Source organism: Taudactylus pleione, unplaced genomic scaffold (genome assembly GCF_031769625.1).
Source record: "Taudactylus pleione unplaced genomic scaffold, aTauple2 ptg000043l, whole genome shotgun sequence".
NCBI lineage: Eukaryota > Metazoa > Chordata > Amphibia > Anura > Myobatrachidae > Taudactylus > Taudactylus pleione.
The window spans coordinates 16,693,171-16,764,868 of NW_028284445.1; the positions used below are offsets into that span (position 1 = coordinate 16,693,171).

The 71,698-nt window shown below is 46.3% G+C and overlaps 3 protein-coding genes and 1 non-coding gene across 7 annotated transcripts; 1 reads left to right on the forward strand and 3 right to left on the reverse strand.

Moving 5' to 3' along the window:
- Nucleotides 1-10,713: 10,713 nt before the first annotated feature.
- Nucleotides 10,714-15,470, reverse strand: RASL11A (RAS like family 11 member A). The gene is made up of 4 exons (XM_088460164.1): nucleotides 15,055-15,470; nucleotides 13,556-13,612; nucleotides 13,384-13,463; nucleotides 10,714-11,314 (listed from the first exon to the last, which is right to left on the reverse strand). Exons 1-4 carry the CDS (start codon nucleotides 15,173-15,175, stop codon nucleotides 10,847-10,849), a joined length of 726 nt encoding a protein of 241 aa, XP_088316290.1. The 5' UTR covers nucleotides 15,176-15,470; the 3' UTR covers nucleotides 10,714-10,846.
- A 12,745-nt stretch (nucleotides 15,471-28,215) lies between these two features.
- Nucleotides 28,216-35,753, reverse strand: RPL21 (ribosomal protein L21). Of its 3 annotated transcripts, none has more exons than XM_088460277.1 (6): nucleotides 35,719-35,753; nucleotides 34,033-34,111; nucleotides 30,307-30,368; nucleotides 29,642-29,754; nucleotides 28,528-28,678; nucleotides 28,216-28,338 (listed from the first exon to the last, which is right to left on the reverse strand). In XM_088460277.1, the coding sequence occupies exons 2-6, from the start codon at nucleotides 34,097-34,099 to the stop codon at nucleotides 28,249-28,251; spliced, it is 483 nt and encodes a 160-aa protein (XP_088316403.1). In that variant the 5' UTR covers nucleotides 34,100-34,111; nucleotides 35,719-35,753; the 3' UTR covers nucleotides 28,216-28,248. The 3 variants fall into 3 exon arrangements, with proteins under 3 accessions (XP_088316403.1, XP_088316402.1, XP_088316401.1); XM_088460276.1 differs by having other exon boundaries at nucleotides 35,637-35,725; XM_088460275.1 differs by lacking the exon at nucleotides 35,719-35,753 and having other exon boundaries at nucleotides 34,033-34,138.
- On the reverse strand, nucleotides 29,476-29,607 carry LOC148537885 (small nucleolar RNA SNORA27). Its single transcript, XR_015873265.1, has one exon. It is a non-coding gene; the product is annotated as a small nucleolar RNA SNORA27 (small nucleolar RNA).
- A 13,325-nt stretch (nucleotides 35,754-49,078) lies between the features above and the next one.
- Nucleotides 49,079-64,323, forward strand: MTIF3 (mitochondrial translational initiation factor 3). 2 transcript variants are annotated; one of them, XM_088460278.1, is made up of 5 exons: nucleotides 49,079-49,162; nucleotides 55,182-55,230; nucleotides 58,079-58,563; nucleotides 60,896-61,050; nucleotides 63,966-64,323. In XM_088460278.1, exons 3-5 carry the CDS (start codon nucleotides 58,080-58,082, stop codon nucleotides 64,182-64,184), a joined length of 858 nt encoding a protein of 285 aa, XP_088316404.1. In that variant the 5' UTR covers nucleotides 49,079-49,162; nucleotides 55,182-55,230; nucleotide 58,079; the 3' UTR covers nucleotides 64,185-64,323. The 2 variants fall into 2 exon arrangements, with proteins under 2 accessions (XP_088316404.1, XP_088316405.1); XM_088460279.1 differs by having other exon boundaries at nucleotides 49,126-49,200.
- Nucleotides 64,324-71,698: the final 7,375 nt, after the last annotated feature.

Consider the following 71,698-nt stretch of genomic DNA (forward strand, 5'->3'; position numbering starts at 1 on the left):
ACAGGGGCAGTCCAGTAAAAACGGGGGGGGGTTGGAGATGCGAACGCAGGCGTGCCTGAGTGTTTCAACGCCGTTTCAGAGGCGTGCATAATTAACAGCGTCATAGTACTTGGCTTTTTTTTGGCTTTTTCACTTGGCTTTTTTTACACTGAAATGCTCGCAGAGCTGCGGTAGGGTAAGGCTACCACAAGCACTGCGTTCGCATCCGATGGTCCTCGATGTACCAATGTTTTCAAACACTTCCTGAAGATGACGTGTGCCAGTGGGCGTCTCTACATTCGCTAAGGGGTGTCTGCATACGCAGAGCGATCGCTCGCACAGCCGAAGTGGGTGAGCTTATGCCTTGGCGAGCAATCGCCCATGACGTCAATTTGGAAAATTTGCATACGCTCAGTGCGAGCATACGCATCTAGCGACCGGGTCTGAATCAGGCCCTTAATCCACAAGTGAGGACGAGTGTTAAGATCACTAAACGCAGCTACTGTACTGTATACTGTCCTGGAGCCGGGTGCTGTTTATTTGTTTACACTGGAACCTACCTAAGAGGGAGCGGCTGGTCCAAGAAATTAATGGAGAGACTGCTCCTCATATAAACGGGTCATTTTCATCCGTAGTGGAGCTGCTATACCTGGGGGCTAAGTGGCTGATACATTATTTAAATTGAAAGACTGCCTGTATCTTTTTGCCACAAGTGTGTCAAGTTATACTGTGGAATAAGCTATCTGATAGCATTTACTGATAAACTACTGACAATCTTGTGAGCATCAGGTGGAGCAAACCAATAATCAATTATTATAGATCTGTGGCAGTATCCGTCATATATATTGATCCTTGTGTCTTCATACCGAAATTTAGGAGGAGGATTATAAATTATGTTTTTTATACTATATGTATTTATGTGCACACAGTTTTAATGAAGGTTTATGTATCCTTAATTTTTAGTGAGAATAAAATAATTATTTGGTTTATATCTGTGTCCTGTAATAAAGCGCACTATAGAGTGGCGTGATTAATCATTCCCTTTTATCTGTTTACTTTATCTGTTTACTTTACATTTTGGTTACTACAGAAGTATCCATTGGTGTGCATTGTTTTCATAATCATTTTCTATATAAATGAATATGTATTACGGTTGCACTTGGTTTAATTAGGAGAGCGCCTGGTGTTTGAGTTATTAAATGAACTTAAAATTAAATTTCCTTAACCACTTAACAGAGGCTTCGCAATTGGTCACTATAGGATTATACATTAGAGACACATTTACAGGCACTCAGAGAATGGAGGAAAAATCTAAAAGGGGAGATGGAAAATTGTGGAGCAGCACCTGCAAACTGCTTACCCAATGCATGCCGCAAGATCGCGGTAAAACAATTTTTGGTAGTCCATAAGTCGATTGAAGGGTTTCAAAACTGGCAAAAACATCTGCTTCATACAGGGTCAAAATGTCCCACAGGTGAACAGGAGAAATCCCTGGTGAGCACCACTGCCTGAGAGTTCCACCCCCTCCACAAGGGGTCTGTAACTAGGTGGAACAGGCAGGGCCACCAAGAGCCGCAGTGGGCCCGGGTAACGGGGCGTGGCCTAATCGCTGGAAGCATGGTCACGCCCCCTTCCCGGAAAAATATATTTTTGCTGCGCCACGAAGTGGCGCTGCGTGCTGGGGAGGGGGCGCTATGAGCCCCCTCAGCCCGGCTCAAAGCCAGGGGGGCGCGATCAGTGTGATCGCCCCCCACAGGCATAGGAGACTGCTGTCTCTGCTGCTCGGCAGCCACAAGCAGTCTCCCACGCTGTGTGCTGGGCTGCTGTGAGGGAGGGAGGGAGGGGCGGCGCCGGACCGGAGCCCCCGCCGGGTCCCTCAGGAAGCCCGAGCCCAGGTAATCTGTACCCGCTCCACCCCCTCTAGGCACCCCTGGGAACAGGATCATCAATGATCTTGGGTGCTTGTTTTGTTTCAATGGAAACTATCCCAAGTTTAGACATCATGCTAATCAAAGTGGGTGGTCCTGACACATACTTGTCCTTTCCTTTATAAAGAGAGCCACACTCCTTAGCCTTGGGCCCCTAACACTGCATTCCCTGGTGGGTCCTTAATGCCCCAGTCTAACACTGACTTCTTACATCTGGCCCTCTACCCTATATTGTCTCCATAGGCTCTCCCCCTCTAACAACAATAGTCAGGGAAAACTAAAATTGTCCCAGAGAGGGGAGCCAGGGTCAAATCCTAACTCAACAGAGAGAGATTGTGTGGCAAGCAACACCTTCCTAGCCTTAATCAGTAATGGAGGATATCCAAAAACTGAGACAGCGCAAGCAAAAATTGTTGAGGGTATAATGGAGCCCTTCTTGTCCGATCAGAGCCTCTGGTAATTTGCCATCATCTCTAGGCAACAGCCACTCTCTCAGATGTGGGGGGCAGGACTGGCGGTCTGGCACTTCTGGCAAACGCCAGAAGGATCGATGGCCTAATGGGTTGGTCTGGATTGAAACTCTGGCAGAGCAGCTCCGCCTCCTGGTGCACTGCTCGGCCGGGACACTGAGAGACAGGGCAAGCAATGAGGCCACACCCCCATTCGGCCAAACCACACACCCCCGCCGAGACCACGCCGATCCACTGAGGCCTTGCCCCTTTTTCACGATCGCACGCGCCTCCGCCACATGCAACAGGGACTTATCCCAGGGCTGTTTTGCATCCCCTGTCCATCCCTGGAGGGGACGCAGTCAATAAGCCGGCGGTCGGCATTTCGACAGCCGGCTTCCCAACTTTAAAATCCCGGCAGGGGACTAATGACAGGCATCATTATACCTATGCCGGGAGCCCGACGCCCGGCATACCGAACAAAGGTAAGCCGGGCACCAGGTGTGGACAGCCGTGGGGGGGGTTAGGTTAGGGGCTCCTTGGGGGGACTTAGGGTTAGGCACCCCCCAAGAGGGTTAGGGTTAGGCTAGGGAAAGGGGGGGTTAGGGATAGGCATCCCCGGGATAGGATAGGGTTAGGCACCCCCTTGGGTTAGGCACTAGGGGGGAGGTTAGGGTTAGGCACCCCAAAGGAAGGGTTAGGGTTAGGGGGGGGAAGGGTTAGCGATAGCAAGAAACTTACCTTGTCAGGATATTCATCTTCTAACTTCCGGCGTCGGTATTAGGTCCGCCGGGCTCACGTCCGGCGGTATTTAATACCGATTCGACTTGGAGCTGTGCCAGCTGAGCATCTAGGTAATGAAAATGTAAATTGGGAAGTGTCAAACCACCGTCATTTCTGGTCCTGCACATCGTATTACAACTTATATGGGCCCTTTTATCACCCTGCAACAAGGAAATAATATATCTATTATTTGATTAAAGATACGGGTGTGTAAAAAAAATATCAGAGACTGTTGAAGCAGGTATAAGAACTTCGGCTCGATGACTGTTTTTACAAGGTTCACTCTACGAAATGGGTATGTTTGACCGCCGGACGTCAGCCCGGTGGTTCAAATCCCGACGCAGGCAGCCCGATGCACAAGATCCCAACAGCGGAGGTAAGGGGTGCCTAACCCAAACCTCCCCCCCTAGTGCCTAAACCTAACCCCCCCTTCCCCTAGCCTAACCCTAAGCCTTCCCGGGGGTGTACCTAACCCTAAGTCCTTCTGGGGTGCCCTAAACCTATCCCCCGCCTCCCCAGCTACATACATACTTACCCCCGGCATTGGATGATCGGTCCAGTGTCTTGTCGGGGTCCCGGCGTCGGGGTTAACATAGGCATGGGCAGAGAAGGGCTGGCAGATGGGGGGTATAAGCAGGGTAGAGGATAGTGGAGGTGACAGGGCATAGAAAGAGGTTGGCAGATAATGGGAGCTGGCTGGGGGTGGCAGAGGAGGGTTGAAAATTATATTGGTGACTGGTAAGGGGTAGTAGAAAGTGGTGTAACTGGTAGGGGCTGGCAGATAATGGGGTGAAAAGACAGAAGGAGTGTGGCAGATAATGGTGGCTGGCTGAGGGTGGAAGAGGGATGATGGCAGATCATAGTGGTATCTGGCAAGGGGTGGCAGATAGTGGGGTGAGTGGCAGGGGGTGGCAGATAGTGAGGGTGGCAGCAAATAGAAGGAGGGTGGCAGTTAATGGTGGCTGGCTGGAGGTGGCAGATAGTGGGAGTAGCAGCCCCTGGCCCTTAGTACCTGGCACAGGGGGGCAGCACTTATTGCTAGATCGCAATTAAGGACAGTCAAGGCATGAAACAACACATACATCTCTGATAATCACAGCACTCACCAGACCCGGATGTCAATTGTATTAGTGACCAGATAGCCTCACTGACAGAGTGAATCACACTAACTGCAGAATCACAAAGCCACACTGCTGCACCCAGTAACGGCTCCTCGCTGCCCAGAGTCGGAACTTTTTCTGGCGAGGGGAGGAGTCTCCGGAATGCCAACCTCTCTCCTCACCTTCCGCTCATTACAGAGTGGATCCCCCAAGACGCGCCGTGTCTGGGGTCTGTCTATGAAGGATCTGTCAGGGCTGTTGCTGAGCTGCACGCATGCCCTGGTGATGCCCCTGTAAGAGGGGGGGTATTGATGCGCTGCGCGCCTGCTGCCGTTCAGGTGTGATGTGACACTTGCGTCCGAACTCCCAGCCTCTCACCTTCAGGCCACTGAGGATGCTCCCGTCGATAGTCCTGGAACACAGGTCGGATGCGGACACTCCTGTCCCTGGAAGAGAGCAACGTGCTGGATTGGGGTGACCTCCACTGGGATCAGTGTATGGTCATCATTGGTATTTTAGGCCTCAGACTGGTTACACCTACGTGCCAAGCACAAGGGTGTACCCCGAACGAAAACGTCCGAAAGGGTAAAGAAATGTATGACACACGACACAAACAGCATACAAAACACAGTTTACGCTCACCGAATATACTCCTGTCCCCTTGCTGGACGAGTGGTCCTGTTCTCAGCATCTGCAAATGAACACAACAGCAAGAGCCCAACCCAGAATCCAATGCAATAACAGATGCCTTACCACAGCCTACCTTTGCTGGGAGCCTGGCTGTGGGAGATACAGCGACTTACTGACAGCCTACCTTTAATGGAGGCCTGACTGTGGGAGATACAGTGACTTCCCAACAGCCTACCTTTAATGGGGGCCTGACTGCGGGAGATACAGCGACTTCCCAACAGCCTACCTTTAATGGGGGCCTGACTGCGAGGGAGAACGTCACGGTCCCAGGACAGTCTACCTTTAATGGGGGGCCTTTTGCCCTCAGTACCTGCGGACTAGCACCTACAATAACAATCCCTGCGGCCTAACGCTAACAATACCAGTACCTGCGGCCTAGCCTGACTTACCAATGTCCAAAGCCTAGCGCCGTACTTACCATGCTCGTGGACTAGCGCCGGCCTATCTTTGTCTATATTGCCTAGCGCCAACAATAACAATCCCTGTGACCTAGCGCCAACAATACTTGAACTTGCGGCCTAGCCTGACTTACCATTGTCCAAGGCCTATCGCCAAGTTACAATGCCGACGGCCTAGCACCGAATTTACTTACCATGCCCGTGGCCTGGCGCCGGATTACCTTTGTCCACGGCCTAGCACCAACAATAGCAATCCCTGCGCCCTAACGCCAACGATACCTGTAATGGGGGGCCTAGTGCCGGCCTTAGCATGCCCATGGCTTAGCACCGAGTTTACAATGCCCACGGCCTAGTGCCGAATTTACCATGCCCCCGGCCTAGCGCTGAATTTACCATGCTAACGGCCTAGCGCCGTAACCTGAATGGAGGTGTGCAGGGCTTCCCAACCCTGGGATCTTCGGCTGAGCCGGGCCCAGCCACAGCCTCCGCATGGTCTTCACCGGAGGTGGAGCACCTTGAAAACACCTCCGGACTTCCTGGAGTCTTCACCTGTGCAGTAGTGGCCGAAGCTAGCTCTTTTATGTGGCCCACTGCTGTCCCAGGGTTTCCGGTGCTTTCTCCGACCCCACTCCTGGTGGGCATCGGTCCGCAGCTCTTCACCCGGCGGACGGCTCTTTTGTAATGTCCGCCGTCCTCCGGAACTTCTGACAGCGTCTTCTCGCTTCCATCTTCTGGTGCTCTTCACTGCTCCTTCCCGGCCGCCGGACTGACTTCTGCCCCCTCGCACCAACTAATTCAAGCCGGCGCCAGGGAGTGGGGCGTTGACGCAGGGAGCTGTGATTTGCTCGCCGCAGCCATCCTCTGCTGGCTGGCGGTCTGTTAGCCCTGATTGGCTCACAGTCGGCGCCAAATTCAAATGGCTGCGTGCTGATTCCCAGAGTCTGAATCCTGGTAGATTCAGACCTGCCACCATCACGCACATGGAGCAGCGGTGGTAGTCCACCTCCACGCCCGCAGCACCGGGCTGGGTGCAGGATCGCGAATGATCCCGCCACACCCTCGGACGGGCTGGGATCCCTCCGGATCTCAGACCACCCTGATGTCCGGGGCTCCCTCCAACCTGAGGCACCCCCACCCTCCAGGCGTGTAAGGTGAGGATGCCTAGTAGCAGGGCTAGTGACCGCACAGGGAGGCAGAGTTCTGGACTGAATAGAAGAAGCCGTGCGCACCGCTAGTGAGTGACATACATCGCAGCCGGCGCCTGGCATATAGAGATGGCATACAGCACTCTTTCCAGTGGCACCGGCCGCACCGCCCTAATTATGGACCTAGATGGATATTGCTGATTTTCCACAATGAAACTTAACCTAGAGATTTGTGTTAAGGAAAAGTTACAGACAAGTGGAGACCTTCACTCTAGATCAGCTTTAAGCACCCTACGGTTCCCCTGTTGTTACGTTAAGTCTGTCTCAGACGCTCCTTATGAAAACAAATGTGGATTTTTAAACTTTGCACAATGTCTAACGTATGGTTCTTGTCAAGCTCAATGCCACAAGACAGAATCAGTGTTCCATTGAGAAAGACTGAATTGTGACCTTTATCAAAACCCTGCAACTGCCAAATCAGATTAAAATATAGCACAGACAACTGCAGATGTGTCTAGAAGCAACAGGGAAGGAAAAGATCAGGGAGTTTGTGTGTCTGCCTTTTGTCTGGCGGCAGAAAATTGTGCTACTACAGCGTTGGATCTGCGCCATTTCTGGCATCTGGATTAGGTTGATGCGTGAAAACAAATTCCAGGAATAATTGACACACAATTCTTGGAATGTTCAATAAAAAGAGTAGGTAGGAAAGCGAATCTCCAAATTAACATTCCACCAGATGTGTGCCAGCCAGACCCTGGGTAAAGGTAACTGCTCTTGTTGTTTACATGTTACAAAGACAGTTTATTTTAACTGGCGCTAGATAGAGATGTTTTCTAGGGGAAGATGATAGTTCTTAATCATGTGTACAGGGACTTATTTATTATGGGTGCAGGGTGTGCGGTGCACATGGGCCCCTGGGTCGAGGGACCTTGCACCCATATTATACTTACCGCTCCGGAGTGCCACGTCGGCGCCGGTGTCAGCGCTGTAAAGCCGCCTGGAAAATGGCTGCCGTGGCCATTTTCCATCATTTTGCGCATGCGCACAGTACGCGGCCATTTTCACGGTAACCTGCGCATGTGCTATAGACTCTGGGAACACTCTAGTGCCCAGAGTCTATCAGTGTGCTGCCGGCCACAGGACTGAGAGGAGGGGTTTCATGACGGAGACTGCCCACGGGCCCCCTGCTCTCTTGAGGGCCGGCTCCAGGGGTCGGAGCACCCTGTGGCGGCTATTAACAGGATGCCCTTACATCGCCACCAAAAATGGTGTTGTGGCCATGATGTTATTTGTAGGCGTGCCCGCATGGCACTAGCTGGGCTTCCCCCAGCACTCTCCCGTCACTGAATGGATGCCGCGCGCATGCGCGCAGCATCCATTCAGACTCCGTGGTCCGGCACCGCAGCGGCGGTTGGGGTCCCCAACTTCCTGATTTGACCACCTGCGGGCCACGGGTGGAACAGCGGGACAGTACTGTCTCGCTGAAATCGGGAAGTTGGAGAGGGGTGTGCCCTCTATGGGTGGCCCCCTTGTGGGAACACCCCTAGAGCCGGCCCTGTGTGTACATTTACTGACAGTTGAGCATGCATGTCACTTGATGAAGACAAAACTGAAGGGAAAATGCCCCAAGAACAAGCAGGAACTGAAGACATTTGCAGTAGAGGCCTGGTAGAGCATCACCAGGGATGAAACCCAGCGTCTGGTGATGTCTATGCGTTCCAGACTTCAGGCTGTAATTGCCTGCAAAGGATTTGCAACAAAGTATTAAAAAGTGAAAGTTAGATTTAGGATTGTTTAGTTTGTCCCATTACTTTTGGCCCCTTAAAAAGTGGAAGGCACATATAGAAACTTGCTTCACTGATAGTGACAGCTCTTTGGATCTCATATTGAGAGTCAACAGCAACTGATTCCAAATGCAAATGTCCCACCTAGAATCAACTCCAGACCTTTTACCTGCTTAATTGATAATGAAATAACGAGGAAATAGCCCACACCTGTCCATGAAATAGCTTTTGAGTTGATAGTCCCATTACTTTTGGCACATATAGAAACCGTTGTAATTCCTACACCGTTCACCTGATTTGGATGTAATTACCCTCAAATTAAATCTGAAACTCTGCATTTAAAGCAGGACACTCCATATTAATGGAGGTGGGCCCTGATTCAGAGCGAGCGCTCTGGTCAGAGCGTCCGGCTCTGAATCAGGGCCAGAGTTTTAAATGTCATATTCATTCTTTGCATGCTGAAATCAATTACAAATAACTATTTTCACATCGGAAACATTTTCATTGTTGTGCAGTGTTATCGCTGCCCAAAAGAATTCCCCCCTTTGATGCATGTATAGTTGACAAACATTGATCATTTGCATGAATATCGGTATTGTGGCTGACTTGGAATCAGACCCTATGTATGCTGCAGCCAACTTATACCCCTTTTACACCGGAGCTAAAACCCGGTTTTTGAAGGGTTAACCCGGGCAGCTCCCTGGTGTTAAAGGGGAGAGAGTTGGATCGCCGGGTCGAGTGACCCGGCAATCCAACCCAGGTAAGTAGCAGGGTTTAACACGGATGCAACTCATGAAACCCTGCTGTGAGAACAGCGCACTCCGGGTCACAATGACCTGGAGTGCGCTGCTAGCCGGCCGATTGGTCCGGCTTCAGTGGCGCTTGGAGATAACGTCATCTCCAACTGACCACTTTCACTCCGCAAAAGCCGGGTCTATGCAGACCCGACTGCAGTGTGAGCGGCGCTGACTCGGGAATATCCCAAGTCGGCGCCGGCAAAATTCCGGGTCTGATCCGGTTAGGAACTTTGTTCCAACTCTGGGTCAGACCCGGAATTTAGGTGGAAAAGGGGTATTAGTTTGACTACTTTTACTTGTATAGATATAACACATAGATAATAAGGGCAGAGAATATGTATTATTATATAATGATATTTGTTCTCATTACCCAAGGAACAGTACTTTGAGAGGGCTCATTATTATAGCTGCCTGTCAGGTGAGGCTGAGATTGCAAAACTGATTTAATTCAGTACAAGAAGAATCAGTTCGTCACATTCTATCTGGAGTTCTATATTATATATATATATATATATTTATATATTTTATTTTTTTCATTTTCTTTTTACCAGTTGCCTGGAACCCCCCCTTCCCCACATCTGCCTGGTCAGCGGTTCAAATCATGACCACAATAGCAGTAGTAGATAATACAATTTTACTGCGGCCACAACATGCAGTGTAAAGGACAGAGGCCCCGATTCAGAGCGCTCGCTCTGAATCAGGGCCATCCCTGCTCCTTTTTGGAGCGGCCTCCTGGCCGCTCGCATAGCTGTGGGTGACCACCCACAGCTATAGCAAGTGGCCAAAATGATTGTCATGATGGTCAAGACCATCGCAACCATGAGGCTTGCAACGAGACCCTGCGGTAGGGTCTCGCTGCCGCAAGCCCTGGAGTGCTTTTGGCTCTATCAGAGCCAAAAGCACTCCCACTGACATCACTAGTGTCAGTGGGGCCAGCTCCAGACGGTAGGCGTTCCCATGGGAACGCCTCGGTCTGGGCAGCCACGTCCCCGACACGTCCACCAAAGGGGGCGTGCTGTCAATCACTATCAACAGAACGCCCCCTTTGGTGCTAGACCCATAGTGACAGCTTGGCCGTCGTTATTCGGGTCTCGCGTATGCGCACAACAGACCCGGGTCCGTCGTGCACATGCGCACTTGGGCAACATCGACCCGCTTGCGAGCGCTCAGCGCTCGCGAGCGGATCTGAATCAGGCCCAGAATGTTATGCATGCCCAACTCAGGACGGCTGGCCATACTGCTGCATCCAACGCCTCGTCTTGTAGTTGTCAGGAAGTGCATGGCATGTAATCCTTCAATGAGGCAGCCTGTAGTGCCAATAATGTCCTCTTCAAGACAGGGCGACGGAACAATTCAATTGTTGCTCCGTTCAGGCACAAGATTCGTTGGCTAGCAGCCTCCTGATGTAGGTGTACAGAAATGTGCGAAAACTGTTTGGGTGCCCTAACCACAGACTTTAGATGGGTATAGCTGTTTTACGAGGCTAAACCCAGACTTTTGAGTGCGACAAGCGCAATAATTAATGGGCGTCCAAAAACAATTCAATTACTCCATCAGATGTCCATTAATTATCACCGCCCAAAAAAAAAAAAAAACCAATTAAAATTCCCCCCAGGCAATTAAATTCAATCAATTGGAAATTTTACACACAGAAGTAAAATCATGATTAAATAAATATATAATTATTTATGAAGTATGCCAACATACACATTAAAATGTCCATACAAAAATAAATTATTCTCCAATAAGTATTAAAAATAAAAATTAAAATATCTTTTTTCCCACAGTTCTCATTATGCCACGGCAGAAGATGCTTTTACTTTTGGCGATAACACCTGTTTGAAACGTCTCTTTAGGTCCTGCATGTTGGGCGACTTGGGTCGGGGAATGACAGATCCTCTCCTCTTTTCTCCTCCGCTGATGGACTGGTGCTTGCTGATCTCCTTGCAGAGGTGCTGGAACACCTGACAAACGTCCTGACAGTTTTCACTAGTGGAGATTTCCACAAAGGAGCAGCCCAGGTCATTAGCGAGCTGGACCCCGGCTTCGGAAGAGACTTGTCTCATATGGAGAAGGTCCCCTTTATTAGCCACGATGACGATGGGAATCTTAGAGTCTGAGTGTACTTTCCGGATGTGTTGATGGAGGTGACGGATGTACTCGAAGCTCCTATAGTCTGTGATGGAGTAGACCAGGAGGAAGCCTTCTGCTGACTGCACACAACGCAACATGTCTGTAACCTGGGACACGTCATCTCCCATCTGCATACAAACCACAATACAGCTGGTTAGCACTTTTATTCACAGTTTACCCATACACTATACAAGGACATAAGATACATCCAAGAAGATTTTTGAACAATACTACAGACAAAAAGTTGCATGTATTCAAATTTCAGTAAGAGATCAACCTCACGAAAATAAAATAATAATAATGTTTAACCCATTTAAAAAGGAACTGTATGTGGAGATGAAGACTGTTACTGTCATTTATTTACAGAGAAGGGGTCTCAGTTCCCGGTAGCCCACTACACCCGACCCTTAGTCTTAATTCTATTTACTTTCAAATGAGAAACCTAGAATCTGAAGACTGAAAAAAAAATATATAGTCTGACCCTGTGTGGTCTGCCCATCACACTACTAATGTTTCATGACAGCTTCCAGCTAAAGTTACTTATTACTATGTAACCAGTCATTTTCACTGTTCAGAAATATGTTCCCTAGATGTAACAGGACATGGAATACTGGTGGATACACGGAATATGATCTCTATTCCTGATCTGGAAATGGTGTTTAGAATGAAACTTGCTTGGGAAACATCCAGCAGATTGTGAATGCAGCCCTTCAGGGAGGAGTCCCTGTTAGATTGGGAGCATTTAACTCTGTCCTTAAAGTGCCCCATCCACTAGCAGACATGAAAAAGACTGCACGATTACGACATTGTAATTGTGCAATCATTTGTCAGTCTGATGAGCCTGCACTGAACGTGCAGTCGTTCAGTGCAGGCTCATCAATCATCTGCAAACATGCTCAACCTGACGTTATAGTCAGGTTGTCCAGCATGTTTGCCAGATGACAGAGGTCCAAAGACCAGCGGGCACGCGCATTGCTGGTCGTTTTAAACATTTTTGCAAATGATTTATGAACGATTGTTATCGTTCAACTTAATAGTCTTATGGACGGGCACCTTTACAGTGCTAGAAGGAACATTGATAATGATCTATATGTCCCCAATAAATAGTGCATAATGGGAAGACACAACTTGGGGTTGTCTCTGATTCAGATGACAGTCTACATGCTAGCTTATGTTAATGAGAGGATCCGCCTGTGTATGTTGAACATCAATGTGTGTGCATATGGAAGCCCAACTCGCCCACTGTTTCCTGTCGGCAGCAGCAACAGTCATCATTAATACTGTATCTGGACATGCACAAGAGCCATCTGTAACAGGCGGCCCATCTCCAGCTGTACGCTACTGAAGTTGACTAACACACCCCCTACACGGAACGCTTCAGTGAGTCAGATTTGTCGTCTCCTCCTTTTAACGCCCAGAAATGCTCCTGTCAGAAAGAATGGTCCGATCAATCCAGCCTCACTTGCAATCTGCATCAGTGTGCATATGCCTGATGTATTGCATGACGTCACCAATTTCTTTCTACGGTTGCATACGCAAACCACTGGCGCCAGACTCAGATTGATGCCCCTTATGTGTATAAAAGTATTATTTCCCTTTCTTGCTATTTGTTCGAGTCACAGCTATTACAGCGCTAGCCGGCCTTAGGCAGAGTTGGCCATAGGCCGTGATGATGCCAGATTTTTAAGAAGCACAAGGGATTTCATAGGCGAGTTCTCGATGCTTACTGACAGTCAATTATGTAATATTTAATGGCCTATTAGTGTGGGAGAGAGCATGAAGGCACTTTACTTGTTGCATGAAATATTTTGTGCATCTCTAAAAATGACCCCTGGATGGAACATCAGAACTGGCTTCCTGTGACCTGGAACTGGTTAAGTGAACAAGCAGGCCAGATTATCCCCGGGACCTTATAAGCTACATAAATTGTTATGCCTTATGTATATTTTTTACATGCGCCTACCACAACCAATTTAAGAACTGTCTGAGTCAGGAGGACTTGTGACTCATTCGTGGGCTACCTCTGTAATTCTCTGCACAAAGCAGACTTTAGGGGGGCTGGAGACCTACGAATTGCACATTTGTGAAAGTGATTTAACATTAAATAAAAACAAGTTGTGGGATGGATGTATCTTACCCAACAGATTGCTGACAAACAAATAAACTATGTAGTGCGTATGGCAAATGGAATCCTTACCTTAACATAGCCTGGCGTGTCTTGGATCTGCAAAGCCATATGCTCTCCCTCTATGACCACAAGCCTGGAGTACAGATTTCCTGTTTAATCAAATACACATATGTATTAACTAAAATGTCAACACTGACTGGATGGCATGTTAATAGTGTAACCAGGCAGTCAGCAAGCTTACCAGTATTGGTTTCATAGTCTCCAATAAATCTTTTTGTGAGGAATCGGACAATCATTGCTGGAAAAGGAGAAAAACATTTTCTTTTAGTTTTAAATATATGTAAAAAAAAAAAAAAACCATCATAAAAATTGTAATTTCTCAAATAAACAAGAGAGTTTGAGGCTATAAGTTAGAGGGTTACAAATCTATTTTGGAACTAAATAAACTACTGCATTTCTGGCAAACATTCAGTATTCAATTCTGACACATGCATTATCATCAGATTATTTTTATCTACTTTGAGAAATCGAAAACAAAAAGGAATGCTTTACATATATTAGGATTTTCAGCCCGCAGAGCGCATCATCACTGCACGTGCAATTGAAAAATGTAGTGAGACCATTAGACTTTAATCGTATATTTAAAAGAAAATAACTTAACATGCTTCAATAAAATCTTTTTGGATTAAAATGTTGCACCTAAACCGATCGGTATAACGATCAATTTGTTCATCTACATACAATTCATATGTACAGTATTAATAGTCACACACATTTGTCAATTTGATTAAAAAAATAAAATAATAATCTGATTGAATCATATGATCTGTGGGCAAATTTACTGCATCATATACAACAATTACCCGACCAAAATCAGTGTCCCAGTCTCTGCAGTTCATGCACTGTAATACATTATACAGAAGTTGCTTTCTGCCAAGCTAAAAGCATTCTACTTTACAGCAGTGATGCCCAACCTCAGTCCTCAAGGCACACTAAGGTGCATATGTATCAAAGCTTGATGCAAGATAAAATTGTAAAATATATAATCACCAACCAATCAGCTCCCTCCAAACTATCATTTCTTAAACACAGCATGCAAAATGCAAGTTAGAAGCTGATTGGTTGGTGATGTATATCTCACATCAAGCTTTGATGCATATGCCCCTAAAGCTGGGTACACACTAAATGATTGTGTACCCAGTGATGTTGCCCACGATTCTAGCACCGATAAATTATATGTAGTAATTTGTTATATTTTTTCTGAGAATAATAAATGGAACATGAAGAGAAAGAGAAAGAAGTAAAATTTTCACATAGCTCAGCTGGCAGCTCTTATTGGCCTCTGCCAGTAAATAGTCTTAAATGTGTAGCAGTTACCATTCATTCAGGATCCGATATTGATGTACAGCATTCCACACAGTCATTCTGGCAAGGATATAGGAATGGGCCAATAAACTACAATACTTCGAGAACTTGAGAATAAAAAAAAAAAAGCTACAGCAAAATAACTGTAATAGACCCAAAGCAGCAGCTGTAGCCCTGGTTGGCAGAGGACAGAGCAATGCATTTATTGCCATGGGGTGATGGTAAGACTTTTGGGAGAATGCAACTTCCCAAAACAAAACTGGTAAAAACAACATCAATGTCCACTGTAACTTACTCTAATATTTTATGTGTTCCAAATATGGAGATTACAATGATCTAACAGCATGAAAACTATATTATTTATAGGACACTTACCAGTTTTCCCAACGCTGCTTGTCCCCATTACAGCCATTCTTATATCCCGTACAGTGTAATAGTCCGCAGACTCCGGAATGGGTGCCAGGAGAAAGTTACTGGACATGGCTGGTAGACGCATGGGAGAATAAGGGTGATAAATCCGAGGCTACACAGCGCAATTCATCCAAGGCGCAGTATAAAAGCGCAATGTACGGGTGCAGAACTGCTGAGGGTGGGACTTGTCACTGTAGTACTAGGAGACTCTGGGTGCAGCAGCTATGCAATGCAGCCAGCTCTGTGCAGAGCCGTATAACTGTGTGATGAGCCTCCTGTGCTCTGCTGCTCCTTATAAGCGCTGCACAGCCAGGAGAGGGCGGCCCGGGCGGGGGACAGGCTCCGGTTACGCAGAGTGACGCGCCTCCCGCTGCTCGTCATCATCAAGATCATATGGGGATGCACAAAGCACCACAGCCGGGGGATCCGGTGATGGACAATTGGGCTTCCTGGTGATCCCTGTGAGATGAGTGGGGCACACATACAAAGCCATCAGTAGTGGGAGTGTGGGCATGTGTGGTACATTGTCTGCATTCCTCTATATGGTTATATACTAAGCTGTGCGTTCTCTTACTGCCATATGTGTATAATCTATACATTAATGCTTAGCTCAGACTTTCATTATACGAGCAAGGGGAACTGTTGGCAACTGTCAGTAACAAGTATCACTGGGACCTAGACCTGGCAGTAATATACACATTGCATAGTTACTGCAACACACATGAATGCAGTAATGGCACTTCTATACTCTTTAATGTTCAAAGATTATTAATGTCTTCCCAGTGCATACTTTCATACTGTCCTGGAATGTCCGGCTGACTCCCAAATTATGGGGGGCTCTTCCCATCTACAGGAAAGAAGTGCAGTGAAGCAACTGTGAATTGCTTCTTCGTGACCCACCTCCCGGTATTCAATGGAAAAAGTACTTCCATCGAATCGGAGACATCGATGGTTGCTAACCATCAGTTTCCAATGTCCATCCCTATGTCATACCCAGGACTCAAACCCATCATCTCTCACATGGCAGTTAGACACCTTACACATGGCGCTGTCTGCTCCTGCAGTTTCTAACTATGAAACACAATATTCTTTTGTAAAAAATATGTGGCTGCACACTACAGCCGTGGCCAAAAGGTTTGAGAATGACAAGTATTGGTTTTCACAAAGTTTGCTGCTTCAGTGTTTTTAGACTTTTTTGTCAGATGTTACTATGGTATACTGAAGTATAATTACAAGCATTTCATAAGTGGCAAATGTAATGTAATTGGTCAATAAAAGCCTTTATGCAAAAGACCCTTCTTTCTCAAGACCTCTGCAATACACCTTGGCATGCTTTCAATCAACTTCTGACTGATGGCCGCCTATTCTTGCCTAATCAGTGCTTGGTGTTTGGCAGAATTCTGGGGTTTTTGTTTGTCCACCCACTTCTTGAGGATTGACCACAAGTTCTCATTGCATAAATATAATGTAATGTAATTGACACTTATGAAATGCTTGTAATTTTACTTCAGTATACCATTGTAACCACTGAAGCAGCAAACTTCATGAAAACCTTGGCTTTTGGCCATGGCTGTACATCAGCCTAGTTGTAATGGCTTTAACTGATAATTACAGTAGCTTGTATGCTTCCATTACAGGAGCAAATAACTCCATGTTGAAAGTATCTGACTGCAAAATGAGAGGTGATGGGTTCACGTCCCAGGTATGAAAGTATTGAGAAAAGTGTTTTATAAAGGAGTTTGTAACTGAAGGTGCACATACACTTGTAGAAGCCTTCCAGTTCCTGCCTGTCAGTGTGAGAGGTGCTAAGTTCAAGTCCTGGTTATGACCACTAAGAAATGTGTGAAGGGATAATGTAACTGAATGAGAAAGAGCTCTTAAGTTAAGTGCATGAATGTTGTATAAGAGGATTGGTGTCCAAATCAATTTTCTTGGAGGATTCCAAAAATTAGTATAGATGTTCTATAAATGTTACACATATGTATATATGTGTAGCATGTGGCATCATAGCATGTGCTTTCTCTGGGCACAAGGGCTCATTGGAACCTTGGATGCAACAGGTGGAGGATAAGGGGGGCCCTGTCTGTTACATGTATAGTGGGCCCTACAATTTCTGATGACAGCCCTGAACACAGCCACCGATTCCCAAACCAGGTGTTACTAGCACATATCGAATACCTCGAGCCAGTGAGTTCAGGGTACATAGACGGACCTTTCTGCAACTGATATGTGCTGCATGTACACTATGGGATGTAGTCAGCATCTTGGCATGCAGGATACCGCCGGTCTAAATACCAGAGTAGGTATCCCGGCACCAAAATCCTGAAGGTATCGGCAGTTAGGAGATTAGGGTGTAGGGTTAGGCACCAGTGGGAGGATTAGGTGCAGTGTAAGTTTTGGCACTAAGGGGGGAGGGTTAGGTTTAGGCACAACAGGGGGGGAAGGGTTAGGATAGGGGTTAGAGCTAGCATACATACCTATGGGTGTTGGAATGCTGCTGTCTGTATTCTGACCAGCAGCATCCCAACCGCCGGCAATCCATACCCAACTCTACAGTACAAGTAGCACTCTTTCTATACCTTCAGTGATCTACACTGCTGGCACCAGGCTTGTGCACGGCTGTTCTGACAGAAAATCCTGCTGCAGATGCAGCTTCACCATCACTCTCCTACATGTAGAGCTGGTGAGTTATACTGCATTATTATTGTGTATCATCACTGCAACCATTGGATTCACATTGTATTTGGCAGTGACGCCTGGATAACAGTGGTACAAAGGGATCAGTACCCTTTCATTATCGTACAGGACAATGAAGATTTGCTCCGCCCTTCCCCATAAGCCATGCCCCTTTTTCAGGCACCATATGTCCCTATTTGAAAAATGGGGGTGGGGGGGAGGGGGCAGCAATATTCTTTTTGGCACAGGGCACCAAAATGTCTAGTTACAGTATGTGACGGAACCCTTGTAGCACCTTATAAAAGATAATAATAATGGTCACTATTACGTTAGAACGTTTACCTACGTATGCTGAGAAACACGTGGCCAGCTCTGACATCGTAGCTGCACTGTGGGACTGGGTGCAACCAGTTAAACATCTGGCCTTGCTGCTTTTTTTTCTTTTTTCTTTTAATGCAGCTAATAGGATGAACCACAACAATAAAGTATATTCTTTAGGAACCAGTCACTGGCTTTTAATTAATCAATCAACAGCTGAACCTTAAACACAAATACCATGGGTAAAAAGCTGCCTTGTCTCAAAAAAAAAAAAAAGTTATACAGCCGTGGGTGTTCTGACCATAACATCTGCACACAGCAAGAATGGCCACCAGCTGGCCTAGCAAGCTTTCACCAGCAGCCCTGTGCTGCCTCCAGGTTTACAGCCCTGCGCGTGAAGCTTGTCATGTCAAAGCCAAGCATAATAGTGAACATGATCAGTGCAGTCAAGGTCATTGTTACATGGCCACAATACATTTATATCAAGTCAGAGTAGGTAGTGCAGAGCAGTCATCACCACATGATCTCCCTTCTTACTAAGGGGCCTATGCATTAATCTTCGCAAATTAGTCCCGATAACAAGAGTTATGGTAAGAACTTACCTTTGTTATCTCTGTTTCTACGAAGTCCATAGGGTCCACAGGGTTGACCTTGGGGTATAGCTGGATCTGGATCCATGGGCAACACGTAGTTAAAGCTTTGATGCTCCCAGGAAGCACTTGGGTCCGTCCTCCTCTATACCCCGCCCGCGAGCCACAGCACATCAGTTAGTAAGCAGCCAAGGCCGGAGGAGGAGACTAAACAGAGAGAAGGAAGACTGGAACACACAAGAAACCATACTTACAGAAATGGGAGACGGAAAACCGGGGACCAGCCACACAGCCCATATGAAGCCAGGTGCGTCAGGGCGGGTGCCCTGTGGACCCTATGACTTCGTAAAAACAGAGATAACAAAAAGGTAAGTTCTTACCATATCTCTTGTTTTCTACTTCAGGGTCCATAGGGGGTCCACAGGGTTGACCTTGGGGATGTCCCAAAGCAGTTCAACTAAGGGCGGGGACGCTCCTGTGCTGAAAGGAGAACCCGGCGCCCAACGGAAGCATCCTGAGAGGCGAAGGTGTCAAACGCATAAAACCTCAAAAACGTCTGAATTGAAGACCAAGTGGCCGCCTTACACAGCTGAACAGCAGAGGCGCCACGTCTAGCAGCCCAAGAGGGACCCACAGAACGAGTGGAATGAGCCTTAACAGAGACCAGCACAGGTAAACCCTCCTGTGCATAACCCTCACAAATAACGGAACAAAGCCAACGGGCTAACGTTTGTTTGTTTGTTGGCAGGCCAACCCCTCTTGTGAAAACCAAAGAGGACAAACAATGAATCAGACTTCCTAACCGAAGCAGTCCGGTCCACATAGATTCTAAGCACCAGGACTACATCTAAGGAAGCCTCATCAGGTGACTGAAAAGCTGGCACAACAAGTTCCTGATTGATGTGGAATTTTGAGACCACTTTAGGCAAAAAATCAGGACGAGTGCGGAGCACCGCTCTGTCCTGGTGAAAAAGCAGAAAAGGAGGGCGACAGGAAAGCGCCCCCAACTCTGACACCCTCCTGGCAGAAGCAATTGACGTTTAAGACCGTTTTTCTCCTGGCAACCACTTGAGTTCCACCGACTCAAGAGGCTCAACAGGAGGACCCTGCAGGACCCGTAGCACCACCGCCAAGTCCCAAGGAGGCACGAAGGGAGGCTGGATCCTGAGAACACCTTGGAAAAAGGTGTGGACATCTGGCAGTGTAGCAATCCGTCGTTGGAACCACACGGACAAATGAACCTTCAGAGAGACAAGGCGTAAGCCGAGGTTTAAACCTGATTGAAGAAATTCCAAGATTCTAGAAACTCGGAACAGCTGAGGATCATATCTTCTGGACTCACACCACTGAAAGTAAGTGCGCCACACCCTGTGGTAAATCCGTGCGGAAGCAGGCTTGCGTACCCTGAGCATGGTACCAATAACCGAACTGGAGAAGCCCCGAGACATCAAGACGGCTGTCTCAAGAGCCACGTCGTCAAAGACAGCCGACCCAGATCCGGGTAAAGGCAGGGCCCTTGAGACAACAGGTCCCGACGCTGAGGAAGAAGGTACGGAGCGTCGATGGAGAGGCTCCTCAGATCGGAGTACCAAGGACGTCTGGGCAACGCCGGAGCCTCCAGCACGAGCGTGCCGCCGTCCTGCTTGAATTGCCGCAGGACCCGAGGAAGCAGGGATATCGGAGGAAACAGATATGCCAGGTGAAACGTCCATTTCACCGACAGCACGTCCACCCAACATGCGCCTGCGTCTCTTGTCCTTGACCCGTAAACGGGCAACTTGTGATTGTGACGGGAGGCCATCAAGTCCAGCTACGGCAGCCCCCATCTGTCCACGAGGAGCTGAAACACCTCTGGGTGAAGCGACCATTCCCCGGGATACACGTGACGGCTGAGGAAGTCCGCCTCCCAATTGAGGACTCCGGGGATGAAGACCGCCGAGATCGCTGGAATGTGGCACTCCGCCCAAGCAAGGATGTGAGACACCTCCGACATCGCTGCCCGACTGCGAGTTCCTCCTTGGTGGTCGATATATGCCACCGTGGTGGCGTTGTCGGACTGCACCTGAACCGCCCTTCCATGAAGAACGGGGCCGGATGACTGCAGGGCCCTGTATACTGCCCGCAGTTCCAGGATGTTGATGGTGGAGAAGTGCTTCTTCCGCCGACCAACGACCCTGAAATGACAATGAGCCGGTCACTGCCCCCCAACCCCGGAGACTAGCATCCATCGTGAGCAGGACCCAGTCCGGAATCCAAAAGGGGCGCCCCTCGACCAGTTGAGCTGTCTGAAGCCACCAAGCCAAAGACTGCCGAACCTCCGGGGACAACACCAGCATCTGAGAGCGGATCCGGTGAGGTAACCCGTTCCATTCCGATAGAATCAGACCCTGCAGGGGCCAGGAATGGAACTGGGCAAATTCCACCATGTCGAATGTCGACACCACGGACCCCAGAACTCTCATAGCCGAACGGACCGACAGGCGGCAACTGCTCAGGCACCTGTGTATCCGCAGCTGTAGGGAGACCTTCTCTGGAGTCAGGAAGATCCTTTGCTGACGAGAATCCAGCAGGGCTCCCAAATGAACCATCCACTGTGATTGAATCAAGGAGGACTTACTCCAATTTATCAACCAGGCAAGCGATTGTCAGGTGGAGTTGTTGAAGCAGTACCTCCGGGGAGCTCGCCAGTAACAGGAGGTCGTCCAGATACGGCAGCAGCCGTACATTCTGCTTCCGAAGATGTGCGGCCATGACTGCCATAACCTTTGTGAATACCCTCGGTGCCGTGGAGAGGCCAAAGGGTAGCGCCCGGAACTGATGATGCTGAAGGATAGCGAACCTCAGATACCGCTGATGCGAAGGTGCTATCGGAACATGGAGGTAGGCGTCCTGGATATCCAGGGACACCATGTAATCCCCAGGTTGCATCGCCAGAATGATGGAACATAACGTTTCCATCCTGAACTTGGGAACTCTGAGGAATGTGTTCAGAGACTTCAAATTGAGGATAGGGATATGAGAACCTTTAGGTTTCTGCACCAGAAAGAGTAGAATAGTACCCCGTCCCTCGTTGTGATTGAGGAATGGGAGCAATGACCCCTGCTTTCAGCAAGGACTCTAGAGCCTCCTGAATCTGTAAAGCCTTTGTTTTGTCCTGAGAACTCGTGCAGAAAAACTGGTGGGGCTGTCTGCACCGAAAAAACAGGGCGTACCCCTGGGAGACCACTTCTCGAACCCAGGCATCCGTGGTGGTATTATGCCAGCACTGGGCAAATTGAAGAAGAGGGAGGCCCGTCCCATCAGGCAGAAGGTATATCTTCCTGCTTGGAAGAAGGGTGCCTGGCACTCCAGGCCTGCTTCTTGGGCTTAGAAGTGGTCTTGGTCGCCGACTGCCTCGGGAAGGACTGACCTTTGGCCTTGCCCTGAACTCGAAAGGACTGAAAGGCAGAGCTTCGTACTTTGGTAGGTGCAGAAGCCGAAGGGAAGGCTGATTTAGACTTAGCCAGAGTATCCACTATTTTGTCCAAGTCTGGACCAAAAAGCAACTCTCCATTAAAAGGTAAGGCCTCCAGGCCCTTTTTGGAGTCTGCGTCAGCTCTCCAAGATCGCAGCCACAAGGACCGACATGCCGACACAGCTGCAGCCGACACCCTAGAGGTCAGCAGACTTGCATCCAACAATGCTTCCCCAATGTAGGAAGCCGCATCCCTCATTTGTCCTATCAACGCTCTCTGGATATCCGGAGCATCATCCGGAAAGGTATCCTCCAAAGCGTTGGCCCAGCTCTCGATGGCCTTAGCCACCCAAGAGATGGCCATGGATGGACGGGCCACAGCCCCAGAGAGTAGATAGACTTTAAACAAGTCTCCACTTTCCTGTCCGTGGGATCCTTCAGGGAGGAGATAAACGGTAAGGGCAACGTAGCGCTTTTAATTAAGCGGGTGACATGGGAATCCAGCGCAGGCGGAGTTTCCCATTTCCTGCAATGAGCCTCAGGAAAAGGATAGTTGGAAGCCAACCATTTCTGCGGTTGGAATCTCTTGCTGTGCAACTGCCAGGCACCTGCCATATGATCCGTCAACTGGTCGGACAGGGGAAAAACAGTCGAAGCTACTTTGGCCTTTTTAAAATTAGGGTACTTCGACCTGGGAGCCGATGCATCCTCCTCTATATGAAGGATGGCCCGCTCCGCCCTAACCAATGCTGGCACATTAATGGAGGACTTAGCCTCCACCTCCTGGGCCCCGGCATCCGAGTCAGAGTCCTCATGGATCTTTCCGTCATCCGAAGACGTGTCCGTGAACTGCGCCGCCAGTGAAGCCGCAACGGGTTGCTTGGACGCCTTTGGGGGCAAATCACTGTGCAACATTGACTGAAAAGCCGATGACGAGGCCGACAGGCTCTGAACAGAGCTGGAGAGGACATCCAACCAGGGAGTGGGTACCGTCTGGGGATACCCCTGAAAAGGTACCATTGACTGCTGCGTCACCGTGGGAGACTGCATGTATACAGGCAATCCCGCATAAGGACCCACAGTCTGAGACCCGGGAGGAGACTGCACCAGATGCCTAACACCCGGGGAACGGGGGATGGTAGGCTGGGTCAACGCCCTAGAAGGGACCGCAGTCGGGACCGCAAGCCGGTCCGCGATCGACGGCAGCACTTGTGTAAACATCGCCCAAGGAGAATCCTGCGCCACCGGGGGTTTAGAGGGACCAGGTACAAGCTGGCACCGCCCGCACAGACCGTCCTGAGACAAATCCACCCCATCAACCCCTGCCGAACAGTGCCGGCAGGAAAACAACACAGGAGCCACGGAGCGCTCATTCTCATCAGACATGACACAATAACTTTTGCAATAAAAGTATCACCAAAAAGAGGTGAGGCGTATAGCACCCACGCACTCCCACGTATGAAACACAAACAGCCCACAACATGGTACTGTGTAGCACACCACTGTATGTGACAGACCCCACAAATACGTAGATCTATATAAGTGAGGTACACAGAAAGAACACCCCTCCCCCACACACCTGCAGGCCGTAGGAGGAAAGGGATAGGTATAAGCTGACAGTAAGTAGAAATAAGCACAGACAGCAGCACTAGCAGAAGTCACATACCATGCAGAGAAGTTATACTCACTGCACCTTTCGCTACAATCAACCTCCCAGATTCAGTGTCTGGGAGGGCTATAGCGCTGCGAACACTGTCCTTTGCAGGGGAGAGGTACGCAGGGGGACCGGTCCACTTGATACCGCCTGGGAGTTCTGCGTTGCTGCCACTGAGAAGATGGCCGCCGGAGAGCTCAGGAGTGGCCGCAAGAGGAACAGCCCAGCGACGCCAGCACGCATGAGAGGTGCGCTGGGCTGAGGGGAGGAGCCGCTAAACCAGGGAAGGCTGCCTCCCCATGCTAGTGATTAACCCCGAGGGATGCCGGTTCCCTTCCAGTCCTTACACCCTGGTGGTCCAGCGGTCACGCGGGGTATTCCTTTGCAGGGGTAGCCCCAGAGACCGGCGGCTGAAGACTGCATTTGTTTCCCCCGCGCGCAGCCGTGCACCAACTAAAACTGAGGTGCTGTGGCTCGGGGTATAGAGGACGGACCCAAGTGCATCCTGGGAGCAGCAAAGCTAACTGCATGGTGCCCATGGATCCAGATCCAGCTATACCCCAAGGTCAACCCTGTGGACCACCTATGGACACTGAAGTAGAAAATTATAATTTCTTATCGCGACAAGAAATTAAGGTTTGCCAAATGTGTTAAAAAAAAAAAAACACAATCTAGGCATCGGAGCCAATACCTACAATGTGTAAACGTGAAGTGATCACTAATGCAATCGCTATTTGCTGATGTAGGGGAAGGCCGCACTACTGTTAAAGTACAAGCAGCAATTGCCAGGGAGGAATCCTACATATCCCTGTAAATTTTGTGGGGTGGAGCCAGTGGGCTACAATGTCTTAACACCATCTAAAGACTTTGATAAATCACACAATATAGCACATAGCAGTGAAACCAGTGAAGATGCCCATAGCAACCAATCAGTTTTGAAGTAACATTTATAAAGTACAGTATATAAAATGATACGTAGAAGCTGGTTGCTATGGGTAACTTCTCTACTGGGGAATGTTCTGTCAAATCTCTGTACATCAGTAGGGACAGACCCACTACCAAGAACTTCATCCCTGACCATGCACAATCTGTCGTAATCAGCAGATTGACCAGTATATGTTCAGGCGATGATTGATGTCGAACACAACCAGCGGGAGCGCGCATCGCTGGTAGTTTGAAATTTTTATGCCCGATTTGTGAACGATTAATGAGCGATTGAACAACATTATCATGCAATTGCTCATTTTAATCACCTAGTGGATACACGGCATTAACATGTAGTATACTGTGCTAAATCACAGTATTAATCATACTAACCTCACTTTTGCTGCATTCACATAACCCCAACACTGCTTATGCTATACGTATTGTTTTCTAATACACATACATGAATGAATTGCATAATTAGTTATTTTTTTTAGTTTGGATAATCATTGGTCAAGTTTTTTTTTTTTTTTTTTAAATACTAATCCTAGAAAGTAGATTGTGTAAAAAAAAAAAAAAAATATCTATATAGAAGTTAAACATTAACAACAGAGTGACTGACATTTAACAAATTGAAAGGTCTGCCTTTTGGGTCATATCAGATGCTGGTAGAAGATCCCCTAACTATGTGGTGCAGAGAGAGAGGAGAGGACAGCTGTGGTGGAATGTCAGGGTAATCATCAACTATGTATTTAACCTTCTTTTCTAACACAATATATAAATTAGGTACTGTATCCAGCCTTTACTTGTGCAATAATCAACTCTTGAAGACCCTCAGTTTCCCCCTCCAATAAAGGAATCCACTGCTTTTGCCTTAAAGGGCTGACCACACTTCGTTAATGGCCAGTGTCTGAAAACACCCCTCTCTAATAGCCATAAGGTTAAGTTGCTTTTTTTTTTCCCCATTACTTCCAACATCTCCTATGAAGAAATTTCTTTGAGATTCTTCCCAAACATAGCTCCATACACAAGCAACCAGTGATCTTCGCACTGGCTGTACATGCGATTACTTCAAGACTATATGGAGGCCAGTCAGTTTGGTGAGAAGATACCAAACACAGATCAATGACCATCCTCTACCAACTGCACTGGGGGCAGTACTGATAATTCAAATGTTACAGATTGCATTATACACCAGAAATTTTGGGATAGGTCAGAAGATCACACAAAGGCCAATAGCAGTCCCATCCTAAATCATACAGAGGCCATCATATTTGTGAGTGATCCACCTGTTCAGTCCAAACAATGGTATTTCATAGCATAGCACAATGGTTCAAAGGTTAGCTTTGCAACATCACCATGTTCCATTCCAGCCAAGGCCCTATCCTTATGTTTCAGCATGTATGAGTCAATGTGATTATAGGGCATGATTCAGAGACCGATGGTAATACAAACAACTGCATACTCTCACGGATTGCAGTAGCTAAAATATGCCAATGCCTTCAAAAGCACAACAGAGCACAGGGACGCCCACTGCTGCCTTGCAAGTAGGTTCTCTGTGTTCACAGATGCTGCGCAGTGCAGCATTCGCACATGGGCAAACAATGGCTCGATCTGCATAAAAATCAATGTTGCAACCAGCTCTGAATCAGGCCCATAGATTGTAAGACCCAGTTGGGCAGGGACAAATGTGAATGGTAAATAGTTTCTGTAAAGCGCTGTCCCATGTGTGCTCTGTGTTATTCATTTAATTTAGCACAGCACCTGGATTTCTTTCAAAGTGTGAAAGTACCAGTCATAAAAGGTGATCTTCTCTAGTGCAGCAGTTTTCAACTTAGGATAAGCCAAAATGTTCTGGAATGGCAGAGCGGTGGGACCTCCAAGTGCTAGGAACATAGTGGAAGCAGAGTCCTAGGGAGCTCTACCCAGCATGTAACAAAGTACAACCAAGGAATCAGTGACAGGATTGGTTAACCACACACACACACACATATATATATATATATATATAAAAAAAAAAACACTAGATAATCTTTTAAACACAGCTCTCCTAATATATAAACGACCAGTTTTAGACTACCATTTTTCCAGGTTTTGATTGTTATTTAAGCAATCCAAGTCCAATGAATAACCTGAAGTGGTACAAACCGCAAGGGGTTTATAATAAAAAAAAATTTAGGGAACAACTTAAGAATTTACAGCTGTCCTGCAGCAACAGAAGAGGCTTGCCTGGGCCACAAAGCACAACTAGAGGTTGGAAGAGGGTCCTATGACCTTTAAATCTTAATCAGGAAGGGTTTTTGTACACTCGTGTAGGTAAAATTCACTCTTTCCTGGTGTGATAGGTCAAAAATGTAAAAGGGCAATGCTTTTAATAGCAAAACAACCCCATGTAGATGAAACAGCAACACTGTCAAACATTGAGGAACCATGTCATGACTGGAAGTGTGACTGGCCCCCTTAACCAAAAGGGCTACCATTTTTCAAGGCCATGCAATACCCTCTTGGTCTACACAGGATTACCCTGCAGGTATGTGTGGCAACCTGCGGCAGCATCCCCAGGGTTCTGGCTGTGTGTGAAATCTCATGCATGCAAAGTGGGGTCAGGAAGAAAAACTGGGGGTCTTCCACAGATCACTGGAGTGGGGGTTATTCTCTCCCCCACTCCGAACGCCAAGATGTTAAAACCCGATATTATTGCTTCCAGCTTCGTCTCAATAAGAGGCAAAGCAGGAAGAGCTACAGTAAGTGCCACTATAGTACACCCAACCAGTATCAAATTAGAATTAGCTCCACCTGTGGATTCTTTTAAAATGTGTATGCCTTTAGTGACTACACCTGTGTGCCACAAATAGATCTGTAAAGCATGCACTGATACGGGATCCCTGAGGGACTGGAGTTGGTAAACACTAAAGTTGAGAAAATAAAGTCATTATTTGAAATTAGTGTACATCAAAGGCATATTTATAGAACCAACTAAACATAAGTTAGCTGGAGTGTTTACCGTGTAGATTCATACTCAATAGCAGGTCAGTGATGTAAACTCAAGTATCCAAAGTGTTCTGCCACTCAATCAGGGCAAATCAAGACAATGTCCAAAAGATGGAAGAGACAACTGGTTCCCAAACTCGCCATTTCCAGTTTAAGTCCAGATGGTTAAGTCAAATTGACTGAGGTATAATTAAGTTACCTGTGTTCAAGCATGGTTAGCCTTAAAATGTGGACAGTAATGGCGGAGTTTGGGAATCTCTGGTCTAATGTAAAAAATTCAAAATACGTCCCCACCCATCTGCAATATGTAAAAAGGCACAATGTTCTTAAACAACATATGCAATGTTACTCCATGCTATTAGTAGCCTGTGTGCATATAATTTGTGCTTTGACCACTGAGAATAATCAACTGATTTTTTTATAGTTATATAGTCCAAACTATTTGTGCACACAACATGACTGGGAGTGTGCCAAGTCTCCATTTTACGTATAGACATAGCAAAACAGCAGACAAGCACTGGCTTCCAAAAAGAAGGTTTAATTGTATCATATTATGCCATGAACTCATAAGGAATAGGTTCAAGGAGCTCTGGTTCCTTCCCAAATGTTCGGACAAAATGGGCCTCTCTTGGTTGGGCTGGCTGTGAAGAAAACAAAAACAAAATCATACAGTTACATATCATAATGCAGTAACTGGATATAGTCTAACAGATTTATGCTCTCAGAACCGGTGAAATGATTTTACTCATTTACTATTAAAGTAAAATAGTTAGAAGTATCATCACTGAGCAGACACAGGGCACAGCAAGATGCACAGGACAGTACCATACCTGACGTTTCAGCTCCACCCAGACGCCCTTCTCCTTGGCTTCCTTTTTCTTCTTTTCATTCTCCTTGACCCGCTGCAGGAAGCTGTCCCTGCTCTTGGAGTGGCGAATATGCTCCACACGGACATTAATTCTCTTGGCAAGAATCTTGCCTCTGAATAAAAAAAATTATGTTAATGTTCACTCAGACAGAAACCGTAACATTAAGACCTTCAATATAGACCAATATTTTGGCAAGAGCATCTTGAACATCACTCAAATATGAGATGTAAGGAGACCAAGATAAATACGGTTACTTCCCTGGGGGAACCATTATCACGTGTCCCAGACACAATCACTGGTCTAGCAGCAGTCCTCTATAGTTACTACACGGCTGTGATTTAATCAAATCGGTCTTAAAGTCCCCTGATCACATTCACAGACTATGTGCACCCCCTACTGGTTAAGTCTATCAGGAGTCCACAGGAAAATAAATAGCCCAGAATACAGAGGTTCAGAGTAACAGCACACCCCTGGTCAGATCCTCTAATTTAAGTTTCTGAGCTCCACATTGTAAACTATCAAGCTAACAATTTCACACAATGTCAGGAAACGGTTACATTAATAGTTTAATCAGTTACGAACTACTATAGATTTACAGCAGGTCACAGAGGACAGTTTAAAGTCACTTCTCAATGGCAACCATGGGCTTCAATAAATATGGTCATTGTTGCACCAAGGCTGCTGCCGACCGTTAGGTTCATGCACCTCCAGTCATCTAACCAGGAATACCCCATGTAGGGGTCCAATTCAGATTTTCCTTCCAGCAGAATAAGCAACGTAAGACTGTATGGGGATAGACCCAAGTAACACCATGCATTTGGTGTAAATACATTGATTACTTTAAGGGTTCATTTGTCTAGACTGTTTCCCCAAGTGAAATTTTTTTGCAAGAAAAACAAAACAAAAATTGTATATCTCCCCTGACAGGATACAAGCCAATTATGTAATCTGGCTTGGGTTTTAAGAGGATGTTTAATATGGCCCTCTTGAATGACCAATATAGATACCTGCATATCTACATGGTAAAGTGAAAAGGGCTCAAAGACGCAAAGTTACCAAAAATTTAGTCACTTACTTGATCTGCTTATTCACAATGATACCAACAGCGTGCTGTGTGACGTTGTAGATCCGGCCAGTCTTGCCGTGGTAACATTTGTGTGGCATGCCTTTTTGGATTGTGCCCATACCCTGGAAAGATTGCATTGTGTTAAAAACTTGTTATAACTCTAATTTTTACAATTCATCAAAGTCCTCATTTATAAATCAATCATAGTATTAGCAAAAGCTGTTCTATCTTCAGGAAACTAGTTTTTGATGAGAACATACTAGTAAACTACTGTAATTCCAGACCACTGAGGTGGCAGTCACAATAGGGACAATGACTAGATACACTACAAAGTTTTTGGTGTAGCCTGAAATCCTTAACAGGATTGCCGTTTCATTAGCAAATGGTTTTAGTATAAAAAAAGTAGTAAATGCTCTCAGAACCGGTGAAATGAATGAATCATATTTACTTACAAAGTAAATATTAAGGAGATGGATCATCATAGAGCAGCAAAATGCACTGTACTCTCAATTAGCATACAATTAGGTCTATTCTCCCACTGATACTGGCAAGAGAAGTTATACTCTCAGCCCTGCTAGATAACAGGTAACTGTTACTGACAAGTGTGCAAGCACCCATCAAGTAAAGCAATTTCAATTAGGTTAAATGCAGATTTATTAACTTGTGAGACTTACCTTGATGTCCACGATATCACCCTTCTTGTAGATGCGCATGTATGTTGACAAGGGAACCACTCCTGGAAACAGGAAATAAAACATGGAACGCAAAAAGTGTATTCAAATTATCTAATTAACATGCAAAATCTACTAACTTTAAATTCACAGAAAAATATACTCTAAAGCTGCATACACACACGATTACCAACGATTTTCTGTCAGTGTAATGAACGATTTTTTTGAACTCCAAACGATTTTTGCATATTCCCTTAATGAAAATCATTGTGTTTGCCAGTCTGACTGAACTGTGAACACGCATGAACGATAATCGTTCATCGTTTTCACTCAGAAAGTGAACGATTTTTACGATTGAATGATAAACAATATCGTTAACTATAATGTGTGTATGCACCTTTAGACCTCAAGTAAAAGGATACAAAAAGTATAAATCAGACACCGTTACACACAGCTAAGGACCAGTGAATGGATTGGTTTATAGAGAACCTAAAGATGGCAAGAAGCCATTCGATCCTCACTCATAGCTCCAGTGCCAGGATCATTGTCAATCTTGTCCCCAACCACTGGTGGCCAAAGAGGGCAGGGCCAAACAGAACTACAATTACATAGGGGGAGATTCAATTCAATGAGATGTTGAATAGCCCCGGGAAGGAGCTCCCGAAGCTATTCTATTCAACACGATGTTTGGGCGGGGTAAAAGATTTATTCTTAAACTATCCTGGGTTGCGAGGATAAATCTGACAAAAGTGCCGGCCACGCAGTCGTTTTCCAGCTTAGCGCAGCGCCAACAGCCACGCGGCCGACACTTTAGCCGGAGAAAGCCGGTTCTCGCGACTAAACACCCAGGTTAAGTCTCGAGAATCAGCATTCTACAACTTAACAGCACGCTGAATTGAATAGCTCCGGAAGCTCCCTCCAGGGGATACTCAACATCGCATTGAATCACACTCATAGAAGTCAGAAATTCTCTCCTAAGTCACCTATCATCTAAAAGAACCCCTGCTGCTGACAATTCCTGAGCAGAAGGGAACGTGTTACCCTAACCTACGAGCAATATTAAATTGTGGTGTTAGCGGTCACCTTGTAGAACTCCCTGCTCAAGAAGGACACTGCATAATGGAGTAGGACCCAGAGTACCACACGTGTCAGCAACCCAGTACCTCAGCCAAGATCACCACATCCAGATTACACCAGGCCTTATTAGCCAATTCCCTGTATTCCCTCAAATTAAACGTGCTGCAACAAGTGTGGCAGACTGAAGTTTCTACTCTAGATCACCTGGCTGTTATTGGAAGACACAGGAACATTATTGCAGGATAAGCTTTCCATCTAGGTCAGAGGTTCCCAAACAGTCCTAATGCTCCCCAAAAGTTCAAGTTTTATCCATGGTCGAGTACAGGTGACTTAAAAAGTACTTCACAATTTAAAATATAGATAGTGTTTTTAGAGCGCTTTAAACAAATGGTGTTTATACTCATAAGTATCCTTTTTGACGTGTCACTTTAAGATGTTTTCCTCAAACCATTCATATATGTAAAACAGAAGCGACAAAGACATCTGTGTAGAATGGTTTCAAAAGTTCATATATATTTCATGCACACAAAATATTGTAGGGGATGAATCTTGCTTATTACACTTTTCTAAAGTATAGCGACGTACTACACTCACATATAGTCAGTATGGTAGAAACCTTATAATGGTATCTTTTAGGTCCTATCAGACACAATGTAGACTTTCAACATATGGCAAAGAAGGGGTCAAACGTACCCTACTCACTTCAAATAGAGTGGGGTAAAATATATAAAGGTATCTTTTCCAATAGGTAGAACACGCACCCAACTCACATAATTGGTACAAACAAAGCACATCAAGGTTTCTTCCATCCAAAGGTCCTCAATATCCAATATCAGTCAGCAAGTGATTTTCGACATACAGGATCAAAATATCAATAAAAACATAGTATGTATGCACAGTCCAAAGTGGGGAGAAAAATAAAAGTTGGAACAAAGTTCCTATCCGGATCAGACCAGGAATTTTGCCTGCACCGACTCGGGATATTCCTGAGTCAGCGCCGCTCACACCGCAGTCGGGTCTGCATAGACCCAGCTTTTGCGGAGTGAAAGTGGTCGCTTGGAGATGACGTCATCTCCAAGCGCCACTGAAGCCGGACCAATCGGCCGGCTAGCAGCGCACTCCAGGTTATCGTGACCCGGAGTGCGCTGTTCTCAAAGCAGGGTTTCACGGGCTACGCCCGTGTTAAACCCTGCTAGTTACCTGGGTTGGATTGCCGGGTCACTCGACCCGGCGATCCAACCCTCTGCCCTTTTACACCAGGGAGCTGCCCGGGTTAACCCTTCAAAAACCCGGGTTTTAGCTCCGGAGTAAAAGGGGTATATGTGAGTGTGGTACGTCACTATACCTTAGAAAAGTGTAAGCAAGATTCATCCCCTACACCTACAAGATTTTCTGTGCATGAAATATATATGAACTTTTGAAACAATGCTACACAGATGTGTCTTTGTTCCTTCTTCTGTTTTACATATACAAATGGTTTGAGGAGGAAAACATCCTAAGTGACAAGTCAAAAAGGATACTTATGAGTATAAACACCATTTATGTTTAAAGCGCTCTAGAAACACTATCTATATTTTAAATTGTATATGTGTCTAATTTTCCTGTATTTGAGCAAGATGAGGTAGAGTTTAGGAGCTGCCATCATTAGATTTTGCGCCTTAAGGCCCCCATACATCAGCAATTGATTGAGGCAATCACCTGTTGATGTATGGGTGCCTTTAGTTGTTCCAATAAACCTTTTTCTATCATTGGGCACGATTCTATTCTATGCGATGTCAATAGCGTCGGGAGTGAGCTCCTGGAGCTATTCAATACACCGCGCTGCCAAGCACGACTAGGATTTATGCTCGCATCCCCCCAGGGAAGAGAGCAGAAATCCGACAAAAGTCCCGGCGTGAGCCTGTTTTCTGCCCTTAGCACCGGGAAAACAGCATCGCGCTGGGAAGTTAGGTCGGGGAATGCCTGTTATCGCGCCTTAAACAGGGTGTTTAGTCGTGACAACGGGCATTCTCCGACTAAACACCGCGCACAATTGAATAGCTCCGGGAGCTATCTCCCGGCGCTATTCACATCGCATAGAATAGAATCGTGCCCTTTTAGTACTTCAGTCAGTCAATTTGATTAAACCATCTGTGCTCAACAATGATTCTCAAGGTTCAGCAAGTCCACTGACCTGTACGAGTGAGAAAAGGGGTGCACATGAGGTTTAGGGACCTACTAAGACCTTGTGTACACTAGACACCCGATAAGTAAAACTGTTTCTACAATAGACTATAGCAGTGGTTCTCAAACTCGGCCCTCCGGACCCCACACAGTTCATGTTTTCCAGGTCACCCAGCAGGTGCACAGGTGTATTCATTACACACTGACATTTTAAAACATCCACAGATTGATCTAATCATTTTGCTTGTGATTCTGTGAGGAGACCTGGAAAACATGCACTGTTTGGGGTCCTGAGGAGAGAGTTTGAGAACCTGTGGACTATAGCATCCTGCAAAGGGAATGTTGACTCCTGGATGGAAGTATCCTTCCACAACATTCATCCATCACTGCTTGCAGTTTAGAGCTACAGTTTGAAACTAAAACAATGCACACCAAGCAGCATGGCACTCTTAGAAAACAGATATTTTAAATCAAGTCTACAATACTTACCATGTTTGCGGAAGGGTCTGGAGAACATGTACCGGGTCCCACGCCTTTTACCCCTTGTGTTCGTCATGTTTGCACCTTACTGCAAAATAAAGAGACGTGTCATTGCTGCCAATGTATAAAGGAAATAAAACAAAATCTTTTCAAAGATTGATCTTAGATGTGGCTTCAATTTTTAAACAGAACGGCATAAAAATCTCATGTAAATAGGTGCTGACAACCCAAACATTTTAGCACACCCGCAAGTTGTTCTGGGACTTGATAAGAGTGTTTATACTGCAAAGTCCGACACATGAGAAACCCAACTGGCACTTTAACTGCATAATGGTAACAATACAGGAGGCCCAGTGTTGACAGCACACATTAGGACAACGGATTGGCAAGTGTGTATGCATTTACCTGTCGGCCCGAAAAGTTGCGCCCGACGTAAATGCTTGCGCAGTTGTGACATGTGCACGCCCAGTTATGTCAGTCACCGATGGACTCTACAGAAAATGTATGGGGGAGTCGGCTAACCGCCCATACACACAGAATGATGTGCAGAGATATTGGCTCTACCGCACAGCTGACGTGATATGTCTGAATTACGTCCACAGACTTGTCTGTACACACTTGTCGACACATACGAATATATATGACGTTCAATAGAATGGCCGATGGGTACACGCTGGCTGACCTTTCATTAGGCATTGGTAATCAATGTGTGGCAGTCCAGCTGCTGTGGAACTACAGATCACAGCATGCCCTCCCCAGTTTCAGCATACCCCAACAGTAAAGGCCCCCATACATCAGAGATTGATTGCAGCAATCGTGCAATTTGCAATCGATTGTGTATAAAAATCTTTCCCTTTCAATCGATTGTGGCAAGTCTGCAATCGATTGAAAAGGGAAAGATTTTTATACACAATCGATTGCAAATTGCACGATTGCTGCAATCAATCTCTGATGTATGGGGGCCTTAAGACTGGAAGGGCATGCTTCGATGTGTAGTTCCACACAATAGTATTGGACCACCCTCTAGTTTATCCCCTACCTAGCCAAACTTCACCTGGTAAAACGCAATATATTTTAAAGATAGGAGAGAGCCCACGCTCTTATAAATTAAAAGCAGAATGTGTCCTATCATCATGTATGTAATAGCTGTATGTCATAGCATACGAGGACGCATCCTGCCTAAAGGTACAGGTACGCAGCAAGGGACCATTGTGGTTAATGTAGAATCTAGATAATTGCCTATACAGCTACCTGGCTACAATGACCCAGGGTGACTGAGCAGAATACTGGGCGACCAGGCAGCATCTGGGATCTCCCATACAGGACACCCAGGAGAGGAGCTGTGATGGCACATAGGGCAGACATCACCCACATGGGAGCGGGCACCCTGCTCAGGGCGGGCGGTGGGTGACCCGCACGGTGACAGGGAGGCACAGCACACAGGACGCGGCGGGCTGGGTAGTTGGGGGGAGCCCAGGCTGAGAGTCTCCGCTCACACATTGCCGGGCCTCAGCCAGGCTCACACACCACAGCTTGGGCCACACCGGCCCAACGCCCGCCTTCCCGAACCACAGACACCCGCGGCCAACTACCCAGCCTCTCTCCCCAATCACCTCGGCCACCGGTACAACGAGCACGACGGGCAATGAGGCGAATGTGACCAACTCCCCGGGAGCCGGGCTCTCATGCGGCTACCTGCAAGATGGCGGGTCCAGCGGAAAGAGAGCGCTGAAGCCCCGCCTCTCCGTACATCATCCCTCCGGGGCTGTTCGCCACACTGCCCGCCGGGCCTGGTTCGCCCGATCGTTGACTAGCTGGTAGAACCAGCAGCACGGGATACATCAGGGTAGAATGAGGCGACAGAACCAAACGCGAGTCAATAATAGATAGAGCACGGGCCATGGCAGGCAATACTGAGGGCAGCTAATTGAGGGCTTGCCCATAGATGGCGTCATGGCGATGGCGGCGCTGTAGGTAATGTGAGTCCCGCCCCCTAATTAGGTGACAGACACGTGATGCCAGAGGGTCTGTCTCTCATCCGTCCGGTTGATTCCGTACCTATACACATGGGGCCTGATTCAGAGCCGGACGCTATTTGAGGACGCTCGTTCAGAAAAAGGGGCTGGCTATTTAAATTAAGCGCTCGCTCTTTGCGGTCTGTTGATGCCTCTATGTCTGAAAGAGCGAACGAAACATGCGCTCACTATTTTGGAAAAAAACCCCTTGGCCGCTCGCATCATACGTCATCTCCGCTATTTATTTGATTAATCGAGTACATCGAAAGGCTTATGAACTGCTCGCAGTGCTTGTGGTAGCATTTTCCTACCGCAATCATGCGAGCAGTTCAGGCTAAAAGACAACCAAGTGACATGGTCAATGACGCTGCTTTGTTAATTATGCACACCCTTAAAACGCCCGTTTTGACCATTCGGCACGCCTGCGTTCGGATCTCCACTCCCCGTTTTCAAGCACCTTCCCCTGTTACCACCAACAAACGCCTCATCCTGTCACTCAAATTAGCAGGCATTCACTATTTTGCGAGCACACGCTTTTCGACCGCACTGACTGGTTTGCGCATGCGTATAACGATCCGTACGCATGCGCAGTTGGGCAAACATCGCTCGGAACGAACGAGCGGCCGCTTAAGAGCGGCTCTGAATCAGGCCCTTAATCACTTACAGCTGCAATCACCAGTGAGCGTGTGTAAGCTCACAACAACTTCAAACAGCCACAATATAAGCAGGGGCATATCTACCCATTGGCCAGGATGGCACTCGCCAGGGGCGCCGGCTGAGGGGAGGTGCCATCCACAGACGGTAGAATCTGTACAGGACTGGAATCCCGGGTACACCCCTGCCTCCTACCCGGGGCAGACGTCCAGGGCCAGGTAGCGGCTGCCTGGTAGACACAATCAATGAATAAAGTTTGTTTTTTGGCACAAGGCGCACGTGATGTCACTGAGGAGGAGCCAGCATCAGCCAGAAGATATGGTAAGTATGTTTGACCTGCGGATGCTGGACGCAGGTGGCCAGGGGCTGGGGAGACAAGGGGGGCTGGCTCGGGATTGAGAAGGGGGATGGCTGGGGGACAGAAGGAGGGCTGGCTGGGCATACAGAAGGAGGATGGCTGGGCATACAGAAGGTGGGCTGGATGGGCATACAGAAGGTGGGCTGGATGGGCATACAGAAGGTGGGCTGGCTGGGCATACAGAAGGAGGATGGCTGGGGAGACAGAAGGTGGGCTGGCTGGGCATACAGAAGGAGGATGGCTGGGCATACAGTAGGAGGATGGCTGGGCATACAGAATTTGGGCTGGCTGGGCATACAGAAGGAGGATGGCTGGGCATACAGAAGGTGGGCTGGCTGGGCATACAGAAGGAGGATGGCTGGGGAGACAGAAGGTGGGCTGGCTGGGCATACAGAAGGAGGATGGCTGGGCATACAGAAGGAGGATGGCTGGGGAGACAGAAGGAGGGCTGGCTGGAGAGACAGAAGGAGGGTGGCTGGGCATACTGAAGGAGGATGGATGGGGAGACAGAAGGTGGGCTGCCTTATGAAACAGAAAGGTGCTGGCTGATGAAACAGACAGAAGGGGTAGCTGGGGAGACAGAAGGGGTAGCTGGGGAGACAGAAGGGGGCTGCTGGGGAGACATTATAAGTCCAGAATGTAATAATTCAGAAATTATGGGGGGCGCCAGTCCATTACTTTACCTGGGGCGCTCGGACCCCTAGATATACCCCTGAATATAAGTACACAAAGGTGGGGTTGCGCTAATTGTACCCATACATGGAAAACACATAAAATCTTGGCATGACAGAAATAACGATCAGGACGCCACTCTTACTATATATTTTTTTATATAATAAGATAATATATTACAACAAATACACATGTATTACATAATCATCTCAATTTCCCCTCAATCACACAGAGGGCCTGATTCAGAGCCGGACGCTCTGAACGAGCACCCGCTCTGAATCAGGGCGTTTTTTTTTTTTTTAATAGTGCGGCCTCTTGGACGCTCGCATAGCTGTGTGTTACCACCCACAGCTTATGCGAGCGTCCATGATGATGGTCGCGATGGTCAAGACCATCGCGACCATCGGACTTGCGACGAGACCCTTGTGGTAGAGTCTCGCTGCCGCAAGCCCAGGAGTGCTTTTGGCTCTATCAGAGCCAAAAGCACTCCCACTGACATCACTAGTGATGTCAGTGGGCCGGACCCAGACGGTAGGCGTTCCATGGGAACGCCTCCGTCTGGGCAGCCACGCCCACCAAAGGGGGCGTGCTGTCACTCACCATCGACAGCACGCCCCCTTTGGTGCGAGACCCCGCGCGACGGCTACCCCGTCGCTCACTGGGTCTCGCGCATGGGCACGACGGAGCTCCCTCTGTCGTGCGCATGCGCATTTGGGTACCATCGACCCGCTTGCGAGCGTCCTGCGCTCGCGAGCGGGTCTGAATGAGACCCCATGTGTATAGATCAGGTACGGAAGCAATAGGACAGATGAGAGACAGACCCTCTGGCATCACGTGTCTCACATTACCAACAGCGCCGCCATCGCCATGACGCCATATATGGGCAAGCCCTCAATTGGCATCGACAGCACGCCCCCTTTGGTGCGAGACCCATAACGACGGCTTGGCCGTCGCTATGCGGGTCTCGCGCATGCGCATTACAGAGCTCCCTCCGTCGTGCGCATGTGCACTAGGGCACCATCGACCCGCTTGCGAGCGCTCAGCACTTGCGAGCGGGTCTGAATCAGGCCCAGAGACTATAGGTGCATACACACGTAACGATTCTGTAACCAACGATTTTCTGTCAGATTTTCCCTTGAAAAGTGAACGATTTTTGAAGTGTAATGAACGATTTTTACAACGATGAACAAAAAATTTGCCTTCCCTTAATGAAAATCGTTATGTTGGACAGTCTGAAATGAACTACAAACTACAAACGGGAGCGCGCTTGAACGATTTTCATTCATTGTTATAACTCAAAATCTGAACGATTTTTTTGAACGATTACGACGTCGTTATAGTTAAATCGTTCAAAAAATCGTTACGTGTGTACGCACCTTATGTCGAAGCACAGTGAAATTACGTTATTGCCTTTATATATCGGCAAAGTGTCTTTATGTATTACTATACAGTTATAATTTAAGAAGGAATATTTATGGAGTATTTTTATATATGTAATATATGTGTATTTGTTTTGATACTTATTATACAAAAAAAATTACCATAAGAGTGGCACCCTGATCGTTATTTCTGCCATGCCAAGATTGTATACGTTTTTTATATATGGGTACAATTACAACTTTTGTGTACAATATATATCTCAGGACATACTAACTTTTAGTTGCTCCTCTCTGGAAAAAGCACAGAGAAGACTTATTTATTTATTACCAGTTATATATATAGTGCACACATATTCCGCAGTGCTGTACAGAGAATAGTTGGCCAGTCACATCAATCCCTGCCCCAGTGGAGCTTACACTCTATGGGGTCTATGTACTAAGCAGTGTTAGGAGACAGAGTGAAAAGTGATAAGTGATAAGGTGCCAGCCAATCAGCTCCCAACTGTCATTTCACAGGCTGTGTTTGAAAAATGACAGTTGGGAGCTGACAGGCACCTTATCACTTTTCACTCTGTGAGGGGTATTCAATATGAAACGTTAACTTCACTGTCGAAGTTAACGTTTCATATCAGAGTTTTTACCTGTGTTAAAGTATGGTGCGCGCTACCGCTTATCCCCGTATTCAATATAAAATTAACGAAAATGGGAAACTCCGAAGTTGGATTTGCGTAAAGTTACGAATTTTTCCTTAAAATAATTGTAAGACCCCCCTAAAGTTGTAAAAACATGGGGGAACACCATGGGTACCCCCGTTTTAGCCTTTAATTGAAAGTCGGTGATTTAAATAGCCGCAGCAGGTGTTTTTTTCCCGATATTGAAGAAGTGTTGCAGAAGAGCACTTAGGTTATTTTTTTCGTTTTTTTAAGTGGTCCCATCAAATTTGGGGTACATGAAAATGGGTACTAGCATATTTTGATGTCCCTAAAGTAAGTTTTTTAAAATTCTGCATTTGTGCACCTGCCGCTATAAATCTATTCTAGAAAACAACTGCCGCATACATGCAGAATAGCCCTGAACCTATTTCCCTATTGTTAAACAATTTTTTCCCATTTTTTTTTTTCACCCCAATTTTTAAATTCATTTTTTGGAGTGTCCCTATTTTATTTTTCTACTTTTTTTGACACAGTTCTTTTTTAAATGTCATTCCCAGGGGTGCAGGCTATTGTTTTTAAGCCTGCACCCCTAAACCCCAATTCTGCACTTTTTTTCGACACCTATTCAATGGTGAAAAGTTAGACTTTTCAAAACTGCGATAAGTCTTTGATATTGAATACAGTGTAAAACTAAAACCTGCGATAATGACGTCATAGCTCCGATATTAACGCAAAAATGATGTTATCGCACCCATATTGAATACCCCTGTGTCTCTTATCACTGCTTAGTACATAGGGCCTGATTCAGAGCCGGACGCTCTGACCAGAGCGCTCGCTCTGAATCAGGGCCCTCCTACCTAATATTGGAGCGGCCTCATGGACGCTCGCATAGCTGTGGGTTACCACCCACAGCTATAGCGAGCGTCCATGATGATGGTCAAGACCATCGCGACCATCGGGCTTGCGACGAGACCCTGCGGTAGGGTCTCGCTGCCGCAAGCCCTGGAGTGATTTTGGCTCTATCAAAGCCAAAATCACTCCCACTGACATCACTACTGATGTCAGTGGGGCCGGACTCAGACGGTAGGCGTTCCCATGGGAACGCCTCCGTCTGGCAGCCACGCCCCTGGCATGCCCACCAAAGGGTCACTCACCATCGACAGCACGCCCCCTTTGGTGCGAGACCCATAAAGACAGCTTGGCTGTCGCTATGCGGGTCTCGCGCATGTGCACGACGGAGCTCCCTCAGTCGTGCGCATGCGCATTAGAGCACCATCGACCCGCTTGCGAGCGGGTCTGAATTAGGCCCATAGACCCCTATATTCCCAATCACATGCTCACACACTAGGTTTCATTTTGTTGTTAGCCAATTAACCTACCAGTATATTTTTGGAGTGTGGGAGGAAACCGGAGCACCCGGAGGAAACCCACACAAGCACAGGGTCATGGTGGGAAAAGAACCCACAACCTCAGTGCTATGAGGCAGTAATGGTAACCATTACACCGTCTGTGCTAATAACTTCGGGGTCTGGCTTTTCGAGTAATTAGGCCCTGCTCCCATTCTGACAAAATGCCATAAATTGCAAGTCCATGTGAAGTGCAGGGGCTAAAATTATGCAAATTGCATCATGCTAGGCCCGCCCACTCCATACAGACCCGCAATTCCAGGCATTATCTCCCCAGCCTGCTGGCTTCACTTGAAAGTGGGTGGGATGCACAAGATTCACCCACTCTTACAGGGGACTAAATGAAAATTTTAGAAGAGTAGGCAATTATGTCTCAGGACCCCTAACAATTTACAGACCACCTAGCAGATGTACAGGTGTATTATTCTGACTGTTACATTTTAAAATTAACAGGTGACCTGGAAACTATGAACAGTTTGGGATCCTGAGAATTGGGTTGAAAAAAACTGCTATATAGCAGAGTTTCCAAAACTCCGCTATTACCGTCCTGGTTTTAAGGCTATCCATACTTGAGCACAGATGACTTAATTCCTCAGCCAATTTGATTTAACCATCTGTACTCAAGCATGGATATCCTTAAAATCTGGACTGTAATGGTGCAGTTTAGGAAGATCTGCCTTAGAGCATCCAGTTTGGAAAAATAGACTTTACATTGATATTTTGACAAAAATCAAATTGACCGAGGTACTAATAATTAAGTCACCTGTGCAAAAGCATGTATAGTCTTAAAATCTGGACTGTAATGGTTTAGTTTGGGAACCTCTACTATATTTAGGCTTACCATACTGTTCCTTTAAACCGTGACAGTCATGGATTACACAGAAGCTGGTTAAAACCAGGTGAAATGCAGGCTTGAAATCAGACAGCCACAGAACCTGAGTAATTCATGAGTGTAGCAGTTTAAAGAGATCGTATGGTAAGTCTGACTATATTGGCAGCACGGATGGTGTAATGGTTAGCATTAGTATCTCACAACCAGAGGAATAGCGAGGGTGTTTCAGTGGAGCATGAGCTCTGGGCACCAAAATGGACAGAGGGCACCATTCAGATTTCCGGAATTCATGGGGCGCTGCACAGTATGACGGCCGCCTGTTAGTTTGTTTCTCAGTTTGTTTGCTCTATATCCTAAATAAGTTACGGATCCGAGATCCGTTTCTACATTTCATGCTCCCTCAAACTGCTCAGATTGCCTCCCCTCCGGCCCTCCTCCTCTGTGATCATCTGTCACCTCCCCTTTCCTGTCACACTGATTACATTCACTTCTCACCTCTTTAATTCCCTCCCCTCTACCCTGTAGTCGGCTATTTGCCCCTGTCCTCTCCTTTCTTATTGGCTTCTGTCACCGGCCCTCTCTGATCAACTCTTTGTCCCACCCCTCTCCTTTCTTATTGGCTTCTGTCACCGGCCCTCTCTGATCAACTCTGTGTCCCACCCCTCTCCTTTCTTATTGGCTTGTGTCACCACCCCTCTCCTCTCATTTTCTTATTGGCAGTTTAAAATAAAGTCACTGCTTTGCTATTTAAAGTAATGAGGTGTCCCCAGGCAGGACCACAAAGTGTTATTTGAAAGGTCTTTTAAAAAATACTATATTAGGACACCTGAAATAATGGTGGCAGACAGAGCATGGTTAGTAGTACTCACATTAATATAGGTGCAATGTATATTTGCAAAGTAGGAGCATAGCTAAGAAGGGAGGTTCTCATAGGTGTTCCCACTCCAGTGAAAACTGCTTGCGGCAGTAATTGCAGTAATAAGCTGTGCACCCTGTGGAATCTCACTCTAGCACATGTATTCTGTCATTTTAAGTTAAATCATCAGTATATATAATACAATCTCCTCTATTGACTAATAACTAATGCCAAAGGAGCTACCGCTTAATGTCAGACAATGCGTCACCGAAGCATTCTATTCCCCCAATGGGACCTCAATGCCCAGCTTGATACCGCCACTGTTTGCTGTTTTACTCTTCATTACTCATTACTCTTCGCCATGGTTCCTCGCTACTCCTCTGCTCACAGCACTCAGGGCCTGATTCAGAGACGGATGCTCTGAAAGAGCGCCCGCTCTGAATTAGGGCTTTTTTTTTTTTTTTTTAGAGCGGTTGCCTGGCCGCTCGCATAGCTGTGGGTGACCACCCACAGCTATAGCGAGCGGCCAGGTTGATGGTCGCGATGGTCAAGACCATCGCGACCATCGGGCTTGTGACGAGACCCTCGTGGTAGGGTCTCGTGGCCGCAAGCCCCAGAGAGCTTCTCGCTCTATTAGAGCCAGAAGCTCTCCCACTGACATCACTGGTGATGTCAGTGGGGCCGCCCACAAACAGCAGGCGTTCGCTTGGGAACGCCTCAGTTTGTGAAGCCACCCCCCGGCCACGCCTACCAAACGGGGCGAGCTGTCAATCACCATTGACAGCTCGCCCACTTTGGTGCGAGACCCGGAGCGACGGAACACCCGTCGCTAGCTGGGTCTCGCGCATGCGCACGATGGAGCCGGCTCCGTCATGCGCATGCCCAGTGGGAAAGCATCGACCCGGTTGCGAGCGCTCAGCGCTTGCGACCGGGTTTGAATCAGGCCCTCAATTCCTACCACAGTCCTGTGCTAATAATAATAATGCATATACATCAGTGGTTCTCGTCTCCATTCCTCAATTACCCACCCACAGCATGTCATGTTTTGAGGATTTCTTTATTCATTCACAGGTAAGGTAATCCATATTGTTGGGTCAGTAATTATCCCAACACTGATATACATAATTCCCAACTATCCTGATTAATACACCCAAAAAGGGTACACTAATTGGTACAGATTGAAATGATGATATTAATGTACCCAAAAAGAACGAGGCCTGTACAAAGCAGGCATTTCTTGTTGGATCAGGGTGGTGTTTGGGTGGATGTGGTTTAACATGTAAATATTGGGAGTGAGCAATAACCAGTGTAATACTAAAGGTGCATACAAACACACAACGTTTTTTTGAACGATTATCGATATCGTTTATCGTTCAATCGTTGAAAAAATCGTTCACTTTCTGAGTTAAAACGAACGATTATCGTTCATGCGCGTTCTCGTTTGAGCATTATACCAGCAGAGCTCCATCCTCCCACACGCATTATTCCAGCAGAGCTCCATCCTCCCACACACATTATTCCAGCAGAGCTCCATCCCCCACACGCATCCTCCCTCCTCCCACACGCATTATACCAGCAGAGCTCCCTCCTCCCACATGCATTATACCAGCAGAGCTTTCTTCTCCCACACGAATTATACCAGCAGAGCTCCCTCCTCCCACACGCATTATACCAGCAGAGCTCCCTCCTCCCACACGCATTATACCAGCAGAGCTCCCTCCTCCCACACGCATTATACCAGCAGAGCTTCCTCCTCCCACACGCATTATACCAGCAGAGCTTCCTCCTCCCACACGCATTATACCAGCAGAGCTCCCTCCTCCCACACGCATTATACCAGCAGAGCCATCCTCCCACACGCATTATACCAGCAGAGCTTCCTCCTCCCACACGCATTATACCAGCAGAGCTTCCTCCTCCCACACGCATTATACCAGCAGAGCTCATCCTCCCACACGCATTATACCAGCAGAGCTTCCTCCTCCCACACGCATTATACCAGCAGAGCTCCCTCCTCCCACACGCATTATACCAGCAGAGCTTACTTTTCCAACACACATTACACCAGCAGAGTCAGCACTCCCACACTGGTCAGAATACCGACAGCGGCATCCCGACAGCCAGAATCCCGACACCCATAGGAAGTAACGGTGAGTATTTTTCTAACCCCTACCCTAACCTCCTCCCCAGTGCCTAAACCTAACCTCCCCGTCCCTGCACCCTAATCCTAACACTCCCTACCCGGTGCCTATCCCTAACCCCCCCTAATGCCTAAACCTAACTCCGCTACCCAACTCTAACCTCCCCTTAACACCCTGATACTTACCTTCGGGATGCCGGCGGTCGGGATACTGGTGCTGGGATCCCGACCTGTCGGAATTTCAGTGCCAGTATTCAGACCGTCGGCATCCCGCACGCCGGGATGCTGACCACATCCCCCAGCAGAGCTCCCTCCTCCCACACGCATTATACCAGCAGAGCCATCCTCCTACACACATTGTACCAGCAGATCTCCCTCATCCCACACGCATTATACCAGCAGAGCTTCCACCTCCCACACGCATTATACCAGCAGAGCCATCCTCCTACACACATTATACCAGCAGATCTCCCTCATCCCACACGAATTATACCAGCAGAGCTTACTTCTCCAACACACATTATACCAGTAGAGTAGGTTCTTTTTGCTGTTTACTATGTGTATTTGCAGGGTGTGACTACCCCTTACCAGCTGCTTTCTTGTGTCAGCGCATCCCTATCCAACCATTTCTTTTATTATACCAGTAGAGCGCCATCCTCCCACACGCATCCTCCCCTTTTCTCATGGCCACGTCTTTTCGGCCATGCGCTGCAGCGTTTGCGAGAGTGCCCTTTCTACGGTCTGGCGCCCTACCCCGCGCTGGGCCTAGAATGAACACTAAATATGCATCTAAATTGTGTTTTTATGCTAAATGTATTTTTTTATGACCCCAGCAGTGCTCTTTTCAACTCTTAGGGGTTTATTCTTCAAGATAAAAATATCCCCTGTGATGAGTACAATCCAGGTATTGGATCCATATATCATGCCTCGTATACTTAATTATCACTTCCAAAAAGCTCCTCTTTTGGGGAGACAGCTTTTCAGAAAAAGGCACACATGGCTGGAGAGGAAAAATGTGCCTTAATACGCTGGTTTCCAAACTTTCTCAAATAATGGCAATCTAGAGCTTCAGGTTTTCTTTTACGCCATCCCAATGCCAAAAGTTTCTTGTTGAGATAATCAGTAAAAATTATTAAATTAAGTAAATTGGGCTTACCTGTCATCTGTAAATTCAGTTTTGCAGTTGCACTCCTTTTTGGGATGTAGTGTTGCGGCCGCCGGTCACAATGACGACAGCAGAATGCCGGCTAGGGATGTATGATAGGCGTCGATATACCGACACCTATCCCGATGCCAGAATCCAGAACGACGCGGGCCCGAAGGAGGTAAGTCCGGGGCGCGCTGTTCACGACCAGGGTTTCCCGGCATAGGGGACGATGGGTATTACCTGCGAGGGCGCTGTGGCGTGGTCCTTCCAGCGGAGGGGCTGGTGTCTGGCGGCGGGCATTGGCTGTGTGAACTGTTCCGCGGGCACTGTGTCATTCTGGCCGGGGCAGGCCTGGTGGTGTTTCGATTCCACTCTGGTATGGGCGCCGCCATCTTGCCTCTGGTCATGTGACTTAGCTGCTCCAGTCCTGGCGTGTTACATGCTCTCTCTGACCTATCACGATTCTGCACTGGGTACTTAAGGGAGTTCAGAGCTTCCCATAGTTGCCAGTGCAATTTGTTTCACAGCGTAGCTGTGAGAGAGTCTGTGTGCCTTGTATTATCTGTCTGTTTGAGCGCTTCCTGTGCGCCTGCTGGATTCCCGCTTCCAAGTAGCCTGCACCACTCTGCCTGCTTCCAGTCTCCTGCCAGAACCATCCTGCATCTGCTATTTACCCTTTCCCTGCCAGAGGACCTGTGTCTACAGTTAACCCTGAACCTGCCCTGTCTCCATTTATCTAGCTCTCTGATTCCACTCTGAGCCATCACAGTTCTACTCTCCACTTAATTCCATCAGCTGTTACCATTCTAATTACTCCATAGCCCCTCTGGATTTTACCTCACCAGTATCAATCAGTGGGGTAGATGTACGAAGCCCAGAAGCGATATCAGCGCACTTTATGTGCGCTGATACCGCTTCTCCCCGGTGTATGATCGGGGGCCTGGGCGGTAAATGACAGGGGCACTATGCGCCTCTGTTATCAACGGCGCTGCTATCTACAAGATAGCAGCGCCGAGTGGCAGGGCCATGTACGATCGGTCATACCGCATGACTGTTCGGCCGGCTGTAGCTGTCGTTATCGACAGCTACAGCCTGGCGCTAGCCTATCCCCACAGCAGGGACAGCGCTGTCCCTGCTGGGGCTGCTGTCGGCTCCAGGGCTGCACACGGGGATCTCGCGATACTTGCGAGATCCCGCGCATGCTCGGTGGAGCCGGCCGGGACAGAGCCACAGCGCATCAGCACTAGGCTGATGCGCTGCTGTCTCTAGCGGGTAGCACCGGAGGAGGGAGTTAACGCTCCCCTTCTCCGGCCGATGAGATATTCTTACATCTCATCAATAGTGCTTCCTGCTTCATCTCGGTAAAGAGGCGAAGCAGGAAGCAGCATAGCGGCACGTTAAGTGCCGCTATCATACATCTTCCCCAGTGACTGTTATCCTGTCTGCAGCCCTGCAGTTATCATTTGGGTTACAAAGACTTTTATTATTTCTGCCACTACCTGGACATTACCTATACATATTACAATACAGCCTCTAGTCATCACCTTCCTCGTTATACTCTGGACTTTATTTTATCTGTATACATGTCTGCAACTTCACCTATTAAAAAACCCACTTTCCAATTTAAATCCGTTCAGGTATCTGCTCCTATTTCCACCCCGGGTCCACAACAAACTCAGGTCCTAACAGTGCGTCTTCTTAGCTGAGGGGGGGGGGGGGGGTTAGGTTATGGGGCTCCCGGGGGGACATGGTTAGGCACCCACCCGGGAGGGTTAGGACTAGGCTTGGGGGAGGGGGATTAGGGCTAGACACCCCCTGGGGGGAGGTTAGGTACCCCCCTGGGAGTGTTAGGTTTAGGTAGTGGGGTGGGGGGGTTAGACACTAGGGGGGTAGGTTAGGGTTAGGCACCCCTAAGGGAGGGTTAGGGGGGGAGAGGGGAGGGTTAGCTTTACTGTCGGCATTTCATCCTTTCCGGCTCACGTTGTTGGGATTTGAACCAGCGGCTAAACAGCCGCCAGCATTACAATCCCATTCCCCTTTTTGGGATGTTTTTTGGCCACATATTTCATCATTGGCAGCCCTAGCACTAGCTTTGCCTATCATATTGGTCATAAAACATTTAATTTGGATTTGGACCACAATCCTGTGGCACCCGTTTTGGAAACCATTGCCTTAACAAATTAAACAGTATGTAGCATATTTTTAACACCCAGCAGGGCTTTGGTACTCATAGGTGTAATCATAGGAGCAGAGTTTTTAAATTGATTGGGGTGCTAAAATACTTGGGTACATATGTAACAGTCCGCGATTTGTGTGGTCCGTCGCAATAGTCACTAGATTTAAAGTGCCCATTAGTTTAAACCACCTGGTTTTGCCTTTAAACAAGTTGCTGCTTTTCAATCTAACGATTATCTTCCTGGAATGATTCGCGCTATCTTCCAAAAATCACGGGCTATTATATTTGGCCCTAGGAGTACAGAAGCATCCACAAGGCTGAGCTCCTATGGGTGTAATCATCTAACTCCTTTAAGAATTAATTTTAAATGTATTGCAATTTACAAGCATTATCTAGTGCATGCAAACCGCATTACCAACGCATTTGTATGAAACGACGAATCTATAGTATAAACAAGGAATGGGTCTGGCAAAATAATTAGCAAGTATGAATTTTGAAATCCTTACCAAACTAGTGAATTTGAACAGTATGGTAATAGTTTAATGAGTGAATCACTGACATAGCCTATGTTTAAGGTGCCTCAGTGAGGTTACCTTATGTGGAATAATAGGATGATGTATATATGGCAAAACGTATATAGAAGTAGACATCCGATTACTGAAGCCTGTTTGTAGAGAAGCCGCCTCTGCTGCTCTCAGACAATGCTCAGTCTCTCTGCACACAGAGGGCGGTATATATAGGGTTACTGCACCCTCATGTAAACTGCACTATGTAGAGTAGGCGTCACGTGACCGGTCGGGCCGAGTCCACCGCCCGCCTGCAGCAGCGCCCGGCACTGACTGATGATCCCGGTAGGTCACCTTGCTGGGGGAGACACCGGTTGCGGGCGGTGAGTGGTTAGAGCCGTAGGTGGCTTCATCGCTGCAGCCTTACCCAGCAGGAGAGGCCGGGGATGACTGAGGCCTATTGAACACTCCCTTTATTGGCCGAGCTGACAGCATAGTCCGCTTGTATCACCGTGTGCAATGTGCATGGACCTGTATTAGAGGCTGGGAAGTATATCCGAGCTTAATCATAGCATGCACCAGAATGTATTGGCGCCATAGGCAGTAGTGTTGTGGCCTCACCTGGGGATATTGCATTATTATACAATTTATCTTTGGACGGAAATCAATTCTACATGATGGATGACAGGTGCTGTTCCAGAAAACTCTTATGGGCCCTTATACCATTAAATATTTGTGGCTTATTCCCTAAAAACACCCGTTTTTTTGAGGGGGGAGGGGGGTGTAACTGCAAATATAATACTTAGTATCATCCCCCAGTATGTAGTCGGGAAGCCGGCGGACCTAATCCTGACAGCCGGCTTTCCGGCTGCTTAATTACGGCGAGGGTTAAATGACAGGCGTCTAAATCTAGACGCCTGGCATCCCGATGGAAGTGATGCTGAGCATGGACAGCCGCCGGGGGGGGGGGAGGGTTAGGTTTAGGGCTCCCGGGGTACTTTGGGTTAGGCACCCCACCCGGGAGGTTAGGCTAGGGGGAGGGGTAGGGGTAGGCACCCCTGGGCGGACTTGGGTTTAGGTGGCGGGGAAGGGGGGATTAGGGTTAGGCACGGGGGGGAGGTTAGGGTTAGGCACCCTTAAGGGAGGGTTAGGGGGTAGAATTAGGTTTGTGAATACTTACCTGGGGATAATCGGGATTTTCATCCTTGTTGGGCTGCCGCTGTCGGGATTTGAACTGCCGGCCAGGGGTCCGGCGTTAAATCATATCGATTCCCATCCCCCATGTATGATGAAGGGACCGCAGCAGATGTCTGATACCTGCTGCCATCACTCCATTCACGCCGACAGCTGCAGCCCCCATAGGTTTCTATGGGGGATGCAATGCTGCCAGATTTACCAACTTCCAGAATGCAAGTAAGATGGCATTGGCCTGTTGTAACCTATGGGCTACACTTTGCATAATTAGCTGGCAGAGGGTTCCTCCAGAACCCTCCCTGCCAATGTTGGCTGCTTATGTGCAGTCAGCGGCACTGTGCATGCCCAGCACCCCGGGCACATTGCGGGGACGGGCTCCATTCAGAGCCCTTTTCCATGCGGGTGCTGGATAATATATTCCCTCACTATGACCGCATCTTGCAATTAGATCATGGGCGGTAATATCATGCCACATCATGACTCTTCCAAATGTATAGTATTTCATGAAGTACTGGAATCTGCTTCCAAACAGACTGTGTGTCATTAATTGCACGTTTGCTGCCCATAGGCACTCTAGTAGAATGCATGGCACAGCGTTTCCCACGACATAGCGATTCAGAGATATTTTGTTCCCATCCCCTTCAGGGTGCATTTTATGGGCATGGTATATAAGGACGACATTCAGAAGGCTGACACTGAAGGCTCAACTTATTCAGAATGTTGACAGGAAAAAGGTTGACATGGTCGTTATGTCGACCATCATTCTGTAGACATGTATTTAAGTTGAAAGGGTTAAATAGTCAACAATCAATAGGTTGACATTTAACACGGCAACACTAAAATGTCAATACTTTAGTTATTTTTATTTTTTAGTGATTTTAGCCTAACAGTCATGTAAAAATACCATGTGTCGACAAGTTAAATGTTGACCTTTTGACTGTCAACCATTTAACACTGTCGAGCTAAAAACATGTCTACAGAATAATGGCCATGTTGACATTTTTACTGTGGACATTCAGTATGTGCAGATATTCTGGATGTTGACCAATCCATCAGTATCCCATTTGATCAGTCATTTAAGGTGCATACACACGGTCAGATGAACGATTTGAACTACGAATGATTTTTGACTGCATTAAAGTGAGTGGAATCGTCCAAATCTGACTGCAAACAAATCAGTTGTCAGATATCGTTACCGGACAAGCGGGAACGCGCATCGTTCATCTGACAAACGTCAGATTTTCCTTCAGATATGAACGATTGAACGACATTTAAAATCGTTATTGTTCAGATATGAAGAAAAATCTGACACTGTATGCACCATTACTTGTCACATAGTTTTTGGTATACAGCGCCAGTAATTCCTGAAAAGTCATTGTCTAAATTAGCACTTCAAATGGTGGGCACGAGAGGGCATAAAGGGCAGACAGAGGGTTAGTTATTACCCATAACTCCTTACTATGGACTCTGGACCTGATTAAGACCCGGTGAGCGCTCGCAACCGGGTCGATGGTGGCCCAGAGCGCATGCGCACGACGAAGCCAGCTCCGTCATGCGCGAGACCCGGATAGCGACGGGCAATCCGTCGTTCCGGGTCTCACACCAAAGGGGGCATGCTGTCGATGTTGAATGACAGCACGCCCCCTTTGGCGGGCGGGCCGGGGTGTGGCAGCCCAGATGGAGGGGTTCCCATGACAACGCCTACCGTCTGGGGGCCGCCCCACTGACATCACAAGTGATGTCAGTGGGAGAGCTTTCGGCTCTGTTTGAGCCGAAAGCTCTCGGGGGCTTGCGGCCACGAGATCCCCACCAAAGTGTTGGCTAACCTAGATAATCCAGCTGTTGTGGAACTATATATCCCAGCATGCCCTGCCACAGTTTTAGCATGCCCTAATAGCAAAACTGTAGCAGTGCATGCTGGGTTATGTAGTTCCATAACAGCTGGAGTGTCAAGGTTAGCCAACACTGCCCTACCAGAAGGGTCTCGTCGCAAGCCCGATGGTCGCGACCATCATCATGGCCGCTCGCGTTAGCTGTGGGTGGCAACCCACAGCAATGCGAGCGGCCAGGAGGCCGCTCCATCAAAAAAAAAAAAGACGCCCTGATTCAGAGCGAGCGCTCTGTCAGAGCGTCCGGCTCTGAATCAGGGCCTCTGTAGATTTTCACAATTGTTCCTTTACAAGTCTGCTCATTTATAAGTTCCTTTTTATTTATTTATTTTTTTACATTTTAATTCATCTACCATTTTTTTATAGAAATAGCGCATGTCTATTTATCTGGGATAATAGAAATGGTGATCACGAAGTGTGGCCCTCGCCCTACAACCTTTTAAGGTTTCTATCTTCCTATAATTTATTTTCTATATTTTGCCCTATTTTTTTCTCCTAACTTTATGTAGTACAGCCTGAGTAAAAACATTGTTGCTATATAAATGTTATTTATTAACATTTATTTTTATTGCGCCAGCCTAATCAGTTGCTCTTTATAATTGGGAACACTGTAATAAAACAAGACTCATTATTAACAGACAGACAGAGAGGTAAGTGGGCCCTTCTTACAATCTATAAGAAAAGAGCAGTTTGATATATGAGGATAAGTGCTACACATTTCATATTGGTCCTGCTAGATTGCAAGGGTAACCGTTATGGCGGGCTCTGTGATCGAGTCAGACCGCATTGTTGGTCTGGGATCCAGAGGGATGGTTGAGTATATAGAGCAGTGTTGGCTAACCTTGACACTTCAGCTGTTGTGGAACTAAATATCCCAGCATGCCCTGCCACAGTTTTAGCATGCCCTAATAGCAAAACTGTAGCAGTGCATGCTGGGTTATGTTATCCATAACAGCTGGAGTGTCAAGGTTAGCCAACACTGATATAGAGAGTTCTTGTGTACAATTTGGGAATCGGTATGACCTGACCATTACGTTTGCAGTGTAATTTCAAGCACAGCATGCCGACACTGTACTAATGCTAGTTAAAGCATTCTATAACATTAAACATGACGGTAAAGCACGTTGAAAATTATAATGCTGACGCGGTTACAATGCTTTAACATTAGTATTGTGTCAGCATACTGTGCTTGATATTACACTGCTGACAATGTGATTGTCGCATAATTCTGTGTAGAGGGTGATCGGGTAGATTTGGCTTATGGGGAGGGTACATGGGTGATTCAGGATTTTGAGATTTTTAGAGTGTAAGTTCAATTCACTGCTGTAGGGACTCTGATGAATGACTACAAAAATCCTCTGTAAATTGGTACATAATGTTTATATAAATGATACTAGCTGTAATTGAAGCAACTTGCTACACATCTTAATAATTGTCATTCGTTCTCAGTGAATTGATGGGATGTATATGGTCTCATTCTTTTAGATGGTTCTACAACTCTGCTGTGTTCATCTCCATTTAATCTACGGTAGAAGGGACATTATCCAATATACATAGCAGTTCACTGACCATGTTATTTAAAAATTGGCATGGTCTTTTCTAGATGTGGAAACTTACATGCCTGAATTTCAAGCCTACTTTATACTGTTGTAAAACGGTGTCCGGTATACCTTCACAGCTTTATCTAGAGCTGCCTTGCCATTGGCCTATGCTACATGGCGTTTATTTGTGGCCTTTCACCATACAAATAACTTCTGCAGACCGTCACCCTCTTTGATTCTTCAATGTTCCATGGCAGCCCTTACAATGTGTGCAAGTCCAATGTACATTGGTAGAGACAGTTTAATATACACCCCCATGGTTGGTATATTATGGACCATCCTTCTCTTACCCAGGGGTGTGGACAGTAAAGAACTGATGGGGGTTAGTGAGTTTTTAGAAGTGAGTTTTTGAAGAGATTTTGCCTATAGCAACCAATCAGATTCTAGCTATTATCTTCTAGAAGGTGATAGAATCTGATTGGTTGCTATAAGCAACATCTCTTCTAAAACTCAATCCTAAAAACTCTCCACCTTAGTAAATTTACCCCTTGGGCTCAATTTTCTATTGATAAATTGTCCGTACCTTTATAGTCTTGCCCAAAAGGCTATGTTCTGTTTAATTTCAAGAAAACTGTTTTGCATTTAGTTTCTTTTGTGTTAAGTCTTCATCACCATTTATGTACCATGAATGTTGAGTTTCTGTCATATGATTTCATTACTCATGCAATAATCTGGCTTTGTGTTCTTATTTCTTAAACCTATATCTGGCTTTGTTTTTATAATACTACATCTATGAAAGGATTTGATTAGTTTACAGAACTGGTATTTAACAAGCGGCCCTCCAACTGCTGTGGAACTACACATACCAACATGCCCTTCCACAATTTTGCTATTAGGGCATGCTGGTACAGCAGGTGGAGGGCCGCATGTTAAATACCCCTAGCTTACAGGATCTCAAATTAGGTTTAACTAATGGTGCGTACACACTACACGATATACTCCCTGAGCGATATCGTGTAGTGTGTCCCCGGCAGGCTGTGCTCAATGTCGTTCATGACATTGAGCACACCCGCTGAACGATATCATTAACGATATCGTTCAGCGCCGGGCTCTCTCCCCCATTCCCAACATGCAGCAACCTGACGAGGTCGTCAGATTGTGCTGCATGTTCAGGCGATGGACAATGTCGGAAACGACCAGCGGGAGTGCACATCGCTGGTCGTTTCCGACATAGAAGTGCACGATTTGTGCACGATTACTGAGCGATTGCACGATTACGATGTCGTTCAGCGCCGGGCTCTCTCCCCCATTCCCAACATGCAGCAACCTGACGAGATCGTCAGATTGTGCTGCATGTTCAGGCGATGGACAATGTCGGAAACGACCAGCGGGAGTGCGCATCGCTGGTCGTTTCCGACATAAAAGTGCACGATTTGTGCACGATTACTGAGCGATTGCATGATTACGATGTCGTAATCCTGCAGTCGCTCAGTAATATCGCCCAGTGTGTACCCGCCATATATGTTGGTGGTGGCATGAATGTTTTTATTTAAGAGGGAGTGAAAGTTACATTTGTTTGGAGGATATTTTTAGACAGAGCAGGTGGTTTATTTGGCTAACACTTTCACATCCGTATTATGCATGCCAACATGTGGCTTGTCCTTAGCAAGTGGCTTTACTCTTCAAACTTCATTGATATTAAAGTTATTAACTATTGTTCTTTATATGTATCCGCAACAGCTCTTGTGAAACATGACCAACTGATTGTATACAGAAAGCCAAGAGAAGGGTAAGTAATTTTCCATTCCATGTGTTCTATGTATACTGATTTAATGTAGTTGACAAATAATACTTTCTGCTGATAGAATTGCATCTCCATTAAGTTTTTATTTTATTTTATTTTAATTGGTTGCTGATGGAAAATGATGGCACAGCTCCATTGCTGTTGTTACTGCACACATAAAGGGGCAATGAATGATTGTGTCGTGCGGCTGTTCCTATGGCACATCATGAGCTTCGCATTTCATTGAATAGACCCCTCAGTCTTTTGACACTTGCATTCTCTGCAGCATGTTCAGCAGGCTGGGGAATAACTTCTGATATACCACTCAAAAGTGACTTTTTCTGTTTTATTTTCAGTTATCCTTTCAGTAAAGACTGGATCTGATCTTCCCTGTGTTCTTTAAAAGCGCATTTATATTTATACTGGATTTTGGCTCGGTAATCATGCGGAACCAGCAGTTTCCGCATGATTATAACTAAATTAATTTAAATGTTGTAGTTAGCACGTCTATAACTCATGAGATTCTCCTGCTTTAATGGAATTGGATATCTATTGGGAGAGGGTCTGGAGTGTGAAAGTGCATTTAGATCCCTCTACCTCTCAGAGTGCACATGTGTTACCTAAGGTCGCACATAAGCAGTAACATAGCCAGTAGTGCAGTGGTTCCCAAACTTTTTAGAACCATGGCACCCTAGAGTATCAGCATTGTTTTCACGGCACCCCTAAGCCAAAAAGTTTGTTATTGAGAAATTCAGAAAAAAATGTAGTGAAGTAAATTGTGCTCACCTGTCATCCTTCGGTCCAGTTATGTGGTGGTGGACAGGTGTGTACCTTTGTCCACATAATTACATTACATTGACCATATATAATTTGTTTTGGCGCTGGACCACCAACCTGAGGCACCCCAGGGTGCCGAGGCGCACAGTTTGGGAACCACCGCAGTAGTGTAATCTTTAACTGTTCCTGTTCGCGGCAAAAGTAAAGGTTATACGGGTCCTTAATATTCCCTGTGACCGCAGCTTTTCACAAGCACCGACATTGGAGCAGTGAAGAGAAGTAAGTTTTTCTCATTGTAAGATGGATTGAAAATTAATGCATGGTTTTGGAAAATATTGATAAATAAGCCTGTAGGTGCCATAAATATGTGAAACTTCCAAAAGGCTTTTTGTCAGTAAAGTAGTAAGACTGTGATGAACATCGGGAAAATGTGTACAAAACTGTGCTTTTCATATGCAGAGTAATGCTAGGTACCAAACCGATGTGGTGAGTATGCAGGTGTGCATATACACTTACCAACAACCGATATGTCTGGCCACCGGAACCGTAATTGCGTAATTGTGGGCGGTTCCTGCGGCCGGCATACTGATCGGTTGTCGTGCACATAGGCAAATGTGCACGATATAATGTAAGATATATCGGGTCTGCTGTGCTGCATGGCTGACACAATGTCGTTCACAGATATATCTGGTGTAGACACTGGTCTATGGTTGGGGCGATGTATTGTTTGTCGGCTGCATGAACGATATATTGACTAGTGTGTACCCAGCATTAGACAACGTTTTAGGATTTATTACCTCTAAATTGTTAGAGTATGTAGAAACAAAGATCGTTACTTGTAGCAAACTATTTTGGGGTGTTTTGCAGGTGCTAATGTTTACTTGTGCAGTTAAAAAACCACTAAGAACCATGCCATGTACACAAGTTTGCCAACACAAAAATGTACGATCAGGATTTTTACTTCAGAAACATTATTTATGCCATTGTAAAATGTATATGCCAGTTAAATACAATGGAGAGCAGTGGTTCTCAAACTGCCCTCAGGACCCCACACAGGTCAAGTTTTGCAGGTGCACAGGTGTGTATTCATTACTCACTGACACATTTTAAAAGAACCACAGGTGGCGCTAATTATTTCACTAGTGACTCTGTGAGGAGACCTGGAAAACATGCACTGTGTGGAGTCCTGAGGACAGAGGGTGTCATTCAGACCCGTTCGCGAGCGAAGGTCGCTCTGAAGCTGGTCGATGTTGGGAGAATGCGCATGCGCACGACGGAGGGAGCTCCGTCGTGCGCATGCGCGAGACCCAGCGAGAGACGAGAAATACGTCGCTAGGGGTCTCGCACCAAAGGGGCGTGCTGTCGATGGTGAGTGACAGCACGCCCCCTTTGGTGGGCGTGCCGGGGGTGTGGCTGCCAGATGGAGGCGTTCCCATGGGAACGCCTACCGTCTGGGTCCGGCCCCACTGACATCACAAGTGATGTCAGTGGGAGTGATTTTGGCTCTGATAGAGCCAAAATCATTCCAGGGCTTGCGGTCACAGAGACCCTACCGCAGGGTCTCGTCGCAAGCCCGATGGTCGCGATGGTCTTGACCATCGCGACTGCGAGCGTCCAAGAGGCCGCTCCATTTTCAGGTAGGAGGGCCCTGATTAAGAGCGAGCGCTCTGGTCAGAGCGTTCAGCTCTGAATCAGCCCAGAGTTTGAGAACCTGTAGAGGAACAATTAGAACAGGGACTGAAAATTTAGACAAGCCCTTTTCAGATACACCCTTTGGTGTCTACACTACATGGGCAAAAGTATGTGGAGATCCCTTCTAATGAATCTCATAAAATCTCCTTTTCAAAATCTTTCTGAAGGGTACAACTATGGCTGCCAGCCCCTCATCTAGATTTACTTGGAAACTAACCATAAACATTTCATTGTCATGTTCCCACCACATCTGTCGCTGCTTTGAGAACTGTTCTTTGATAGGTATTCTAAGGGTGGCAAAGAACGCTGCCCACCGCTCTTCCACCCCCACAAACGCTATAACTGTGTAACCTATATTTATACCTACTCTTTTTGTGCTTTGTAGAATGTCTGGACTACACATAAAGAAGTTGATCTGCCCAGCTACGTATGCTTGGAGGTGCTACTTTGTAAGACACCTTGGCCTTTCTAATCAGTGGTTTAAGGCAACAAGTTTTCCCTTGTGGAATCCCATTGCCGGGACAAGAAATTGGCCACTGGCTGAAGGCGTAAAATCATACTCTACTACCGAAGATGATCTAACCAATCAGCCGGTGAAAAAGAAAAAAGAACACCCTAACGCCAAGAAGGTCATTGGACATGTTGGAAGAAAGATCCCATACAACGTTATCCAAGTTCTTAATTCCGAGGGAGAGGACATGGGGAAGATGCATAGAAAGGACGTAATGCAAATGGTGGCAACGCAGGACCTGAAACTGATTTCTGTCACAGAAAATGCAGATCCCCCGGTGTACAAGCTGCTCACAGGAAAACAGCTCTTTGAAGAGCAGCTGAAACTCAGGGAGCAGCAGAAATTGTCTTCTAGCTCTGGCACGTATTTATCACAGCTAGATTCTGGTCCACAAGAGCTTTCAGTATATGGTGGCAATTGCTAAACAAATATTTTATATTTGAATACATTGCTGTTTTCTTGTCATTGGAAAGCAAATGCTGTGCGTCCGGTAACATCATGCTTTCACCTGAGACAGGTCAGTCAGGATCTCATGGCTGTGGACCGTCGGGAAAATATGTTGGTGCATGGAATGACCATAACAAGTGTCTACCACCTTTCCAATACTTAGGGGTCTATTTGCTAAGCAGTGTTAGGAAGGGGTCTATTTGCTAAGCAGTGTTAGGAAGGCGTCTATTTGCTAAGCAGTGTTAGGAAGGCGTCTATTTACTAAGCAATGTTAGGAGACAGAGTGAAAAGTGATAAGGTGCCAGCCAATCAGCTCCCAACTGTCATTTTTCAAACACAGCCTGTGAGATGGCAGTTGGGAGCTGATTGGCTGGCACCTTATCACTTTCTTATCACTTTTCACTCTGTCTCCTAACACTGCTTAGTAAATAGACCCCAAAGTGAAATGAGATAAGGGACCAGCCAAACTGCCAAGTCACAGGCTGTGTTTGAAAAATGACAGTTGGGAGCTGATTGGTTGGTACCTTATCTCTTTTCACTCTGTCTAAATAGACCCGTTAATCTCTTGTTGTAAATATAAAAAAAACAAAAAAACACACACATCATGGAATCAAAACTGATGTATTCAGTGATTCTCACCATTGGTCAACACAAAATATTCTTTAAGGTCAAATATAAAATATGTCAAAGGTGTTTTTTTTTTTTTTTTATTAATTGCTAATTGAAAACATTTTAAGTATTTTTGTCTTGCTTTGCTTTGGTATTCTGTAAGAGCGACTTTAGCTATAGTTACGGCTGTGAGTTCAAGTCTCTACCAGCTTTGCTTAGCCCATTCTTCTTTGCAATATGACTTGATGGCCCATCAGATTGGGGACCATTGTTGAGCATCTATTTTCAAATCCATTCCGCAGATCTGCAGTATGATTAAGGCCTGGACCAGTGAAGAACATTGTTTTGTCTGCATATATGCCATTCCAATGTGGCTCTTGCTATATGCTTTAGGTCATTGTCATGCTAGAATATAAATCTTCTGTACTTGTTAATTGTGCAGCCGCTGCTTGGCTGGACTCCGGCCACCGGTCATTTCAGTAATCAAGTGACAAAATCTGTTGTGTAACTACCAGTCACTCCCAGTTTGCCTTCACGTGCAACATGCAGGACCTGCCAATTTCTCTGTTGCTATGCCATCATTCACACTCAAGAGAGCCATCTCTCCTCTGGAAAGACAGGTGGGTAGAGTTAAGTGGCATCCACATAATTAACAACTACCAGATCTTGTCTTACCTTTGTATCCTACCTCAGGAAGTTTACTCCACAATTTTGCTATTTTATTTTTTCAAGTTAAAATGTCTGAAGCAGACAAGAGAGTGGATTTCTTTGTTTTAAATGCTCTGTGTTGTTCATGATGAAGCTCTTGTTTGGAAACTGAAGAATCAGCAGGAAACATTTCAGATAGGTATATGTACTTTGTACTAGTTCTTCATGTCACAGCTGAAGACCGATGGTTACCCCTTGAATTTACGTAGTGTATCATAACTATGGATGTTTTTTTTTTTTTATGGTATTCCAGAATATTTTGAGGTGATCAATGTTGAGCCATTTTGATTTCATGATAAGAAATTTAATATGAAAAATGCTGAAGGGGGTGAATACTTTTTATAGTGGCTGTAAATATAGGGACCTTCCTCCATCATCTGCTTAGCAGTCCTATTTATTGACTGTGGGAGAAACACTGGGCGGTTTGTGTGAGACATAATTACTAAGCAGCAGCCATTCGTGTCTTTATTACATTTGTATTGAAGCTGATCTGATTTCTCGATGTGGTCTATTTAACCACTCGCATGGTAAGCATGCTACTGTAATTTCCATCAGGCAAATGTGCGATCCTGCCAGATTACTGGATGTCAAGTTTTGCATGACAGGTAAATATGTCTAATATGGAGACCTTCCTAAAACTTGCATATGTCGCCGCAAGTGTTTCCTAGCACCGAACAGAGAGAATACAACTGGTAGTATGTTACATGAGTACAAGCAAGTTAACAAATTTACCTAGATACATAATTACAGAGTGCACTTTGCATAATTATGTAGGACAGACAAAGAGGTAGGGCCCTACTCCCATGAGCTTACAATCTAAAGGATTGATGGGTTGCTGCGGGCCACCTTTTCTGGATAGTTTTCTTAAGTATGTGCTTATTTGTTTTTGTCTAATATAATTGTTTGGTTATTTATTTTAATTGACAGGTCCCACCTATACCAAGGAATTGTCTTTTCTTGCGAGCATTTCACCACATGATTTAGATGTGAAAATGATACAGGCCGCCCAGTGGATAGAGAGGAAGCGTCATGTGAAAATTACCGTTTTGAATAGTCGCGGTGACACGGGACCAGACAAGGTGGTAAGTGGCAGTGTAATGTTTCCTTTGCCATGTGTCGATGCCTAAATCTGAAATACTTTGCAGCATGTTATAAGAACAAAATAATCTGCTTTTGTTGAAATATAATTATATTATGGATCAGTTTTGTCAGAAGCCAATTAATCTACCTGTATGTTTTTGAACTTTGGGAAGCAAACATGTCAAGAACATGCACACTCCACACAGATAGGAATTTGCTCAGAATCGAAACCTAGGACCCCGGCACTGCCCACAGTATACAAGGAATTAGCATTGTGCCACCTACTTATATGTATTCTTGCATGTTGGGCAGTGCCTGCACTTCCTCAACATTGACTATATGTATGACCTTAATAAATATCAAAGCTGGTGCTCCATACCTCCTAGTAGTCTCATATTTAGCACAGTACATATTACTGCTTCTTTATTGTCAAAACAGGGCATGACCTATTTGGATGAGGACATGGCTTCAGTAAAATGTGGCATAGCTGGGTAAAGTTTGTGCGGATTGGGGATTTATCTTGTCCCAGACTTGTCTTTTCAACAGTTGACACGGTTATCCATACAAGACGCATTTCACACAGTCATGATTTTTTTTTTTTTTCCAATCGAGTTTATATCAGTTTTAACGTATATCTCTTATTAAGAATCTAATAACTTTCTGTATCCGTCTGCAAACTTTTACGGAAAATGCAATAGCTTGTGAGCTGGCCGTGCTGTGGGAATACATGCGAATATACCCGTATTTTTAAATCCGCAAGCATGTTAAGACTCTAAAGGTGCTCATCCGCTAGAAGACAGGCAAATGACTGCACGATTACAACATTGTAATCGTGCAGTCGTTTGTCAGTCTGTGATGAGCCTGCACTGACCGAGCAGTCGTTCAGCGTAGGCACAACAATCATCTGCAAACATGCTGAACCTGACGTTATCGTCAGGTTGACCAGCATGTTTGCCCGATGATAAATGTCTAAAAGACCAATTTTTTAAACAATCTGCAAACTATTTTCAAACTATTATCGAACGATATTGTTATTGTTCAATCACTCATTTTAATCGTCTAGTGGATAGGCACCTTAAACCAGCTTGGTTTATCCTTTAACATACATGCTGCTTTAAAAATACAGCATACTCTCGTATTCCCGAAACGGTGCCCGCTCGCAGGCTATTACATTTAGCCCGTAATGTTTTACATGTTGAACGAAAACCTGGAAGACATTGCGTAGTTTAATCATTAGCTCCAAGGTCTATTGCATGAAAAGTAGCGACATCTGTTTGTATGAGATGCCAACACTCTGGATCCCGGCGGTCAGAATCCCGACGCCGGCATCCCGGCAGGGTTAGGACACCGACACCTGTCTGTCAGTACCCTATCCCTCCCCCTGTCCCTACCCCTCCCTTCTGCCTAAACCTAACAACCCGTACCCTCAACCTAACCCTCCCCCTAGTGCATAACTTACCATCGGGATGCCGGCGCCGGCATTCAGACAGGTGTCGAGATTCTGACACCGGCATCTAGACTGTCGGTATTATGACCGCGCCCTGTTTACTCACAAATGATCTGAAAAGGTCGTTGTTCAGTTTAAATTCAAACATAAAAAAGTAACGTGATCTCAGTGTAGAGAAAAAAAAAACTGACGCCAAATAATCTTATTTGCAGAATCTATTATACCAGTATGGTTTGTTAGCTTTGTGTTCTGATGTCAGTTCTTTGTGATTATACGTGCTGTAAGCGGGCTTGTCAGTGAGAGCTGTGCACTGATTTATTTCACTGTTATCATTTGTATTGAGTACAATGCTTAGCCTTGTGATTTACTGTCAGCTCTTACACTGATTATTGCTGTACGTCAGCCAGTGCACAAAGAGTAATGGTATAAAAGGAAACTGATTTACATTGGTAAATGTGAGAAACTAAACAGAACATCGCAAAGATGACAGATGTTTCTAGTATGTAATAAAACACCTAAATACGTTCCCTGGTTTTTATTGGAAAAGTATATTTTTTGTCATCCCCATTTTTCAAAAGTTGCTATATTAAAAACAATAAAAATGTATATTTACATCAGAGGGGAGCATGTTGGAATTGTAGTCACTACTAACCAGGGCCTTAACTAAGGATGTGCAAGCTGTCCCGCTGCTTAGGGTGCAAGACCGAGGGAGGGGGGCACTGTCTCTGCCCCCTTGGCACCTAGATTTGGCCTGCAGGGTGCCTGGAGAGCCACCTGAGTATGTCCTTGGCATTCACTTGGCGCTCAGCCATCTGGACACGGCCCGCTCTTTGTGACGTCACGGGAAGTGGGGGCGGCCCAGGCTGCGCGAGACCCTGTTAAGGCACTGGTGTTGACATTGCGAGTGAGAGAGCAGTTGCATAGACACTACCAATATAATGATATAACTTGTATATAAGCATGACCTTACGAACATGTAATTTTTATTCATCTTATCAGAGGAGTAGTCTTTACAGTTCGTTTGTTGGAGCTGCAGCTATTTTTATTGTTGTGTGATTTTTTTTTTTTTTTTATTCTTTTGTTATTTTAGTATTGCTTCTCTTTGGCATTGCTTTCACTATACAGTATACAAAAGAGCTGGGCAATGCCCATAATTACAGGGGAGGCCCACTGTGAGTGCGTTCTATTGCTCATGTAGATTGGCTTTTTTTTTTTTTTTTTTGTCAACCTTCCTAATTGGTTCACAGAAACTGCAATCTCAACAAATGAAATGGCTTGTTGACATGGTTATTGGCTTGCACATCGCAAATATTGGCGGTGATCTTGTTTTCATGGAGGGGGGTGGGGGGAGTCCCAGGGATTGAATCCTTGTCATGTTGATGTTTGAGAGGGTGTAAACTAGTAGAATACCACTATACATGGACCTATATCTTTAACCAGTCACACGTGTGTTTTTTGATTCTTCTTCAGGTGGTTTTGCAGCAGGTAATCGAGAAAATGCAGACTCACGCCACCTGTTTGTCACAACCAAAGCAAAGGAAAGATGGCAGAGCAATGGTTTGTATTCTGCGCCCATGGTCTGAGAAAGAGCTGCAGAAACGCCACAAGGATCTGGAGGGGAAAAAGCAGAATGACCTCACTGCTCCCGAGAAGATAGAAAGCCAGGGCACAGTGCTACAGGATGCATAGCGGCCCTGCGTCTGGAACCAATTGCAGCTTATAAAAGAGAAATATTGTTTATCAAACCTTTTTTGTTTTGTTTATAAAGGTGATTTACCAACGAGTGATATTCTTGTTATCACACGTTACTAATCTTATATGGTGCTCCAACCAATCAGCTTCTGTCATTTGAAAAATGACAGAAGCTGATTGGTTCGAGCACCATTTAAGATTAGTAACATGTGATAATAAGAATATCACTCGTTGGTAAACCTGGGCCATATTTTCCTGTTTTTGACCATTACATGCTATAGGAGGAGATATATCAAGCCTTCTGAAGAGTGGGGAAGTTGCCATTGCAACCAATCGCTCCCTACCTATCATTTTATAGAATGTATTTTATAGATGGTTGCTATGGGCAACTTGTCCACTTCGTCACTCTTTGGGAGAGATGTATCAAGCCTCTTAAAGTCGTATAAGCATTACACTGGGGATAGCGACATTATGTGCTAATATTGGGAAAAAAACAACAATATGGCAACCCTTTTAGCTGCCTTTTTTTCTGGAGCTGACATTCAGCAAATATGTAAGTTCAGATCATGCTTTGCCATTTAAAAATCAAATCAAGAGATGTGGAATTAAACAGAACTATGTACAGTAAAGCATAATTACAATGTTAATTAAAATAATACAACTAATATTTCATAAAATTAAATGATTTTTTTTGTTTTTGATTTGCAAAGTATAAACCACCCCTGTTTGTGAAATATAAAGATATTAGAAGTCATCGTGTGTGGTGGGGGTTGTTTGTTGGAACCGTGTTCCACAGTGACTTCCCATATTTCACAATACAAGGTGCAGTGTAATGACATTTCTGATTTGGCCCGGTACCAGGATTGCTGCCCGTTGGTCAGAGGTACCACCTTTTAATGTGTACTAAACTTGATTTAGCAAGGGTGCCATTTCCCACTTTCTATTGTATTATTGAAGCCTACGTAATGGATCCTGTAAGGTAATTGACGTATTTATTCATGCCTATAATGGAAATCTACAGACCAGCCTTTATTACACTTCAGTACAGAAGAGATAAATGGTGCTCCACCACATTATCAAAGTCTGAAAAAGCCGCAGGGTTTTTCCTATTCATTTGAAGGAGAGAAAATGACCCGTGGTGATTTCCTCACAGCAACTCTGATTTTTCCTTAAATTGTTATTATATAGGAATAATTGTAGGGACTCGCTCTGGAACCCAAAACCTGCCTCCCCACCCTAATGACTAATTATACAATTGGAAATTCCAATTAGCATAATCAGTCCAGAATTATTTACTCTTTGGCAGCGCTGTCCCCCTCTGCTGCCCCCCGACATGCTTCAGTCTTCCTGCATGAAAGTCCTGAGCACCTAGGACTTTGGGAACTGTGCTGCTGTGGGCCTGATCCATATTTGTATGCAAATACTGATATTTACTCAGATTGGGCAATTATTCACCATCGCGCATGCCTATAAGCCACACTGTGCAAGCATAGTGATTTTTTGCCATTATGTTCGCATAGAAGATTAATTTGCAAAGTAAGTGACAGGATGTGAGCATTTGAGGGAAAATAATGGGGGGGGGGGGTGGCTAGAGAAATGCAGACGTGTCAGGAACGTGTAAAGACTGTTTTCTGGGTGTGCATAAATTAGCCGCTGCGTTCTTGTAGCAGGAGAGCCCTCTGCAATGCTGGAGACCTGCTGTGTGCGCGCGACAGGTAAGACCTACTCAGGCTGGTGGCCGCCTGATCTGCATATGATGTTTCCGGTTATGTGCGTGAGCGGCGGATGTGAGATGCTTTCAGTGGATGTCTCCATACAGTGGACGGCAGGGGGAGTAATTAGCATATTTTCGCAATTGTGATCTGTGAGAGTTTGCAATTGCATTTGCGTACAAACCTGAGTGTGTGTGGGGTGATGCTGGTGTGTGTGAGTGCAACATGTCTGCGGGAGGTGATGAGCGGGGCTGTACAGACCACCGGTAATCCTGGGCAACAGGCCAATCTATTCAAATGGGCAAATAAAACTAATTGTTTTTATTTGAAATAACAAGAAACTACTTTGTGGTTCCTACTTTAGCATAAAGGTGGGCACACACTTGGCAATATATATACTGTATATATTGCAAGTGCATCGGCGGGTGTGTATACCCTATATGTTTATGAACAACGCGGTTTACAAAAGTATCAGGTTGGCCCTGCAGCAGAGCCGATGCCGATATATATATATCTGTACATCTGGCTATGTGTACGGGTGACGTGTACATTTGCTGCAGGGACCGCCGACACTGACATCTCAACTGGGCGAGCAAATTTAAATCCCCGCCCAGTTGTGATGTCATCCCGGACACACTGAACGGCCGATAGGTAAGTGAGTATAGCTTACCAATTGGCTGCTCTGACGGCGGATCGGTCTCCTGACAAATCCGTTGTCAAAGTGTGTACCCAGCATTAGTTCAACTTTCCAAAACGGCAAAAGCTGGAATCTAGGTTTACATAATAAAGTTGCACTTGAAAATGGTTTAAGTGTCAGGATAGAGAGAGCGGGCACTTTTAAGCACCATATGCCGCTCTACTAGTATAGCTGCAGTGTACGAAGGGGCCACATCATTTGAAAGAGGGCATTCCCCTCATCCCTGGACTTCATGATGATGTCTATCTATATTGCTATGGTGGTTTCTGGTTATCACACATGAGGACTTCCCCTTTTTCAAATGTGGGTACTTCTGAGTCTGTGTGTGCCAGAATGGGGGGAGAGAGAGAGCACTTTTAATGCTCTGTGCCACCGGTTTCTGGTTTTTGAAATGTAGTGTATGAGGGGAATGGGCTTTGTGACATCAATAATAATAACCATTTTAGACTGGGCTTGTAACTAAGTTTACCAGGGCTCAACAATCCAGAGAGCTTTGAATTATGCAGAGATGTGGGCACATGTATCCAGAACACTAACTTGAAACAGTGGCAGATCCACCACCATTTGAAACTCTTGCGCTACATACACATGTAAAGATTTTCTGTCCAACCAACCAACTAGTTGATTGGTTGGAATGAAAATCTGGTAACGTATGGGAGTAACTGATGATCAGCAATTTGCTCCTAAATGCCAGAAAACAGATGAAAATGGTCGGTCAGACAAGTTTGAACAAATTATTTAGAAAAAACATTTAACAAACAACAGTTTTTGTCCATTTTCCGGCATTTGGGAGCAAATTGCTGATTGTCATTTGCTTTCATCCCTTATGCTGGGCATACACTACCTGATAAAATGTCTGTCAGACCGACAGACATTTTATCTGGCCGGCTGCCAGCCGCAGATGTCGCCGGCATACACTGTGAGATTTCTCTCAGTGTATTCGGCAGACATCTGCGCTCCGCCCCCGGGGGAGGAGACATTTCCTGTGTTCCTTCCGTAGGAAGGAACACAGGAAATGTCTGTCTGTCGGCTGCACTGGGCATACACTGCCCGATGCGGCCGACAGTTTACCGGGAAATATCGCATCGGACGGGCATACTGGACAATCCAGCATGCCCGACCGAGCAATATTTAACCCTCGGTCGCCCCCCCACACGCTACAATTATCGCGGCGATACGCTGATATCGAGCGGATCGTCCCGATAATTGTAGCGTGTATGGCCAGCATTACCAGATTTTCATTCCAACCAATCAACTAGTTGGTTGGACAGAAAATCTTTACATGTGTATGCAGCTTTATATACTTGCTGCCTCACAGATTCATAGATGTCCCTTATTTTTCCCTGTGCTGAATGGGAAGAGAGGTCCAACTTAACAGGCATTATGGAATGTAGTGAAATAAAATAATGGCTACAGTATGGAATACCTTTACACTGCTGTGGAGCTGCGGGTTCTGTTGCTAAATAATGGTTTCAAAAGGAATAGATACAGGATGCCGGAGTTTGGGATCTCAGCGGTCTGAATCCCGACGCCAGCATCCCAACAGGGTTACAATAGCGACACTTATCGGTAGGTATTCTAACCCTCCCCTTCTTCCTACCCTAACCTTCCCTCCACGGTGCCTGAACCTAACACTCCCCCCAGTGCCTAACCCGAACACCAGTACTTACCTTCGGGATCCCAGCGGTCAGGATGCCAGCGCCGATATTCCAGGCGTTCTGACCGCCGGAATCCCAGTAGTTGGGATATTGACAGTATCCCTATTCAAACATAGACCTGTTCAGGACTAGAGGGCTTGGCAGGTCTGGTGTTTGCCATTTTCTGAAACCTGAGACTAGGCTAGAGGCTCATACACACTAGACAATGTGCTGTATGAACAATATTAGTGAAAGATTTCCCTTGAACTTTCTGTAGTGCAGGACAAAAAATACTAGGTGTACAGTGAAGTCATCCTGTCACATCTCTGAACAGGCAATTCTTGATGATATCGTCAGATGGGCCAGCATGTATGGATGACAAGACATCGTTAATGACCCGCGGAGCATGCATCGTTGGTCGTTCACTGCAGACACACTGAACGATATATCGTTGAGAGTTATCGTCCATAAGAATCGTTTAATGTGTATGCGGGTTAACATTGCCCAGTACTAATACATTCTCTGTTCAGAAGTAGTGATATCCTAATTCACTTTACAAGGATAAACCCCTTTTCTTGTTTAGATCTGTAACAAACTCCATGTGGGTCAGTAATAATGTCATCTGCCATACCTTGGATTGGTGCATCTCTACCATGTGAAACATGGTGATATCATCTCTCTGCTACCAGGAAATAAGACATATGACTGGGTACACAGCAATTTATGTGCATGTGCACAATAGCGCATAAATAGTCCCATCTGTCATGGCTGCCATTTGGGCAATGCGGACAAAAGTAGAAACACCAGGTAAGGATGAACGTACAGGTGAGGACCGAGTTTGAGAAAAGCTGAGCTAGAGGTGTGAAGATGTAAACATCCAATCAGAAGTGACTGGTTAGTGCTGTTGATAATCCTCATTATGTCTCCTTACATCAGCACCAACAACAGGTGCATATGTGTATACTTTAGACCAGTGTTGGCTAACCTTGACACTCCAGCTGTTGTGGAACTATATATCCCAGCATGCCCTAATAGCAAGACTGTAGCAGTGCATGCTGGGTTATGTAGTTCCATAACAGCTGGAGTGTCAAGGTTAGCCAACACTGCTTTAGACCATTGTAGAAACACACCTGTACTTGACTTGGCCTAAGTTTACCGGCCACTGATCTGCCTCTCCACATTAGAAAACCCAGATTTTACACTAATACTGTAAAAGGGTTGGGTATGGGATACCGGTGGACAGGATCCCAACAGGGTTAGGATACCCTCTCCAGTGCCTAAAGCTAGTGACATTGGTGTGAGTGGTGGGTGAAGATGCTGCTGCCACCATTCTGTATAGTGCTGCTGGTCACATGGGCCACTCCCATGACAGGACCCCTATGCAAAGCAATGCAACTGCAACACCTCAGCTAGTATATATATTTGGTACCCCCATATAGGTGGCAAAATAGAGGTCCCCCGTTTTTTTTTATCCAGTAGGTTAGCACAATACAGCTCATACATGCAGGCAAGGCTGTTGACCCCCTGCCCTCTTGAGCCTGCTCAACTCAGGGAGCAGTTAGTGTCAGTTGATCAGCAATATGCTGAACCCAGGAAAATAGCCCCCAGGAGTTGCAAGGCAGATGGCTGTTGCTGGTGGCCCGTAGCCAATGAAATCTTAGATAAGAGACAGAGGGGGCTGGTTTATATATATGGGGGCTCCGCTCTGCACCGGGGGGTCAGAGAGAGAAGCTGGTCTGAGAGGGCCAAGAGCTATATACACTTGTGCTGGGAGCTGAGAGAGCTAGTCCCGAGGCTGAGAGCCGAAGGAGCTATGTTCACTTTAGGGGAAACGCTGAGAGAGCCGGTCTCGGGACTCCCTGAGAGTAAAAGAGCTATACACTTACTTGCTCTGTCTGCGCCGGTCAGTCATCTGAGAAGACCGCTTCTGCAAGGGAACTGGATTGGCCTGCGTCGGGGAGAGGACATCGTCAGGTGCCTGGAGGAGTGCCATGCAAAACGAAGCCGCCGGGGATCAGGGTCTACCTACCGAAACCCAAAGACCCCACCTGTTGTTGGCTGTCTAAGGGAGTGACCTGGAGCTAACCACTGGGACCGGAGTGAGGGGCAACTCAGAGGGACCCCGTTCGAAGGAAGACTCTGCGAGGGGCTGGAGGAAAGAGAAAACAGCCCCCTGAAGAGGAGTCGCAGGACCCCATTAATCGGAGGATCTTTGTGTGTGGAGGAAGCCCTGCAGCGCAGATTGGAGGACTCCACTGAATGATGTCTAGCCCTTTGGGACAGCTGAGTGGCCGCAGAGGATTCCCTGGAGCCTGAAGTGCGTTGCTGGAGGCATCCACACCCACCGGTGAGAAGACTGTCGTTCACCGTCGCTCCAGTCCCCGCGGTGTTGCGGACTCAGCACTTGCTCCTCTAAATATAGTTGTGGGGGGGGGGGCAGAAGCGCCACAGCAAAGGGTATGAATACTGGGTACTATCCTCCCTGTACACCTAACTAGTGCTGCCTTACCTTTGGGCTCAGTCCCACCATTAGCTTTAGTGTAAAGGAGTCAGTCATAGGCCTGTATTCAATTTGGAGCGAAAAGCCGAGATCGGCAAAAAAGTTTCGCCGATGACGTCATTTTGCCAGGCGGAAAAGTATCGCCATATTCAATTTGAAAGACTTTCCGCCTCAATGCAATGTAATAGGCAAAAAATTTCGCCTATGAATAGCAGGCGGAAAAAAGTGCAGAATTGAGGTTTTGGGGTGCAACGTTGTGGGAACCCCCGTGCAGCCTTCAGACAGTACCTCAAAGGTAAACTGTGTCAATTTTTTTTTTTTTTTAAACTTAAGAACACCCCAAATATCACTTTGATTTTGGGGGCGAAAAAAAAAGTTTGGGGACAAAGTTAAAAACTAGCGAACTAGACTCCAGGGAGGTCCCCAAATATGCCCCAGGTGTTTTTTTCATTGCAGGTGTTTGCGGCAGGTCGATTTTAGAACTTCACTTTAGCAACTTTAAAATATGCTGCCCCCCATTTTCAAGTACCCCAAATTTGCTGGGTTAAGCTATTTTCTACAAAAAACCTCCTGAATACTATTCTGCACCACTTATACAAAAACACTATTTAGCAAATAATTGAGCCCGTTTAAAAACACCAAATACCTTCAGCAAGCCAAATCAGGGAAACCATAGTGAACCCCCATGTCAGAGCATCTTTGGGGGGTGTTAGGCTGATTTCCCCAAATCTTACAGGACTTTCCGCTTGTTTCCGTTTCTCGTCCTTTCAGATTGAATACAGGGATATGCGGGGACGCGCACGATACTTTTCCGCCTGCAAAACAGGCGAAGTAGGTGGAAAGTCCGGGAGGCGAAAAAGTATAGCGGGTGCGATTCAAATTGAATACAGGCCATAGGGGGTTAGAAGTCTCTCCCTCTATCCCATCTTATCCTGTTGCACCTCTCCCCTCCCCTGGGACCTTGC

Coding starts and splice junctions, on each gene's coding strand:
- RPL21 (XM_088460277.1), bottom strand. CDS start 34,099: ATGACGAACACAAGGGGTAAAAGGCGTGGGACCCGGTACATGTTCTCC. Junction 29,755..30,306: donor GTGATATCGTGGACATCAAG/GTAAGTCTCACA, acceptor CAATCTTTCCAG/GGTATGGGCACAATCCAAAA. Junction 28,339..28,527: donor GGGTGGAGCTGAAACGTCAG/GTATGGTACTGT, acceptor TTTTCTTCACAG/CCAGCCCAACCAAGAGAGGC.
- RASL11A (XM_088460164.1), bottom strand. CDS start 15,175: ATGCGTCTACCAGCCATGTCCAGTAACTTTCTCCTGGCACCCATTCCG. Junction 13,613..15,054: donor AAGCAGCGTTGGGAAAACTG/GTAAGTGTCCTA, acceptor CTCCTTTTCCAG/CAATGATTGTCCGATTCCTC. Junction 11,315..13,383: donor ACACGCCAGGCTATGTTAAG/GTAAGGATTCCA, acceptor GTTTGTATGCAG/ATGGGAGATGACGTGTCCCA.
- MTIF3 (XM_088460278.1), top strand. CDS start 58,080: ATGTCTGGACTACACATAAAGAAGTTGATCTGCCCAGCTACGTATGCT. Junction 58,564..60,895: donor GAAATTGTCTTCTAGCTCTG/GCACGTATTTAT, acceptor TTTAATTGACAG/GTCCCACCTATACCAAGGAA. Junction 61,051..63,965: donor ACACGGGACCAGACAAGGTG/GTAAGTGGCAGT, acceptor ATTCTTCTTCAG/GTGGTTTTGCAGCAGGTAAT.